We start from the raw sequence: 72,089 nt of genomic DNA on the forward strand, positions 1-72,089 counted from the left end.
TGGGGAGAGTCACAGTCACAGCCCCAAACACTAATCTGAAGATCATTCCATTGTTCTAAGAGGCCTGACTGTAGCAGACAAGGAGTTGAACAGTAGGTAGTGCAGGTCTCAACCATACACAGTGACATTTGGAAGGAAGATGGCTTAAAAAGGTGAAACACTAGTACAGAGTGGCAGTGATGAATTCTTTATGAAATGGTGGAGGGTTATAATAAGGACAAACCAATGTTTTGATACTATATGTGTGCAGTGCACCTTTGCATTTCTATTCAGTTCATTTTCTATTATAGGCCCTCAGCATTGCTTAATGTTGCTCACTGCCCCACTAAAGAGACAATTAGTAACCCCCACCTTCTTGGTGTACAACACGTTTTATTAGCCAAATAAAGCAGTTTGTGAGACTTTCTTCTCTCACCGTTTCTCCCATAATGACTCAACATACTGTAGGCTTCATTCGAAAACCTTTCCCACTCACTCAATGATTGAACACACCACAGCAGTAAAACTATGTATCCTCCCTTAAGTTAGCAAACAAATGGGCTCTGAATGGGAACAGTGCTCCCCTAACCTCGAAAAATTGCAGGCACTTGGCTCCTCGTAACCCTCCTCCCTCACAGCTGGGCTTGATATTAGTGTGGTTTTACAGGCAGGCAATGCGTCAAGCAGCTCTCTCTCTCTCTTACTCACTGACCCACAGGACGACTTGGGGGAAGTGTCTTCTCTCAAGAGCTCCTTTCTCCCTGCTGATTAAATGGAGATGGTGGGCTGTGGGCAGACAGTGCCAGCCTGCCTCTCCTCCCGGAGGAGCTTCTCTGGCACGAAACGCAGTTTCCGTGGCGATGGCTTGGCATGGAGGAAGCATCACCTCATTAAGCCCCAGAGCCTATCAAAGAGCAGCCATAACTATCGACCCAGTGCCCACTGACTTGACCAGAAGAAAAGCCAATATCACATTTTAGCACTGTGATTTATATGACCCCTCCCTTATTTTCAGGGGGGTTACAGACTTATTCTAAAATTGATTAAATAGTTTTTTTCCCCTCATCAATCTAAACACAATATTTACATAAGTATTCAGACCCTCTACCGACTCCTGTGGAGTCCTGTTTCCTCCAACACATTGGTGCGGCTGGCTTCCGGGTTAAGCGTGCATGGTGTCAAGAAGCAGTGAGGCTTGGCGGGGTTGTATTTCGGAGGACGCACAGCTCTCGACCTCTGCCTTTCCCGAGTTGCAGCGATGGGACAAAACTGTAACTACCAATTGGAAATTACGAAATTGGGGAGAAAAAGGGAGTACAATTTTAATACAAATAAATAAAAGGATCTCCCGGAACTTTGCTCGCTCATCTTTGCCGCGATCCCAACTAGTCTCCCAGTCCCTGCTGCTGAAAATCATCCCCACAGCATGATTCTGCCACCACCATGCTTCACTGTAGGGATGGTGCCAGGTTTTCTCCAGATGTGACGCTTGGCATTCAGACCAAGAATTCAATCTTGGTTTCATCAGACCAGAGAATATTTTTTCTCATGGTGTGAGAGTCTTTAGGTGCCTTATGGCAAACTCCAAGCGGGCTGTCATGTGCCTTCCGTCTGGCCACTCTACCATAAAGGCCTGATTGGTGGAGTGTTGCAGAGATGGTTGTCCTCCTGGAAGGTTCTCCCATCTCCACAGAGGAACTATGGAGCACTGGAGTGACCATCAGGTTCTTGGTCACCTTCCCGACCAAGGACCTTCTCCCCCGATTGCTCAGTTTGGCCGGGCGGCCAGCTCTAGGAAGAGTCTTGGTGGTTCCAAAGTTCTTCCATTTAAGAATGATGGAGGCCACTGTGTTCTTGGGGATTTCAATGCTGCAGACATTTTTTGGTACCCTTCCCCAGATCTGTGCCTCAACACAATCCTGTCTCAGAGCTCTACGGACAATTCCTTTAACCTCATGGCTTGGTTTTTGTTCTGACATGCACTGTCAACTGTGGGATCTTATATAGACAGGTGTGTGCCTTTCCAAATCATGTCTAATCAATTGAAAATACCACGGGTGGACTCCAATCAAGTTGTAGAAACATCTCAAGTATGATCAATGGAAACAGGTATGCACCTAAGCTCAATTTTGAGTCGCATTGCAAAGGATCTTAATACTTACGTAAATAAGGAATGTGTTTTAAAAAATATGATACATTTGCAAATATTTCTAAAAACCTGTTTTCGCTTTGTCATTATTGGGTATTGTGTGTAGATTGCTGAGGATTTGTATTTATTTAATCCATTTTAGAATAAGGCTGTAACGTAACAAAATGTGGAAAAATTCAAGGGGTGTGAATACTTTCCGAAGGCACTGTATACAGCACTATAGTCTCATAATGACAGAGGTTTACAGACTGGCTGGCGAAGGATGCCCACACAGCAGCCTACTTGTCCCAGCTTCACAAAGCCCTGCCCAGCTAGGCCTTAACTGGGTGGTACAGGGGGGTTGCTAGCTAGATTAACTGAGCTGCCTGCCCTTGAAAAAGTGTCATTCCTCTCTGGCATTGTCCAGCCGGCGAGGAATGTACCATCCCAGCCTTTTATGTCCAGCATGGGGCCCACGTCCCCCTGCACTCTACAGCGAGCAGCCCTACAAACCGGGCTCCTGCTTGTGGTTAGTGCATTCCACACAGTGTCAGCCAGCCAGGCCAGCCCTATTTGAAAGGACGTTGTGCTTGAGCGAGCGCTGCTTTTCATGCTAATGCACTGTTTCACGAGTGTGTAGCCTCAATCTTCCCATCCCTCAGCGCCACTTTATTAAGTAGGCTTTTGTTATCACCAGACAATGTCATGGAAAACATAACAGCCACAAAGACAAAGGCATCTAGACAACTGACTCCCAATTAAATCAAAGCATTGGCATCAGCATTGATGCGACGCTGTGCGGTAACATTGTAAAGTGCTAACATTGTGTTTTGAGTGTGATTGAAAATAGCTTTCAGTAGGTGTGTGACTATCCAGGCTAGTTTCCAGCCATTTACCCATACAGAGAGACAACAGATCAGTCTGATGCTGGCAGCCCTGAAGATTGAGTGTGGGCGTAATTCACGATCTGACATCTCTTTGCAATGCCGAGCTACAAATACATTTTCAAAGCAGAAGGAAATTAAAATGCTTGACAACGTGTCAAAAAGCTGTCGTACCTGCTTGTACTGACATCAAGTGACAATCATGTATTGTAGGCAAGGTGGCTGATGATGTCCCAATAAAGGGGAGGTGACAGTGTCATATAGGAACAGGAGTCATCAACAAATTAGGTGTGTCTCATCCTCCCTCTTACTCCTGATAAAGTTATTTTGTCAGTTCAATCAATCAATCAATCAATCAAATGTACAGTACCAGTTGAAAGTTTAGACACACCTACTCATTCCATTTTTTTTTTTTTTTTTAGTATTTTCTACATTGTAGAATACTAGTGAAGACATCAAAACGATGAAATAACACATATGGAATCATGTAGTAACCCATTTATTTTTTAAACAAATCAAAATATATTTTAGATTTTTCAAAATAGGCACACTTTGCCTTGATGACAGCTTTGCACACTCTTGGCGTTCTCTCAACCAGCTTCACCAGGAATGCTTTTCCAACAGTCTTGAAGGAGTTCCTACATATACTGAGCACTTGTTGGCTGCTTTTCCTTCACTCTGCGGTCCAACTCATCCCAAACCATCTCAACTGGGTTGAGGTCGGGTGATTGTGGAGGCCAGGTCATCTGATGGTCACCTGATGCAGCACTCCATCACTCTCCATCACAAATTTGGACTCATCAGACCAAAGGACAGATTTTCACCGGGCTAATGTCCATTGCTCGGGTTTCTTGGCCCAAGCAAGTCTCTTCTTATTATTGGTGTCCTTTAGTAGTGGTTTCTTTGCACAGGTGATGTTGAGATGTGTGTGTTACTTGAACTCTGTGAAGCATTTATTTGGGCTGCAATTTCTGAGGCTGGCAACTCTAATGAACTTATCTTCTGCACCAGAGGTAACTCTCCTTTGCTGTGCCATTCCTCATGGGCGCTTGATGGTTTTTGCGACTGCACTTGAAGAAATTTTCAAAGTTCTTGAAATGTTCCGTACTGACTGACCTTCATGTCTTAAAGTAATGATGGACTGTCGATTCTCTTTGCTTATTTGAGCTGTTCTTGCCATAATATGGACTTGCAAAGAAAAATCATTATCTCAGACTGGCCAATAAAAAGAAAAGACTTAGATGGGCAAAAGAACACAGACACTGGACAGAGGAACTCTGCCTAAAAGGCCAGCATCCCGGAGTCGCATCTTCACTGTTGACGTTGAGACTGGTGTTTTGTGGGTACTATTTAATGAAGCTGCCAGTTGAGGACTTGTGAGGCATCTGTTTCTCAAACTAGACACTCTAGTCAGAAGTAGTAGAAGTAGAAGTAGAACTAGTCAGAAGTTTACATACACCTTAGTCAAATAAATTTAAACTCAGTGTTTCACAATTCCTGACATTTAATCCTAGTAAAAATTCCCTGTCTTAGGTGAGTTAGTCACCACTTTATTTTAAGAATGTGAAATGTCAGAATAATAGTAGAGACAATGATTTATTTCAACTTTTATTTCTTTCATCACATTCCCAGTGGGTCAGAAGTTTACATACACTCAATTAGTATTTGGTAGGATTGCCGTTAAAATGTTTAACTTGGGTCAATAGTTTTAACTTGGGTCAAGATTCCCACAATAAGTTGGGTGAATTTTGGCCCATTCCTCCTGACAGAGCTGATGTAACTGAGTTAGGTTTGTAGGCCTCCTTGCTCGCACACACTTTTTCAGTTCTGCCCACAAATATTCTATAGGATTGAGGTCAGGGCTTTGTGATGGCCACTCCAATACCTTGACGTTGTTGTCCTTAAGCCTTTTTGCCAGAACTTTGGAAGTATGCTTGGGGTCATTGTCCATTTGGAAGACCCATTTGTGACCAAGCTTTAACTTCCTGAATGATGTCTTGAGATGTTGCTTCAATATATCCACATAATTTTCCTACCTCATGATGACATCTATTTTGTGAAGTACACCAGTCCCTCCTGCAGCAAAGCACCCCCACAACATGATGCTGCTACCCCCGTGCTTCACGGTTGGGATGGTGTTCTTCGGCTTGCAAGCCTCCCCCTTTTTCCTCCAAACATAATGATGGTCATTATGTGCAAACAGTTATATTTTTGTTTCATCAGACCATAGGACATTTCTCCAAAAAGTACGATCTTTGTCCCCATGTGCATTTGCAAACCGTAGTCTGGCTTTTTTATGGTGGTTTTGGAGCAGTGGCTTCTTCCTTGCTGAGCGGCCTTTCAGGTTATGTCTATATTGGACTCGTTTTACTGTGGATATAGATACTTTTGTACCCGTTTCCTCCAGCATCTTCACAAGGTCTTTTGCTGTTGTTCTGGGATTGATTTGCACTTTTCGCACCAAAGTACGTTCATCTCTAGGAGACAGAACGCATCTCCTTCCTGAGCAGTATGACGGCTGCGTGGTCCCATGGTGTTTATACTTGCGTACTTTTGTTTGTTCAGATGAGCGTGGTACCTTCAGGCGTTTGGAAATTGCTCCCAAAGATTAACCAGACTTGTGGAGGTCTACAATTTTTTTCTGACGTCTTGGCTGATTTCATTTGATTTTCCCATGATGTCAAGCAAAGAGGCACTGAGTTTAAAGGTAGGCCTTGAAACACATCCACAGGTACACCTCCAATTGACTCAAATTATGTCAATTAGCCTATCAGAAGCTTCTAAAGCCATGACATCATTTTCTGGAATTTTCCAAGCTGTTTAAAGGCACAGTCAACTTAACTTCTGACCCACTGGAATTGTGATACAGTGGATTATAAGTGAAATAATTTGTTTGTGAACATTTGTTGGAAAAATTACTTGTGTCATGCACAAAGTAGATGTCCTAACCGACTTGCCAAAACTATAATTTGTTAACAATAAATTTGTGGAGTGGTTGAAAAACGAGTTTTAATGACTCCAACCTAAGTGTATGTAAACTTCTGACTTCAACTGTATAGGGAGGAAGTTTTTCTCCATCTTATATATACACACAGTATAATTATATAACTATAGCCCAGTTATTCCTGGTCAGGTCACATGGCCAGAAAGAAAATCCAGCCCCTACTCATATTAACTGATTATTCACATGAATAATTTACCTCATTTCATCAGCTTATCTAAGACCACATCTCAAGAGATGCATCTTAACAACAAAACCCCTTCCCTGTAGCTGCTGTTTCTTCTCCTGGTCCTTGGAATAAAAGAGCACTTGAAGAACATGCATTTCCCACAGTCACCTGCAATGAAGCATCAGGGCTGTAATTTGGCAGTCTAATTAACGGGCCATTTTGAGCAGTCTGAAGCCGTGTGAAGGCGACGTAGGCAAGCAGGCAACACAACCCACTCCAAAGACAGAGGCAGAGCTAGAATAAACCTGTCAGGGCCATTCCAACAAAGCGCTAAGGAGAGGAGTGAGAGACAAAAGAGGAGCTGAATAATTTATTTTGCAGAAGGGAACTCTCCCGCTCACTCTCTACGTCCGACCTTGACGTTCCTTATTATTCCAGGCATCAGCCAGGCAATCCTATCATTAACACCCCCTACGTGACGCCCATATGTCCCCCCTCTTTCGCCTCATGCTTCCCCTCTCTCTTCAAACTGCTGTCACAAGCCTCTTTTCATCTCCATTAGAACCAGTGGTTACTGTTCCACGCTGATTGTTCAAGTGCTGCATTGCACAAAAATAGAACCCACAAGCACACAGACAGAGACATCCTTCGGCCAAAGCTTAGTCGATGGTGTCTGGTCTGTTTATTTAGGGTGGTGGTGGTGGGGGGGGGGGTGAACCAGGGTCTCCAGATTGACAAGATGGCACTGTATCTGTCTTGGCACCAGTTGGCCGAGGGGGTAAAGGGAGGGTGTCCCAGCTGGCCTACTCACAGTCTTTGTGCCCCATGGTTTTATAGGCTTTTTTTCTGATGCAATAAGACAACCAATTTGCATATGTTTGAGTGTTGCAGATCTAGTGAAGTAGATTCAGAAGTATGTCTCCATGGAAACCTGTATCAAGGGTATCAGGGTTAAACTCAACCAATCATACTAGACTATTCTACAGACTATTTGTTTTTTGTGCACCCACCCTCCCTTTCTTTCATTCTCTCTTCCCCCCCATTTCTGTAGTTGTGGGGCACAAACACATGTCAGAGGCCCAATGTCGCTTTTGCTAAATAAATACATTTTGTGGTGGTGTCAGCATCTGTCTGCCATTGTGCATTGTGCTGGGGGCAGCAACAGAAAATGCCCCACAGATCCTGCATTTACATCAGCAAACAGTTAACAATGGGCAGTCTGAAAGTGACTCACGCCTGTCAGTCACCAGCGGCTATCAGCAGGAAAAACAGGTCTCGCCTGCTTCACTACACGGCACACACACACACACACCTGGCACACACACACACTCGCTCACACACACTCACTCGCTCGCACACACTCACTCGCTCACACACACTCACTCACTCGCTCGCTCGCTCGCTCGCTCACACACGCACACACACACACACACACACACACACACACACACACACACACACACACACACACACACACACACAGTCAGGAAAAACAAATGAGCTCACGTAAGGTCATGTGGTGGCTGGGGGAGCATGCAGTAAACGTCTCTTAGCATGTCAAGCAGTTGCATGTCACACTGCACTGCAGGGATGACCACCCTCTCTGATACATTCTGGTAGCTTAAATAGGTGGTCTCAGTCTACTCCATTCATATGGCTGAGATGCAGGAAAGACCACTATAGTGCTACAGTCATATAGGATGTGACCTACATCCTAGTGATACAGGCCCAGCGTATGTAAACGCAGTGGTGTAAGCTACTTAAGTAAAAGTACTTTAAAGTACTACTAAGTAGTTTTTTGGGGTATATGTACTTTACTTGACTATTCATATTTTGGACAACTTTTACTTCACTACATTCCTAAAGAAAATGATGTACTTTTTACTCCATACATTTTCCCTGACACCCAAAAGTACTCATTGTATTTTGAATGAATAGCAGGACATGATAATGGTGCAATTCACGTACTTATCAAGAGAACGTCCCTGGTCATCTTTACTGCCTCTGATCTGGCGGACTCACTAAACACAAATGCTTCATTTGTAAATGATGTCTGTATTGGAGTGTGCACCTGGCTATCAGTAAATTAGAAAAATAAGAAAATCATGCCTTCTGGTTTGCTTAATATAAGGAATTTGAAATGATTTATACTTTTACTTTTGATACTTAAGTATATTTAAAACCAACTACTTTTAGACTTTTGCTGAAGTAGTATTTTACTGGGTGACTTTCACGTTTACTTGAGTCATTTTCTATTATATCTATTATATATCTATTATATTCTATTATATATCTTTACTTTTACTCAAGTATGACATTTGGGTACTTATTCCACCACTGTGTAAACGTGTCAAGACAATACTAGAATGACTCATAAGTAACCAGGTCATAACCAAGACAAGGACAGTGATGAGAAGGAATTTAAAAAAATTGAAATTGTAACTCATATGACACTACAAAACCTCTATAAGTGAAGTCAAATTCAGAGAGAAAACCCAATAGGCAACATTTCTATTTTAGCCAAAGCCTTTGTAACACTCAAAAAGAGAGTCAAAAAGTAGTGAGTGCATTGATAGACTGAGTCATACCAGGTCTGAAGTGTTTGACTGAAAATATAAATCCCTCAGACATGAGGTCACTGTTAAAGGGGGTGTTCAGTTCAGTCATAGATTAATAAATACTCAAATTGTATAACAATGGGCCAACACTTAGACGTGTACTAGTGTACTCTTTTAAAGTACACTAGTCACTAAGTTTGTTGAGTTCGGCGAAAGTGTTTCAGCTTCCCAAGGGAGATTAGACCTCCAGTTCAGTGCATGCATGTCTGAGATTCCACAGGAGATTTGGGGAGAGTGCAGGAGGTAGGAGAGGGGAATGAAAGGTGAAAACAGGGTTTGTTTCCCATGAAAGGTCAGCCTGACTGACTCTGCTGGTGAGAATAACACACAGACAGGTAGGTGGCTGAAGATAAGCTAGCTTCACTGAAACACCGTTCCTTTCCTATGTGTGTGTAAATCAGTAAATCAATACCCCGAGGAGTATCTTATATACATAAGGCCTGGACTGATTTAAAGCCATAGGTAATCACACATAACATAGATAGAGATTTCTGTACGGATACTGGCTGTGGGTTCCTGTTGGGAACAGGTGTCTGTCTTTAAGCAACACATACTGTACAGTACAGAACCGCTGGCTCAAGTTTTAACGTCCAACAGAGTCCCCTGATGGCGGTCATGAGTAGCACACGTCCTGCCAATGAGATGATGCATTAACATTGCAGAAAGTTATGTGTCTGGTCTGGAGTTCCACTGGAATGAGCTAGAAGCTCTTTAGCAGGTCCGGTTTAGGCTACTTTAATGAAGCACCCAGTGGGGAGACAGACAGGCCCCAGGGTCCTCTCAGCCAGCCGATAAACACGCGGCGGACCGAATAAACACAGCCTGCCAGACCGCCTGTCTCTCTGAGGGGGCCGAAACAACAGGAAGTGCAGGGAAAGGCTAGGATGCAATGACCTCTGAGTGACTCTATGTTAGGAGGCCATTTGCTTGGGCTGTGTGGAGGCTTTGCTAGGGCTGTTTGGGCTGGAAGGCCCGGCTGTACTGGGAGAGCCGTGGTCCCCTGGCGTGTGCCACAGAATACATTTTCCTCTGTCATACTGAGGACAGAGAAGAAAAAGATAGGAGAGGAAGAGGCCGGCTGCACTGCACAGCAGAGCACATCTGGCCAGAGAGCAACAGAGCAGACCCACAGGGCAGACACTGGTTGAATCAACGTTGTTTCCACATAATTTCAATGAAATGACATGGAACCAACATGGAATAGACGTTGAATCAACGTCTGTGCCCAGTGGCGAGTGAGACAGAGTCTAAGCTGAGCTCTATGATCCATACTGCTGCCTCCTGGGAGAGATCAGGGCCAGGGTAAGACACACCTCTACAGCAGACCTGGCACCTCTCTTCTCTACTGTCAAGTCTGATCAGCTAGGCTCAAACAGGTCAGACTAGTTAATGACAGGAATCTGTGGTAAATATATAGTTAAAGTTTAGCTTGTAGCTGTAGACTAAGTTCTAGGTCTGAATATACTTTTTATATTAATGTGATTTCAGACCTGTAGGGGAGAGTGGGGTAAGTTGAGCCAAAGGGGTAGGTTGAGACACCCTTGTGTCTAGGAAACCATACACAAAATAAATGATTTGACCAAATATTTAGGAAGAGGTCATCTTTTCTTGGAGTCCATGAAGGAAGAAACCACATGGAAAATGTTTGGACAAGCTATGTTTTCAAAACTGTAATGCTTACATTAATTATTATTATTTCCAGGGATGAACAACATCCTGAAATATACAGTGCCTTCGGAAAATAGTCAGACCCCTAGACTTTTTCCACATTTTGTTACGTTACAGCCTTATTCTAAACTTGATTAAATAGTTTTTCCCCTCATAAATCTACACCCAATACCACATTTTTGCTAATTTACTACAAATAAATAAAACAGAAATATCACATTTACATAAGTATTCAGACCTTTTACTCAGTGATTTGTTGAAGCACCTTTGGCAGCAATTACAGCATCGAGTCTTCTTGGGTATGACGCTACAAGCTTGGCACACCTGTATTTTAGGAGTTTCCCCCTTTCTGCTCTGAGGATCCTCTCAAGCTCTGTCAGGTTGGATGGGGAGCATTGCTGCACAGCTATTTTCAGGTCTCTCCAGAGATGTTCGATCAGGTTCACGTCCGGACTCTGGCTGGGCAACTCAAGGACATTCAGAGACTTGTCCTGAAGCCACTCCTGCATTGTCTTGGCTGTGTGCTTAGGGTCATTGTCCTGTTGGAAGGTGAACCTTCGCCCCAGTCTGAGGTCCTGAGTGCTTGGAGCAGGATCTCGCTGTACTTTGCTCCGTTCATCTTTCCCTCGATCCTGACTAGTCTCCCAGTCCCTGCCGCTGAAAAACAGACACGCATGAAGAAGAGAAGAGTACTCCTCCCATAACACAGACATAGCAAAATAACAAGTCACTGTAAAGTCCTGTAAAATGACTCATGCCCTCTGAGAGTTCGTTTTAGCCCAGTCCCACCCAGGTTGGGGAAAAGTGGGGAAAAACCTAGAGGTTATTTAAAAGTAAATTATTAAACAGTCCTCTCCATACACTATAACAGGCTGAGTTGAATCTGTGCTTTTTGAAATGTAAAATCCACTACTATAATAACAGTACCATTACTGTATACAACCTGGTAAAGAGGACCAACAGAGGGAGCTATACATCAGGCATCTCTTAAAGTCAGTTAGCATTATACACTGAGTATACCTAACATTAGGAACACCTTCCTAATATTGAGACCCCCCCCCCCCCCCTTTGCCCTCAGAACAGCCTCAATTCGTTCGGGCATGGACTCTACAAGGTGTCGAAAGCGTTCCACAGGGCAGCTGGCCCATGTTGACCCCAATGCTTCCCACAGTTGTGTCTTGTTGGCGAGATGTCCTTTGGGTGGTGGACCATTCTTGATACACACGGGAAACTGTTGAGCATGAAAAGCCCAGCAGCGTTGCAATTCTTGACACAAACCGGTGCGCTTGGCACCTACTACCATATCCCATTCAAAGGCACTTAAATATTTTGTCTTGCCCATTTACCCTCTGAATGACACACATACAATCCATGTCTCAATTGTCTCAAGGCTTAAAAATCAATCTAAGTGACATCAATAAGGGATCATAGCTTTCACCTGGTCAGTCTGTCATGAAAAAGTAGGTGTTCTTAATGTTTTGTATACTCAGTGTATAACCAACAGCATTGGCCTTCACCTACTGTGAGTAGTAGTCTTAGTAGTAGTAGTCGATGTACCTGGTCCTATAAAATTGGCCACGTTTACAAGTTAATTTATCGTGAAACATATCAATACTGATAAAGGGTGGCACGCCCACACCACATAGGCTGATGAACTTGATGAACTATCAATCAAGCATTACATATCTTGTTGACCTTAAGTGGGACACAGTCAGTTGTACTGTATTGGGCAATATGTGACATTTAGTAGGATAAACAATTAATTGAATTATCTACCTAATGCCACAGTTCTTTTTGAGCACTGAAAAGTTAGTTTTACAAAACAATAAGGAAGAAAACAAATTATGTTTTACGTTTTTGGCTTTTCCATAACTATCAGTAACCTTTGCACCCTGGTATCTCGTTTGAGTGGAATGCATTCCTTATGCACAGCTGAACTAAACTGTGATTATTATGTGCCTGAAAGGGAAACAGAGCAAAGTAAATGTAAAAATACTGACAACTTCACAATTCATATTTAATGGCTTAAATCTTGGGGTTGGGGTCAAACCCAAAAATGTGCACTCAAGTAGAATGTTCAATTCAACTGATCCCAACCCTGTTACCAGTAACACTGGTAACAGTGGGGTGGCAGGTAGCCTAGTGGTTAGAGCGTTGGGCCAGTAACCGCAAGGTTGGTAGATTGAAACCCCTGAGCTGACAAGGTAAAAATCTGTCCTTCTGCCCCTGAACAAGGCAGTTAACCCACTGTTCCTAGGGCATCACTGTAAATAAGAATTTGTTCTTAACTGACTTGCCTAGTTAAATAAAGGTTAAATAAAAAAACACACAGTAGCTAAAGTCACTAAGCCACTACAATGACTCTGTTGTGTTAGCTTGACTGTGAGAGTATCTGATCCAACTACTGATAGGGTGGTCCAGGAAATTGTAGGAGTTAAGCAAACAGCCCAGGGATGCTTTCCCTATAATATTGATAACAATGTTTATTTATACGACAGGGTTAATACACATTTTGACAGATGGAATTTCATGACTTCTCCATGAGTTTTAACCAAATTTTCATGACCAACAATTGGCAGCGTCTATTTACATATCAAAAAGTAAGCGAATGTGGGATCGACACTGGGAGGCTGCTCTGTGATCCCAAGTACTATCTCCTGTCGTTGTGCAAGGCACTCAACCCCCCACAAAGTAGAAGAACTGTTAGGCAACTGGAGAGCTACTGGGTGTTCAGGCTCTTGATAAAGTCCTGCTCAAACACATCAGAGCCAGTTTATCAAGGTCCAGTTGAGCAGCTCATTTCTACAATGTGGTTTGTTAGAGGGGAATAAATGGCTGCACGTCCCTTAGGAATAAAAGTCTGCACACCCATTAGCTTTCCTGGAGGATGGGTGACCACCCTTGATGTAGAACATTGCAACATTACCATCAAATACTTTTAATGCCTTTTGAAATAATTTGCCCATTCAATATATCAAAGCTCTATTGGCTATGGCAGGCTGCAAATCTTTCTATTCAGCAGAAACAAGAACACACATTTTCTTCGGGAAATGTACCTTTTCTAGTTTAGTCATATTTATATTAGCTACCTTAGAAGTGTTTACTTTGCATCCTGACTAGCAGCAATTGAGTTGCATTGTCCCATACATTGGATGAACCAAATCAACTGGAAGTATCTACAAAACAAGTTTTGAAGCCACATAATCCAAAAGAAAGGCTACATCTAATATTTTTTCGTAAAATTACTTTTCGCAATTCAGAAATTATTATTTTGATTCACATAACTCTATTCACCGCGATTGGACCGAATCCCAACTAATACAATGGCCGAGTGAATTGTTAATTTCGTTTAAAAAAAAAGTGTTTAAATGAATAATCGGAATCGTTCAAAAAATGTAATCAACTTTGAATGGCCTTATTCTTGAGTGTCGGTGGAAGTTTTTTGGGGACATGACGAAAACATGAATCATGGTAATAATACCTAAACAGTTAACTACAGGGTACACTATATGTTTTGAATTGGCTACCTAGCTATAAATCTGTTCTCTATCATGTTATAGACTAGGCCTACCTACCTGCCTGCCACTGCAAATGTCCGACTTTCTCTCTCTTTGAGCAATGGCCCACTCCTCTTGCACTGATGCAAGTGATGCGCGCAAACACAACAGACGCGCTAAAGAGCAGTCAGAGCCTGGTTTATATGTTGATTTTGATTTGATTGATAAAATATTTAAACACGGTGGCTAAATAATTTCAATTATCAGAAATTATTAATTTCCATGACCTTTCCAAAAATGTTCGGATTGGATCATTTCCCAAAACTTTTCCACAGACGTGTAGGCTAGTTAAGTAAAAATACTTTAAAGTACTACATAAATTGTTTTTGGGGTGTCTGTACATTTTGAATATTTAGCAGGTCATGAAAATTGTCCAATTCACGCACTTATCAAGAGAAAATCTCTGGTCATTCCTACTGCATCTAATCTGGTGGACTCACGAAACACAAATGCTTTGCTTGTAAATTATGTCTGAGTGTTGGAGTGTGCCCCTGGCTATCTGTAAATGAGAAAAACGAGAAAATCGTGCCTTCTGGTTTTATTAATATAAGGAATTTGACATGATTTATAGGTCTAGTTTTGATACTTAAATATAATTAAAGCCAAGTATTTTTAGACTTGTATTCAAGTAGTATTTTACTGGGTGACTTTCACTTTTACCTGAGTTATTTTCTATTATGTTATCTTTACTTTTACTCAACTATGACAATTGGGTACTTTTTCCACCACTGCTTTTCCAGGCCTGGAAAACATCATTTTAAAATGAAATTTATTTTCCAGGATTTTTATGACAGTATGAACCCTGTAAGAGCTCTTCAGCAGAGGACACACATATCTAACAGTTTATAGAACGGGATGAACTTTGTCCCCCATTTAAACAGCTTCACTATATAAAGGCTCAGTTGTTTTACCTAAGACTTTGCTTTGTCAACCATCCAGTGGAGTTGTAATCTGGAATATACTTTTCTCATAGAGCCAAACCTTTAAGGTATTCACATTGCAGACATGATAGACCGAAATATGAAAAATGTTCTGGTGGTATCCATTGGATTTTTATCTCTGTTCACAGCGTATGGAGGACTTCAGAGTTTACAGGTAACTCAAGATACTGTCGTGTCGATCATTAAATAGATGATTGCTTGAATATTAAGGTACAATTCAACACTGCAAATTCTGGTTCTTGATAATTGATGGCACCACCCCTCTCCTGTGTTACAGAGCAGTCTGAATGCCGAGGATGGGATGGGGGTGACATCTCTCAGTGTTATCTATGCCTCCATCATCCTGTCATCCATGTTCCTAACACCCATTCTCATCAAAAACCTGGGCTGCAAATGGACTATTGTTGTCGGCATGGGCTGCTATGTGACCTATTCAATTGGGAACCTCTATCCAGGATGGTAAAGCAAACTGTCCAAAACCTGTTCAGACCTTCATTGTTTACAGCTTTCAACAAGCTGTGTTTCTTCTTCATGATTTAAGAGCAAAATTACAATACAACTAATCATGTACCTCCCTACCTCAATGAGTAAAACATTTGGCATAGTACACATATATTAACTTGTTGTTACCATGTAGATTTGGGATTATTTCAGTACTCTGTGAGTAAATTAAACTAATTATGTCAAAGTAGTGTCCATCGACAAAGTTGTTTACACACATGGTATGAATCCTATCCCTCTCTGCTATGCTTCCTGGACTGGCCTGTCAGTAGCTGTGTTAGTTTACAAACTGTAGGCAGTGTCTGATGCTAACCATATTAATCTGTCCTCTTCTAGGTACACTCTGATCCCCACCTCGGTGATCCTGGGAATGGGAGGTTCTCCACTATGGTCAGCCAAGTGTACCCTTCTCACCATCTGCGGCAACCTGCAGGCCCCTAAAGAAAACAAGGCAGCAGCGGATGTTATCAATAAGTACTTTGGCATATTTTTCTTGATATTTCAGTCTTCGGCTGTATGGGGAAACCTCATGTCGTCGTTGATATTTGGTTCAGATACAGATATACGTAAGTAGCAAGTGCACACATACACACACACAAACAAACATACACACACAAGTATGCACACGCACACACAGAACAAATGCAACTTGTTTGTGAAAGTAGTAACATTTGTAAGTTAAAGGGTGACTGTAGGATAAAGTGAATGAGATGCATCATGTGCAGTGTACATTATGAGAGGTGTTCTTGCCCAACCATCCTCTATGGTACCATCTGTCATAATGATATCTTTATTTTCTCCTAGCTGACATCTCTGAGGAAGATCTACAATATTGTGGTGCAGGTGTGTGCGTTGATATCAATGTAAACTCTACGACCACAAGACCAGCACAAGAATTGGTCTGGACACTAGTCGGCTGCTATATTGGTAAGAACCTAGTATTGTTTGTCAGTGCTACAGGTTGACACGGCCATAATACTGCATTTAACCCCCCTCCCCAGCTCATCTCATGCTTTTGTTCACATTTTGCCATGAGGCTGACAAATTTCTGCAGTTTTTAAGCACATTTCCTGATATTTAACAGTTTTATAATGCTATTCTACACATTTTGTCATGAGGCTGTTAGGTTCTGAACAAACAGAGTAAAAACTCAAACGGACAACTAGGAAAAGCTCAAACCAAGTTTATCCACCCACTGGGTCATACAGCTGCAAAGACAAGGTATGATTACACAAGCACACATATTTATAACCTCCTACTAGGTGGGGTCAACTCCTTACACATCTAGACAGCCGATACATCTCTGTTGCTAGGCAGGAACTTAATTGATTCCTCTCACTGGTGTAGTCATGGCCCTGCCTGATGCTAGAACCTTCGTGGGTGTGGAAATGTATGTGTTTGAGATAGAACTGTAGTAGGAGGGTCGTTGTGATGGGCTTCTCTGGCCCCCCTCCCAGAGGTTTCTTTTCACTTCATCTGTTGACTTGACCTGGAGTCGAATTCCTCTCTCCTCCCTAGTTCCGCAGCTGACCTGCCTCATCAGAGACTAACTGTTTCCTTTCGCCTCTCTCCTTAGTAATGCTGATATTCAACAATAACATGTTTGAACAGAATATGAACGTTCTGCTCTTCCCCTTGTCTCAACTTTCCATACACCACCTTCCTATTCACCCTTCATTGACCCCAACATATACATTCCTTTTACATGTAAAGTAATCAATAAGTTCTAGTGTGGTAACATTAATAAGTATATTTCAAGATAGAATCCAACAAGGCTAAGAGGATATGTTGCAGTTTTAAAGCTAATTCCCTGCAATTCTAAACATTTTGCCATGGGGCAGAGAATAAAATGTGCTGTTTTAAAGCAAATTTCCTGAAATTCTACACATTTTGCTATCATATACCATTTGGTGGCCCACCGATCTCCATATATAATATATATATATATATATATATATATATATATATATATATATACATATATATACAGTACCAGTCAAAAGTTTGGACACACCTACTCATTCAAGGGTTTCTCTTTATTTTTACTATTTTCTACATTGTAGAATAATAGTGAAGACATCAAAACTATGAAATAACACATATGGAATCATGTACTAACCAAAAAAGTGTTAAACAAATCAAAATATATTTTAGATTTTAGATTCTTCAAAGTAGCCCCCCTTTGCCTTGATGACAGCTTTGCACACGCTTGGCATTCTTTCAACCAACTTCACCTGGAATGCTTTTCCAACAGTCTTAAAGGAGTTCCCACATATGCTGAGCACTTGCTGGCTGCTTTTCCTTCACTCTGCGGTCCAACTCATCCCAAACCATCTCAATTGGGTTGAGGTCGGGTGATTGTGGAGGCCAGGTCATCTGATGCAGCACTCCATCACTCTCCTTCTTGGTCAAATAGCTCTTACACAGCCTAGAGGTGTGTTGGGTCATTGTCTTGTTGAAAAACAAATGATAAGCGCAAACCAGATGGGATGGCGAATCGCTGCAGATTTCTGTGGTAGCCATACTGTGCATTAAGTGTGCCTTGAATTCGAAAATAAATCGCTGACAGTGTCACCAGCAAAGCACCCCCATCCCCTCCTCCATGCTTCACGGTGGGAACCACACACGTGGAGATCATCCGTTCACCTACTCCGCGTCTCACAAAGACACAGCGGTTGGAACCAAAAATCTCACATTTGGACTCATCAGACCAAAGGACAGATTTCCACTGGTCTAATGTCCCTTGCTCATGTTTCTTGGCCCAAAGCAAGTCTCTTCTTCTTATTGGTGTCCTTTAGTAGTGGTTTCTTTGCAGAAATTCATCCATGAAGGCCTGATTCATGCAGTCTCCTCTGAACAGTTGATTTTGAAATGTGTCTGTTGTGTAAACTCTGTGAGGCATTTATTTGGGCTGCAATTTTTGAGACTAGGTAACTCCAATGAATGTATCCTCTGCAGCAGAGGTAACTCTGGGTCTTCCTTTCCTTTGGCAGTGTCACGTGTGCTCCCTCTTCGGTCTCTAGGTCACCAGGCTGCTCGTTATGGCGCACACCTGTCACCATCGTTACGCACATCAGCGCATTATGATGTTTCCTGTCTGTGCGTTGTTCGTGTTACTTGTTTTGTATTATGTTTCATTTATTTATTAAAACACTCACTCCCTGAACTTGCTTCCTGACTGTCACGTCCTGACCAGCAGAGGGAGTAATTGTATTAGTTTTGGTCAGGACGTGGCAGAGGATTTGTGTTTTGTATGTATTTCTACGTTCTGTCTAGTTTAGTTTTTCTATGTTTAGGATTGGGTGTTGGACTCTCAATTGGAGGCAGGTGTTTCTAGTTGCCTCTGATTGAGAGTCCTATATATAGGTGTGTGTTTGGTTTGGTATTTTGTGGGTAGTTGTCTTTAGCACTGCTGTTATGTGTATAGCCTGCTAAACTGTTTCCTGTCGTCGTTTCTTGGTTTATTGTTTTTCCGTGTTCACAGTCTTTATTTAAAATAAATATAATGATGAGCACGCAACCCGCTGCGCCTTGGTCCTCTCTACCCGAAGACAGCCGTTACAGAACTACCCACCACAAAAGGACCAAGCAGCGGAGTAAGGAGCAATGGGAATTCGATATGGACTGGCGGGAGAAATGGACCTGGGAGGAGATTCTGGATGGGGCAGGACCTTGGCATCAGGCTGGGGAATACCGTCGCCCAAGGGAAGAGATAGAGGAGGCCAAGGCAGAGAGGCATCGATATGAGGCCATGTATGCGCTGAGGGAGAAGCATGAGAGGCACCCCCAATAAATTATTTTGGGGGGGCACACGGGTAGTTTGGCTAGGCCAAGGAAGAGCCATAAGCCAGCTACCCATGCTTACAGGGAGCAACGTATGGAGTAGAGGGCGCCGAGTTATGAAGAAGTGCGCACGATTTCGCCCATACGTACGCACAGTCCAGTGCGATTTATTTATTTTATTATTATTATTTTTTCTCCAGCCCCTCGCAGATGCCGTGCTAGAGTGGGCATCCAGCCTGGTAGGAGGATGCCTGCGCAGCACATCTGGTCACCGGTACGCCTCCTAGGACCAGGCTACCCTACGCCCGCTCTACGCACGGTAACCATCAAGCCCCTGCACAGCCCAGTTCGCCCTGTACTAGCACCCCGCTCATACAGGGCTACTAGTTCCATCCAGCCAGGACGGGTTGTGCAGGAGGTGCGAGCAAGACCACCTGTGCGCCTCCAGGGCCCAGTCTTTCCAGTTCCCGTCTCTCCTGCTGACCCGGAAGTGCGTACCTCCAGTCTGGCACGACCAGTACCAGCACCACGCATCAAGCTTCCAATAAGTTAGCCTAGTCCTACTCAGCCTGTTCCCGCTCCTCGCACTAGCCCTGAGGTGCGTGTCCCCAGGCTGGTACCTCCACTACCAGCCCCACGCATCAGGCTTCCAGTGCGTCAGACCAGGCCAGAGTGTCCGGCAACAGTGCCTCGTCCAGAGTGTCCGGCAACAGTGCCTCGTCCAGAGTGTCCGGCAACAGTGCCTCGTCCAGAGTGTCCGGCAACAGTGCCTCGTCCAGAGTGTCCGGCAACAGTGCCTCGTCCAGAACCAGGGGAGACGGCCTACTGTCCGGAACCAGGGGAGACGGCCCACTGTCCGGAACCAGGGGAGACGGCCCACTGTCCGGAACCGGGTGAGTCTGCCCGCGACCCGGAACCGGGTAAGTCTGCATGTGATCCGGAACCGAGCTAATTTAAATATAACTTTGAACTGTGTGAGTCTGCTTAAAGCTCGAAACCGAAGGAGTCTACCTACGACCCGGAACTGAGTGAGTTTGCCTACGGTCCAGAACCAAGAGACTCTGTCTACAGTCTGGAGGACAGTAGGCTGGAGCAAAAGCCACCTCCAGTATAGGTGGGTTGGGGAGGGGGGGTGTAGCACAGGTGCCGTCGTTGACGGCAGCCACCCTCCCTTCCCTCCCTTTAGTTTAGGGGGATATTTTTGTTGTTTGGGGTTTTTTGTGTTTTCTTTTAGGTGTATTCGGGGTCTGCACCTTTAGGGGGGGGGTACTGTCACATCCTGACCAGCAGAGGGAGTAATTGTATTAGTTTTGGTCAGGACGTGGCAGAGGGTTTGTGTTTTGTATGTATTTCTACGTTCTGTCTAGTTTAGTTTTTGGAGGCAGGTGTTTCTAGTTGCCTCTGATTGAGAGTCCTATATATAGGTGTGTGTTTGGTTTGGTATTTTGTGGGTAGTTGTCTTTAGCACTGCTGTTATGTGTATAGCCTGCTAAACTGTTTCCTGTCGTCGTTTCTTGGTTTATTGTTTTTCCGTGTTCACAGTCTTTATTTAAAATAAATATAATGATGAGCACGCAACCCGCTGCGCCTTGGTCCTCTCTACCCAACGACAGCCGTTACACTGACTCTCTGCGCACATCGTTACAGGCGGTCCTCATGAGAGCCAGTTTCATCATAGCGCTTGATGGTTTTTGCGACTCCACTTGAAGAAATGTTCAAAGTTCTTGAAATGTTCCGCACTGACTGACCTTCATGTCTTAAAGTAATGATGGACTGTGTTTTCTCTTTGCTTATTTGAGCTGTCCTTGCCATAATATAGACTTGGTCTTTTACTAAATAGGGCTATCTTCTGTTAATTGAAATGCATTCCAGGTGACTACCCCATGAAGCTGTTTGAGATAATACCAAGAGGGTGGCTACATCAAGGCAAAGGGTGGCTACATTGAAGAATCTCAAATATAAAATATATTTTGATTTGTTTAACACTTGTATCATTTGATTTACACAACATGCCTACCACTTTGAAGATGCAAAATATTTTTTATTGTGAAACAAACAAGAAATAAGACCAAAAAACTGATCTTAAGCGTACATAACTATTCATCCCCCAAACTCAATACTTTGTAGAGCCACCTTTTGCAGCAATTACAGTTGAACGTCTCTTGGGGTATGTCTCTATAAGCTTGGCACATCTAGCCACTGGGATTTTTTTCCCATTCTTCAAGGCAAAACTGCTGCAGCTCCTTCAAGTTGGATGGGTTCTGCTGGTGCACAGCAATCTTTAAGTCATACCACAGATTCTCAATTGGATTGAGGTCTGGGCTTTGACTAGGCCATTCCAAGACATTTAAATGTTTCCCCTTAAACCACTCAAGTGTTCTTTAGCAGTATGCTTAGGATCATTGTCTTGCTGGAAGGTGAACCTCCATCCCAGTCTCAAATCTCTGGAAGACAAACAGGTTTCCCTCAAGAATTTCCCTTTAGCGCCATCCATCATTCCTTCAATTCTGACCAGTTTCCCAGTCCCTACCGATGAAAAACATCCCCACAGCATGATGCTGCCACCACCATGCTTCACTGTGGGGATGATGTTCTCAGGGTGATGAGAGGTGTTGGGTTTGCGCCAGACATAGCGTTTTCCTTGATTGCCAAAAAGCTCAATTTTAGTCTCATCTGATCAGAGTACCTTCTTCCAAATGTTTCCCACATGCCTTTTGGTGAACACCACACTTTTTTTTTCTTATTTTTTTTTTCTTAACAGTGAGTCAACACTGAGACTAGGGTCTCTTCCACCTTTATAACACTGTTAACAGGGAGTCAACACTGACACCAGGGTCTCTTCCACCTTTATAACACTGTTAACAGGGAGTCAACAATGAGACCAAGGTCTCTTCCACCTTTATAACACTGTTAAAGCAATGGCTTTTTTTCTAGACACTCTTCCGTAAAGCCCAGCTCTGTGGAGTGTATGGCTTAAAGTGGTCCTATGGACAGATACTCCAATCTCCACTGTGGAGCTTTGCAGCTCCTTCAGGGTCAGCTCCTTCAGGGTCTCTGTTGCCACTCTGATTAATTCCCTCCTTGCCTGGTCCGTGGGTTTTGGTGGGCGGCCCTCTCTTGGCAGGTTTGTTGTGGTGCCATATTCTTTAAAAAATGTAATATTGGATTTAATGGTGCTCTGTGGGATGTTTAGAGTTTCTGATATTTTTTTATAACCCAACCCTGAACTGTACTTCTCCACAACTTTGTCCCTGACCTGTTTGGAGCGCTCCTTGGTCTTCATGGTGCCGCTTGCTTGGTGGTGCCCCTTGCTTAGTGCTTTTGCAGACTCTGGGGCCTTTCAAAACAGGTGTATATATACTCAGATCATGTGACAGATCATGTGACACTTAGATTGCACAATTATGTGACTTCCGAAGGTAATTGGTTGCACGATATCTTATTTATGGGCTTCATAGCAAAAGAGGTAAATACATATGCACGCACCACTTTTCAATTTTTTTGTTATTTTTTTTTTGAAACAAGTTATTTTTTTCATTTCACTTCACCAATTTGGAGTATTTTGTGTATGTCCATTACATGAAATCCAAATAAAAATCTAGTTAAATTACAGGTTGTAATGCAACAAAATAGGAAAAACACCAAGGGGGATGAATACTTTTGCAAGGCACTGTATATACAGTGGCAAGAAAAAGTATGTGAACCCTTTGGAATTACCTGGATTTCTGCATAAATTGGTCATCAAATTTGATCTGACCTTCATCTAAGTCACAACAATAGACAAATATAGTGGGCTTAAACTAATAACACACAAATTATTGTATTTTTCTTGTCTATATTGAATACATAATTTAAACATTCACAGTGTAGGATGGAAAAAGTATGTGAACCCCTAGGCTAATGACTTTTCCAAAAGCTAATTGGAGTCAGGAGTCAGCTAACCTGGAGTCCAATCAATGAGACGAGATTGGAGATGTTGGTTAGAGCTGCCTTGCTCTATAAAAAAAACTCAATAAATTTGAGTTTGCTATTCACAAGAAGCATTGCCTGATGTGAACCATGCCTCGAACAAAAGATATCTCAGAAGACTTAAGATTAAGAATTGTTTACTCTCATAAAGCTGGAAAGGGTTACAAAAGTATCTCTAAAAGCCTTCATCAGTCCACGGTAAGACAAATTGTCTATAAATGGAGAAAGTTCAGCACTGTTGCTACTCTCCCTAGGAGTGGCCGCCCGGCAAAGTTGACTGCAAAAGCACAGTGCAGAATGCTCAATGAGGTTTAGAAGAATCATAGAGTGTCAGCTAAAGACATACAGAAATCTCTGGAACATGCTAACATCTCAGTTGACGAGTCTACGATACATAAAATGCTAAACAAGAATGGTTTTCATGGGAGGACACCACGGAAGAAGCCACTGCTGTCCAAAAGAAACATTGCTGCAAGTCTGAAGTTCACCAAAAGAGCACCTGGATGATCCACAGCGCTCCTGGCCAAATATTCTGTGGAGAGATGAAACTAAAGTTGATATGTTTGGAAGGAACACACAACACTGTGTAAAAAAAAAGGCACAGCACACTAACATCAAAACCTCATCCCAAGTGTAAAGTATTGTGGAGGGAGCATCATGGTTTGGGGCTGCTTTGTTGCCTCAGGGCCTGGACAGCTTGCTATCATTGACTGAAATTAATTCTCAAGTTTATCAAGACATTTTGCAGGAGAATGTTAGGCTATCTGTCCGTTAATTGAAGCTCAACAGAAGTTGGGTGATGCAACAGGACAACGACCCAAAACACAGAAGTAAATCAACAACAGAATGGCTTCAACAGAAGAAAATACGCCTTCTGGAGTGGCCCAGTCAGTCCTGACCTCAACCCGACTGAGATGCTGTGGCATGACCTCAAGAGAGCGGTTCAGACCAGAAATCCCAAGAATAGTGCTGAACTGAAACAGTTTTGGAAAGAGGAATGGTCCAAAATTCCTCCTTACCGTTGTGCAGGTCTGATCAGCAACTGCAGAAAATGTTTGGTTGAGGTTATTGCTGCCAAAGGAGGGTCAACCAGTTACTAAATTCAATTGTTCACATACTTTTCCCACCCTGCACTGTGAATGTTTACATGGTGTGTTCAATAAAGACATGAAAACATATAACTGTTTGTGTGTTATTAGTTTAAGCAGACTGTGTTTGTCACATTTATGACCAATGTATGCAGAAATCCAGGTATTTCCAAAGGGTTCACATACTTTTTCTTTCCACTGTATACACTATATATACACAAAAGTATGTGGCCACCCTTCAAATTTGTGGATTCGGCTAGTTCAGCCAAACCCGTTGCTGACATGTGTATAAAATTGAGCACACAGCCATGCAATCTCCATAGCCAAACATTGGAAGTAGAATGGCCTTCCTGAAGAGCTCAGTGACTTTCAATATGGCACCCTGATAGGATGCCACCTTTCCAACAAGTCAGTTCATCAAATTTCTGCCCTGCCAACTGTAAGTGCTGTTATTGTGAAGTGGAAACATCTAAGAGCAACAACAGGACCGCCAAGTGCTGAAGCACGTAGCGTGTAAAAATCGTCTGTCCTCGGTTGCAACACTCACTACCAAGTTCCAAACTTCCTCTGAAAGGAACATCAGCACAATAACTGTTCATCAGGAGCATCATGAAATGGGTTTCCATGGCCGAGCAGCCGCACACAAGCCTAAGATCACCATGCGCAATGTCAAGCGTCGGGTGGAGTGGTGTAAGGCTTGCCGCCATTGGACTCTGGAGCAGTGGAGACGTATTCTCTGGAGTGATGAATCAGGCTTTGCTATCTGGCAGTCCGATGGACAAATCTGGGTTTGGCGGATGCCAGGAGAATGTTACCTGCCCAAATGCATAGAGCCAACTCTAAAATTTGGTGGAGAAGGAATAATGGTCTAGGGCTGTTTTTCATGGTTCGGGCTAGGCTCCTTAGTTACTTTGAAGGGAAATCTTAACGCTACAGCATAAAATGACATTCTACATGATTCTGTGCTTCCAACATTGTGGCAACAGTTTGGGGAAGGCCCCTTCCTGTTTCAGCATGACAATGCCCCCGTGCACAAAGCGAGGTCCATACAGAAAGAACATGACTGGCCTGCACAGAGCCCTGACCTCAACCCCATCGAACCCCTCTGGGATGGATTGAAATGCTGACTGCGAGACAGGCATAATCGCTCAACATCAGTGCCCGAATTCACTAATGCTCTTGTGGCTGAACAGAAGTAAGTTCACGCAGTAATGTTCCAACATCTAATGGAAAGCCTTCCCAGAAGAGTGGAGGCTATTATAGCAGCAAAGGGGGGACCAACTACATATTAATGCCCATGATTTTGGAATGACATGCTCGAAGAGCATACACACACATGTACATACATCGGGGGCCTGGGGCATGTGCCCTGCATGCCCGTTTGGTAATCCAGCCCTGCAGGTTGATGCTATTGAAATGTTCTGTTTGTTTCTGTTGTGTACTAGGGGTGGGTGTGCTGGCCATGATCATAGTGGCAGTATTTCTGGATAACATAGACAGAGATCAGGCTCAGGAGTTCCGAGGCAACAGGGAACCATTCTGGAGCACCTTCCTGGCCACGTTTACACTCCTGAAAGACAAGAGACTCATCATTCTCATCCCTTTGTCCATGTACAGTGGCTTTGAGCAGAGTTTCCTCTCCGGTGAATACACAAAGGTGAGGAGACGATACATGGTTCTTACCCTGCCTCGAGGAATCCAACGTTCAAGAATTCTTAACCAACGGAAGAGTGGCTAAAAGTTATGTTTGTGACTTTCTTTTGTTGTTTCTTTTGCAGAACTATGTGACCTGTTCTTTAGGAATCCATTATGTTGGATATGCGATGATATGTTTTGGAGCCACAAATTCGTTATGTTCCTTTATGTTTGGGAGGTTGGCAGAATACACTGGAAGAGCCCCACTGTTTTGCTTGGGTAAGAAGAGCTTTCCAATAAAGACATTAACATTTTCATTGGTATCCTATACGACACACTTAAAATCAAATCACTTACTACTCACCGCTCTTACAGCTGCGGCGATCAACTTTGCCTGTATCATGGCCCTGTTGTTCTGGAGGCCTCACCCAGATCAGCTGCCTGTGTTTTTTGTGTTTCCTGCTCTCTGGGGCATGGCAGATGCGGTATGGCAGGCACAAACCAACTGTGAGTTGAGTTATTGAAATGTATTACCGTGACATGCTCGATACATCAAACATTTTGTACAGAACAGAGGTAACGGTGGTTTTGTTCTTATTTGCAGCACTGTATGGGGTTCTCTTCCCCAGACAAAAAGAGGCAGCGTTTGCTAACTGCTGTATGTGGGAGTCCCTGGGGTTCGTGATAGCCTTTGCCTACAGTACCTTCATCTGTCTGGACACCAAGATCTACATCCTCCTTGGAGTTCTGATCCTCTCCATGGTTACCTGTTTGTGGGCAGAGTACCAAGAACACAAGAATCCTACACTTCCGGTGGAGGAGGGAGTATATGACAAAGACTATAAAAAAGACACAGACCAATACACAGACTACTCAAAAAACATACATCACATAATTGCTCAGACCAGCTTGTAGACAATACGTGGATTTGATATGTAGACTTATACAACAGGTGAGTCTAATCCTGAATGCTGATTGGTTAAAACTGCATTCCAGCTGGTGTCTATTCCACAAGTTACCACCAGCTAAATCTATGACGTTAAAATACCTGGTTACTCTGTTCCATCTGACTGTGCAATCCACTGTCTCATCAGCCCGGCAATTTATAAACTTGATCTCCACTATACAAAGCATCTAGACATTATCTAACATTTCTTTTAGACTAACATTTAGTTTTTGAACAGCAGAGATTTGTATAAACCTTGCTGACTGTATCTCTGACATTTGCAACATTGTTCCAATATCCAAATTCGATCTCCAGTTGTCCCATGAACACAGCTTCTGTTGTTATTCTGGCTGCACTGTTGACATGACTGTAAGTTAGCTAACAAGCTTGGGATAAGAACTTTGCCAGTCAGTATGGCAATGGAACATTTAGAACGAATGCTTGCGTTGCGTCCATAGATACAGAACAAAAAGACTGAATGACTGGGTCACGTCTCTGGCTACCGAACTGATAGAATGAACAACCAGCCGGCTTAGGTAGCAACCCTAGACTTGTGTCGGAACTATATCTTGTGGAAGGATGAAATACTATGAATTAATCAAAATAACATTTAATGAAAATACAGTACCAGTCGAAAGTTTGGACACACCTACTCATTCAAGGGTTTCTCTTTAATTTGACTATTTTCTACATTGTCGAATAATAGTGAAGACATCAAAACTATGAAATAACACATATGGAATCATGTTGTAACCAAAAAAGTGTTAACAAATCAAAATATATTTTAGATTTTAGATTGTTCAAAGTTGCCACCCTTTGCCTTGATGACAGCTTTGCACACTCTTGGCATTCTTTTAACCAGCTTTTCCAACAGTCTTGAAGGAGTTCCCACATATGCTGAGCACTTGCTGGCTGCTTTTCCTTCACTCTGCGGTCCAACTCATCCCAAACAATCTCAATCGGGTTGAGATTGTCACATCCTGACCAGCAGATGGAGCTGTTGTAGTAGTTTTGGGGTCAGGACGTGGCAGTCTTGTGTGTGTGAATGTTCTGTGTTGGTCTTGTGACTCGTGATCAGGAACAGCTGGGGATCGTTGTTCCTGATTGGGAGTCATATATGTAGGAGTATGTTTGTCCCTTGGTTTTGTGGGTAGTTGTTTTTGCACTGCGTTTGTGAGCCTGCAAAACTGTTCGTGTCGTGAGTACTGTCTATTATTTGTTTTTCCTGTGGATGCCCTTTCATTTTACCATTAACCTGTTAGGGCTAGGGGGCAGCATTGACACGGCTGGATAAAAAACATACCCGATTTAATCTGGTTACCACTCCTACCCAGTAACTAGAATATGCATATACTTATTACATATGGATAGAAAACACCCTAAATTTTCTAAAACTGTTTGAATGGTGTCTGTGAGTATAACAGAACTCAAATGGCAGGTCAAAACCTGAGAGATTCCTTTACAGGAAGTGGCCTGTCTGACCATTTGTTGAACTTCTTTTCCATCTCTATCATTTACTAAGGATCTCTGCTCTAACGTGACACTTCCCACGTCTTCCATAGGCTCTCAGAGCCCGGGAAAAAACAGAATGTCGTCATTCCAGCCCCAGGCTGAAACACATTATCGCCTTTCTCAAGTGGCCGATCAAGAGACACTGGCTTATGCGCATGACCCCGACCGCCCCCGCCTTTGTGATTTTTTCCTCTGTTTGCCGAAAAGGAGATTCCCTGTCGGAATATTATCGCTTTTCTATGAGAAAAATGTCGTAAAAATTGATTTTAAACAGCGGTTGACATGCTTCGAAGTACGGTAATGGAATACTTAGAATTTTATTGTCACGAATTGCGCCATGCGCGTGACACTTCTTTACTATTTCGGATAGTGTCTGGAACGCATGAACAAAATGCCGCTATTCGGATATAACGATGGATTATTTTGGACCAAACCAACATTTGTTATTGAAGTAGCAGTCCTGGGTGTGTATTCTGACGAAGACAACAAAAGGTAATGAAACTTTTATAATAGTAAATATGATTATGGTGAGTGCTAAACTGGCCGGGTGTCTAAATAGCGAGCCCGTGATGCCTGGGCTATGTACTTAGAATATTGCAAAATGTGCTTTCACCAAAAAGCTATTTTAAAATCGGACATATCGAGTGCATAGAGGAGGTCTGTATCTATAATTCTTAAAATAATTGTTATGCTTTTTGTGAACGTTTATCGTGAGTAATTTAGTAAAATGTTAGCGAATTCCCGGAAGTTTGCGGGGGGTATGCTAGTTCTGAACGTCACATGCTAATGTAAAAAGCTGGTTTTTTATATAAATATGAACTTGATTGAACAAAACATGCATGTATTGTATAACATAATGTCCTAGGGTTGTCATCTGATGAAGATCATCAAAGGTGAGTGCTGCATTTAGCTGTCTTCTGGGTTTTGGTGACATTATATGCTGGCTTGAAAAATGGGTGTCTGATTATTTCTGGCTTGGTACTCTGCTGACATAATCTAATGTTTTGCTTTCGTTGTAAAGCCTTTTTGAAATCGGACAGTGTGGTTAGATTAACGAGAGTCTTGTCTTTAAATGGCTGTAAAATAGTCATATGTTTGAGAAATTGAAGTAATAGGATTTTTAAGGTTTTGAAAATCGCGCCACAGGATAGCAGTGGCTGTTACGTAGGTGGGACGAATTCGTCCCGCCTAGCCTAGAGAGGTTAAAAGCATGAGTATCCACAAACCTGCTGCGCCTTGGTCCTATTCTCTCCCATACGACATTTTCTGTGAGGAGTACGACATTTTTTTGTGACAGAACTACCCACCACCAAAGGACCAAGCAGCGGACGAACGAGGAGGAAGGATGGACCTGGGAGGACAAGTTAAGGGAGCTAAGGAAACCCGAGAGGCAGCCCCAAGAATTTTTTAGGGGGGGGCACAAGGGCTGTTTGACGGGGCAAGGATGGAGCCCCAGGCCAGCTCCCCGCACTAGCCCTGATGTGCGTGTCTCCAGGCTGGCACATCTAGTACCAGCCCCACGCATCAGGCGTCTAGTGCGTCAGCCCAGCCTCGCCAGTCAAGAGTCGCCAGAGCTGCCCGCCAGTCGTAAGTCGCCAGAGCTGCCCGCCAGTCGTAAGTCGCCAGAGCTGCCCGCCAGTCGTAAGTCGCCAGAGCTACCCGCCAGTCGTAAGTCGCCAGAGCTGCCCGCCAGTCGTAAGTCGCCAGAGCTGCCCGCCAGTCGTAAGTCGCCAGAGCTGCCCGCCAGTCGTAAGTCGCCAGAGCCGCCCGCCAGTCGTAAGTCGCCAGAGCCACCCGCCAGTCAGGAGTCCCCAGAGCCACCCGCCAGTCAGGAGCCGCCAGAGCCGCCCGCTAGTCAGGAGCCGCCAGAGCCGCCCGCTAGTCAGGAGCCGCCAGAGTGGCCCGTCTGCCCGGAGATGCCAGAGTGGCCCGTCTGCCCGGAGATGCCAGAGTGGCCCGTCTGCCCGGAACTGCCAGAGTGGCCCGACTGCCCGGATCTGCCAGAGTGGCCCGACTGCCCGGATCTGCCAGAGTGGCCCGACTGCCCGGATCTGCCAGAGTGGCCCGACAGTCCGGATCTGCCAGAGTGGCCCGACAGTCCGGGGCTGCCAGAGTGCCCTGCCTGTACGGAGCTGCCAGAGTGGCCCGTCAGTCAGGATCAGCCAGAGTGGTCATCCTGTCCTCCGGCCCAGCCCGAGTGGCCCTCCTGTCCTCCGGCCCAGCCCGAGTGGCCCTCCTGCCCTCCGGCCCAGCCCGAGTGGCCCTCCATCCCTCCGGCCCAGCCCGAGTGGCCCTCCTGCCCTCCGGCCCAGCCCGAGTGGCCCTCCTGTCCTCCGGCCCAGCCCGAGTGGCCCTCCTGCCCTCCGGCCCAGCCCGAGTGGCCCTCCTGTCCTCCGGCCCAGCCCGAGGGGCCCTCCTGCCCTCCGGCCCAGCCCGAGTGGCCCTCCTGTCCTCCGGCCCAGCCCGAGGGGCCCTCCTGTCCTCCGGCCCAGCCCGAGTGGCCCTCCTGTCCTCCGGCCCAGCCCGAGTGGCCCTCCTGTCCTCCGGCCCAGCCCGAGGGGCCCTCCTGTCCTCCGGCCCAGCCCGAGGGGCCCTCCTGTCCTCCGGCCCAGCCAGAGTGGCCCTCCTGTCCTCCGGCCCAGCCCGAGTGGCCCTCCTGTCCTCCGGCCCAGCCCGAGTGGCCCTCCTGTCCTCCGGCCCAGCCCGAGTGGCCCTCCTGTCCTCCGGTCCAGCCCGAGTGGCCCGTCTGCCCGGCGCAGCTATCGGCGCCACCGAAGTGGGCGACGCCGAGGGTGGAGCAAGGTCCACGTCCTGCACCTGAGCCACCTCCAGGATAGGTGGGTTGGGGAGGGAGGGTGTAGCACAGTGCCATCGTTGACGGCAGCCACCCTCCCTTCCCTCCCTTATTGTTTAGGGGTTATTGTTTATGGGTTTTGTTGGGGATTTTGTTTGTTGGTGTTTTTTGTTGTTAGGTGCATTCCGGGGTCTGCACCTTGAGGGGGGGGGTACTGTCACGTCCTGACCAGCAGATGGAGCTGTTGTAGTAGTTTTGGGGTCAGGACGTGGCAGTCTTGTGTGTGTGAATGTTCTGTGTTGGTCTTGTGACTCCTGATCAGGAACAGCTGGGGATCGTTGTTCCTGATTGGGAGTCATATATGTAGGAGTATGTTTGTCCCTTGGTTTTGTGGGTAGTTGTTTTTGCACTGCGTTTGTGAGCCTGCAAAACTGTTCGTGTCGTGAGTACTGTCTATTATTTTGTTTTTCCTGTGGATGCCCTTTCGTTTTACCATTAAAAGCATGAGTATCCACAAACCTGCTGCGCCTTGGTCCTATTCTCTCCCATACAACATTTTCTGTGAGGAGTACGACATTTTTTGTGACAGAGATTGAGTGATTGTGGAGGCCAGGTCATCTGATGCAGCACTCCATCACTCTCCTTCTTAGTCAAATAGCCCTTACACAGCCTAGAGGTGTGTTGGGTCATTGTCCTGTTGAAAAGCAAATGATTGTCCCACTAAGCGCAAACCAGATGGGATGGCGTATTGCTGCAGAACGCTGTGGCAGACATGCTGGTTAAGTGTGCCTTGAATACTAAATAAATCACAGACAGTGTCACCAGCAAAGCACCCCCACACCATCACACCTCCTCCTCCATGCTTCACGGTGGGAACCACACATGCAGAGATCATCCGTTCACCTACTCTGCGTCTCACAAAGACACGGCGGTTACAACCAAAAATCTCAAATTTGGACTCATCAGACCAAAGGACAGATTTCCATCAGTCTAATGTCCCTTGCTCGTGTTTCTTGGCCGAAGCAAGTCTCTTCTTCTTATTGATATCCTTTAGTAATGGTTTCTTTGCAGCAATTCGACCATGAAGGCCTGATTCACACAGTCTCCTCTGAGCAGTTGTTGAGATGTGTCTGTTACTTGAACTCTGAAGCATTTATTTGGCTGCAATTTCTGAGGCTGGTAACTTATCCTCTGCAGCAGAGGTAACTCTGGGTCTTCAATTCCTGTGGCGGTCCTCATGAGAGCCAGTTTCATCATAGCGCTTGATGGTTTTTGCGACTACACTTGAAAAAAAACATTCAAAGTTCTTTACATTTTCCGCATTGACTGACCTTCATGTCTTAAAGTAATGATGGACTGTTGTTTCTCTTTGCTTATTTGAGCTGTTCTTGCCATAGTATGGACGTGGTCTTTTACCAAATAGGGCTATCTTCTGTATACCACCCCTACCTTGTCACAACACAACTGATTGGCTCAAACGCATTAAGAAGGAAAGAAATTCCACAAATCAACTTTTAACTTGACACCTGTTAATTAAAATACATTCCAGGTGACAACTTCATGAAGCTGGTTGAGAGAATGCCAAGAGTGTGCAAAGCTGTCATCAAGGCAAAGTGTGGCTATTTGATTACTACATGATTCCTATGTGTAGTAAGTTTCGTCATCTTCACTATTATTCTACAATGTAGAAAATAGTAAAAAAAAAAGAAAAAAAAAGACCTTCAATTAGTAGGTGTGTCCAAACTTTGGACTGGTACTGTATGTCAATCATTATATGAATATGTTGGCAACCCGTTGTATAAAAGTGGGTGATACCTGGTTGTCCAGTGGCGAGGGATGTATGTGGCCAGGTCAACAGCCGATCTCTTACCCACGTGGTCACGTAGATTCGCTCTGGAGGGCAGGTATCAGGAACGAGTTCCCTCTCCAGAACCGGGTGGAGGTCCACATCTAAGTCCCAACTGGCGTGGAACCACAGGGTACGGGAAAGCAGGTCCTCCGGTATCCTGGTCCCCAGGCGGTGATTTTCATCCTCGACCAGGAGATGGTGGGGTTGTGATGTTGGAGGCCGACGTTTACTTTGGTGTACGGGTGCGGTGGTGATGAGGAAGGGAAGGCTTTGCTGGTGCATGGGTCCCACGATAAGGTTGAGGGTGCTGTGATGTGCGTGATTGTGTCGGATCCCAATGGTCGTTTATCCAGGGCTTGGACTGGAAAAGGAGAGGAGAGCAGGTATGGGAGGAGGCGAGGGCCTTGTCCAATAGAGCTGTAGATACAACACAAGGGACAGCCAGCCAGTGAAATTTAAACCAGAAAGTGTTTGGCGGAAAGAGATGATGGAATACTCACCCAACCCCGGGAGACAAATGATCACGGGGCTATCCCTCTGCCCTCGTGGAGCCCTGGTTATGACGCATTGGACACCGCTGAAGCTGGGGCCCCTTCTGACCACAATAGGGACAGAGCCCCAACTGTTTCTGACACGGCGTCGCTCTGCCGCGAGTAGGTGTGGACCCTACCTCCATCGGTTCAGGCTCTGCCTCAGGATGGCCATAGGAGGAGGGCGAGAGGCGCTAACGCTCCCGAAGAAGGTTATCCAAATGGATGGTCATCGCTATGAGTGCGTCCAAGGAGGGGTTGTTATCGCGACACGCCAGCTCCGTCTGGAGGCTGCTCAATCCATCCGCTGGAGGCTGCCATGGTCCGGAAGGTGTGGTCTGGGCAACCTGCCGGAGTTGGAGTAGGCGCTCACCTACCTCTCTGCTCTCTGGTGGATGATAGAGGACCGACCCTGAACCTCTCATTGGAACCCAGCTCCTCTCCTCTCTCCTATATGGCTGAGGCCCACTCCAACGGAAATGACCGTGGCAACCTTTGGCCTCTCAGTGGTAAGGGTCCCGTCATATTTGTCTGAGAGGGTCAATCGGGCATCGCTGACCTGGGCGGACTGCTGGATGGGCTGGGGGACTGGCTCGCTGAGACGATTCGTGGTAGAGGGTCCTCTGCGTTGGAGAACGTGGAAGACCTCATCCATAGCTGTACCTAGTTGCACCAGTTGGTCGTGGTGTTGGCGGATTAGGTGTCCCTGTTCGCCAACCCTCTGGGTGATGTCTGGATTTTCTGCTGCTTCCATTTGTTGAGGTAATATTCTGTAATGTATACACCAAGAGTCAGGAAGCAGGTGCAGAAGATGAGTTTAATAATGAAACAATACAAATGAACAAACGAGTTGTGTACTGAACGTGAAAGGAAATAATACTACCTACTGACTAATACTACTTAGTGGCTAAATAAAGGGAGAGTAATCAGGGTGATGATGAAGTCCCAGGTGTGAGTAACGATGGGGAGCAGGTGTGCACAATTATGGTTGTCCGGTGTGCGTAATGTGGTTTGCCAGGACCGGCAACGTCTAGTGCCGGAGGGAGGGAGCAGGAGTAGGCGTGACACTATAAATGTATGGATAACTATCTTGACCATCAATTATGTATAATAATTTTCTATGGTTGAACTTTTAATGCAGAATTTCTATGCAATTCTGATTTAAGTGTGATAAATGTATTTTTATGCCATGGCTGCGATGTTGAATTCACATTACATTATGCTGAACTGTAACAGAGTGAAATACAGCACTGTCTACCATAGTTAAAACTATTTAATGACCAGTTATTCTGCAGTCCCAAGTCTTTGTGCCAACAACAGGAGTGGAAGGGTACAGCAGGGTCATCACACATCATGAAACTGCTCCTCAAGCCTCCATCACACCACATCTGGATATGTGTGCAACAAAAGTTCAACATTCACCTTCTGCTACTATTTCTGTCAAGCTGTCTACTCATACAATTTGATGCATACAATGTGATGCATACGTTTGATAAATCCAACGTATGCACCACACAGAACGCAATGCAACTACAACGCAATGCTGCAGGGCAAACACAGCGTTCCAATGGAAATTAATGTACTTCTGGTGTAACAAAACACAAACGCTGTTGGCATCACATAATTGTTTTGGGCTTATCATGAGTTTACTCAGGGTGGCACTGTGTTTCTTCAACCACTAATGTTCAATAAAAACAAATGATTTACCTTTCAGTGAAAGACTTCTGGGGTTCTATCTTCAGCGGCCCTAGTGTCAAATGCACTTCAGTTTGCAATTTCATCATGTGAAATTGCCATTTTCCAGCCCTTACGCTTCGAACACACCGACAGAGATTGCGCAAAATAGTACGCAGCATCATCTGGATATGTATGCAACAAAAGTTTCTGTCAAGTCGTCTACGCATTCTGTTTGACGCATACCAATGCACCACACCAAACGGGCTGCAACTGCCTCTGCAACGCAATGCTGCAAGACAAATGCAGAGTTTCCTTGAAAATGAATGTATGCTTCGAACACACTGACAGCATCATAGTATTTTGGTAAGCCAGAATTACATTAATTTCTAATTGAAACGCTGCATTTGAATTGCAACATTGTGCATACCTTGGATTTATCGATGTATGCGTAGACGGCTTGACAGAAATGGTAGCAGAAGGTGAATGTTGAACTTTTGTTGCATATGTAGCCAGATGATGCTGCGTCCTATTTTGCAAAAAGACACTGTCGGTGGGTGTGTTCGAAGCTTAACGTGTGAATCAGCTCGCTTGCGCTCAGATGGGCTGGGTGTAAACATTTGAGGTGTGTCCTTAAAAGGTCGATGTCTGTACCCCCGTATTCATCTAATACTTGATACTTCAAGAGGTCTTTAGATTCAAAATCCAATAGGAAACGGATCCTTGGTATGACCTTCTTAAAAGCAATTCCATATAGCTTAGTAGAACCTCTTATGAGTTAAAAACATGATTAAAAGTGCTAATTTCAAGCAGCGCTGATAGGGATATTTAAGATCAACCAAAACCTGGTTTTAGCAGTAACGCAGTTGGTCATGGCATGAATTTCGCAGCCTACCCAGCCGCGACGCACACTGCCCATATGGAACATGGAACAAGAGGAGCCCAACGTGCTTTTGGTGCCTGTATACTTTGCATTTAGAAACATAATAAAACAACAACAAAAAATCCCACATTATATTTTATTTTATTAAATACCAAGCATAGTCTTCCCTCCTCTCAATTAAGTATATATTTTGTCTGCCCAATGCAATTGCGAAGTAGTTAAGACCGTCAATAAAGGGTTTGGCTCCTGAGACCGCTTGGAAAAAAATCATAAGCTTTATGAAAATGTCAAGTTTGAGAGGAGTAAAACAGTGAGCTGACATTCCTTTTTTATCTATGCGTTGTAGGCAGGCCCATATTATTTAGCCGTTTTGGACGTGCGTAAAACCCCCTCCGTGATGTAATCTAGGTGTCCATGCCCATCATGAAACGGGAGATGAGTACCTCAGTGAATACCGGTGAAACTCTTATTTAGAAGTTATCTGTAACATGTAAAAAGTGCTTATTTTACGTTTCATATGTTCAAAACCCAAGCTTTCGCTTAGGCCTACTATAACGAAGGCTGGTTCAACAGTAATGCATGTGTTTTTTATCCTGGCGATTTTATTATATCATTACATTTTACATTTATTTATTGTAGTTTTAAAAACCAACTGATTGCTTGTTTTTCGTAAAATTTTATTTTAACCAAACATAAGAATTATTCATATTCCTGGTATTATGGTGACAACGTTCGTGGCGCGCTTGCAATGCAACTTCTGGAGATGTGTGAATGCGATCTGATCTGTAAAAAGATCTCCGATTATGTTAATAAAATATAGGCCTATTTGGGAGCAGTATAACTATGAGTGGACATTCTCCCTTTCTATTTGTATTGGATCTTTGTCCAGCTACTGTGAAAAGTTTGGATGTGCGTAAAATCCTTCATAGTCTGCGTTGTTTTAATATTGTATGCCCACAGGGAGAAATGATGGTGCCCATAAGTGTGACATAGCCTATTTAAAACAAGTTGTTGTTTTGTTTTCATTCGAATTATTCGTTTTCTTTTTAGGCCTTATCAATAATTCATAATATTGCTTATTGACAACGTTTGGCATGTCCATGCTCAGCCATTATGCAATTTACAGTAGGCCTAACCCCTATATCAGTGTGAATGCTACTGAAACAATGCAATTACTTAGAACAATGTGGATTGCAAATGGGTTCAAGTTAACGTATTTGGCAAAGATAGGTCTACATTTTGTACTAATGAACTATTGTTGCTGCTATGGGATGCAATGTGGTGTACACAGTTGGAAACGTATATCCAGATGGTAAAGCTATTACTGAAATATATGTTATAATATGTTATGTGTGATGTGGCTTTGCTTTGTGAAAAAAGGTCCATACTGCACCTACTGTATACAGTCCTAGCTTGTTCAAACATAGGCTCTTGGTTTATGATAAAACCTTATAACAAGATTTATGACAACACAACTAAGCTCAGCAGTAATTTAGACAGAGAGTGCTTAGATATATTGATAAGAGGAGAAATGCTATGGTAATAAATGGTTATTGCCAAACCATAATAGATATCACTAATGTCCACATAGTAATGGAAATGTTCATGGTGCATATGTTAAGGTTATTCTGAAATGCCTCAGTGTCCATTGCATAGCCACAATATCCTTTAATCTTAAATGTACCCCAAAAGGACACACAACCTCTCTATTAGGTCCATTGATTTCTCACTGTACTATACTTTAGTGATAATGCCCGGTAAGCCGGTGTCGAGGGCCGGCAAACCGTGACAATATATCCTCCAAACAACGGCTTTGAGGGCATTATCACTTTTATATAATGGGTTACCAACATATTCAAATAATGATTGACCTATTTTCATTAAAAACTTTATTTTTATTAATTTATTCATACTATTTCATCCTTCAACAAGCCTGCTGGTCGTTCGTTCTATTGTTTCGGTTGCCAAAGGAGCAACCCAGTCGTTCAGACTTTTTGTTCTGTATCTATGGACGCGACCCAGTCGTTCAGACTTTTTGTTCTGTATCTATGGACGCGACCCAGTCGTTCAGACTTTTTGTTCTGTATCTATGGACGCGACCCAGTCGTTCAGACTTTTTGTTCTGTATCTATGGACGCGACCCAGTCGTTCAGACTTTTTGTTCTGTATCTATGGACGCGACCCAGTCGTTCGTTCTAAATGTTCCATTGCCATAGTGGCTGGCAACGTTCTTATCCCTTGCTTGCTAGCTAGCCAACTTGGGGTAATTTATAGTCACGTCAAACGTAAAAAAAAGAATAATAACAGTAGCTGCATTTGTATTTGTTTAAGCTATTTTCTAGTGACATTTATTTGGATACATCCATAACAATGAGCTAATGAGGCGCGATTTCACCTGGCGTAGAAAATGTACTCTCTCGTCAGGGCACTGTTGAGGAACTAGACAACAACACAGCTAACACAATCACTTCAAACAACTGAAGCTGGAAAGAGTGCAAACTAGCTGCACTTCGTTTCATTTAACCTTTTTTCAATTGACATTTCTTTGTATCAATAAAAATGATGCCAGCTGATTTATGATTTTAGACTGACTGGGAAACGCTGCATGTCTGTCTCGTCCCGACTCCCTACCCATACACATGTATTACTATGGGATAGCTGGAGATCGAGTTTGACTATTGAAACAATGTTCCAAATGTCGGAGAGACAGACAGCAAGGTTTATACAAATCTCTGCTGTTGAAAACTAAATGTTAGTCTAAAATAAATGTGAACTAATGTCTAGATGCTTATTATAGTGGAGATCATGTTTATACCTGTCCTGGTTGGGCTGATGAGACAGTGGATTGCCCAGTCAGATGGAACAGAGTTGTTATAGTGTGGACACTATACAAATAATTACATTGAATATGTCATTGTACTTACCTGCAGTATAGTATGATTACTATTCATGTGTTCATGGTTATTATTGGCATTGGCCTTGACCGTGACTTTTCCCCTTTGATGACGTCATCACCCAGAGTTGAACCTGTTCATTGCGACTCTACCAGAGGGTTTTGTGTTTGAACGTACGTCCCGATAAACCAGGCAGATTATGATCAATACTCGAGGATTTCATATTTTTGGGAGAGTAAACTGACCCTTGCCTATGTGAATTAACAGAAGGTGATTGGAAAACACGTTGATCACACGACTACATGGGCAGAGGAAACCGAAAAGGGCAAGGCATGGCTGAACAGATGCTAGCAGCGAGATAGAAGCACGCAGCCCACGTGAAGACTTTCCAGAACTCGAGGCAAGACTCCTTATTCTCACCACTGCCATCTACGCCGAGTAAGAACCCTCCTACCAAATACAGAGCAGTCCAAAAGTGTTCTACCAACCCTGACATTCTCAAAGCCATTTTTGAGAAACTGGCCATCATTGAAAAAACAACAGAGACCTCCAAATCATTAATCTCTCTCAGCCACTGTGCAGCAACTTCTCAACCAGGTGTCAACCCACAGCGAACATTTTGTTTTACCATGGAAGCTGAAATACAGAAACTGCAACAGGTGAATCGCCAAATGCGACAGAATATAATCGAAGTCCAGCGCCACAGCCGGAGATGGAACCTGAAACTGCATGGGGTGCCAGAAGAGGACGGGGTTAACTAAATGACTGAGTTAATAAGTCGATTGACATTTTTACATTCACCCCGTTTTATATCACCAGGTTCGTAAATGTGAATACTGGTTCATCATATTGATCATAACTAAGCTCAGGATCCCTTATTAGCTACCTAGCTTACTAGTTCAACATATCACTACGCTGTATTTGTCTTATTTTAATTGTATTTTTGTCAAGTTATGCAACGTTTTGAATTCAATGCACTAAACACTATCTCTAAATGCCAGTGGTTTACCCCCCCCCCCTTTGTTCAGGGACACATTATTCAATTTCTGTTAGTCACATGTCTGTGGAACTTGTTCAGTTTATGTCTCAGTTGTTGAATCTTGTTATGTTCATACAAATATTTACACCTGTTAAGTTTGCTGAAAATAAAAGCAGTTGAAGAAGTAAATCATGAACATGCTCCTTTGACTGATCATGAAATGATATTATTGAAGTCAGAATGTTCTGAAAAATCCAATGGCATTCAAGGATACTGGAAACTTAATAATTCACTCCTAAATGATCCAGTCTTTAACAAGAGCATAAAGAACTTGATCATAGAATCATTTAACTCAAATGATTTAGAACCAAAGCATGGAAGTAACTGGAAAATATTTAAATTCAAGGTAAGATCTATCACCATTACACGCAGTAAGGAACTAAAGAAGCAAAAATGTTTGAAAGAAGATGAGCCTATGAATAAATTGAATGTTCTCTTATAAAATGATACCCTTTCAGCAGAGGAAGAAACAGATTTGAATACATCTGGAATAGAACTAGATCACATGTTCATTGATTTAGCTAAAGAGGACTTTATTCGATCTAGACCAAAATGGGTTGAGAAGGGTGAGAAAAACAGAAACCATTTTTTTGCTCTTGAAAAAAGGAACTATAAGTGAAAATTTCGTTCTGCCTTAAATATCAACAATACCTTGTGTAAAGACCCAGAGATCACCTCTAACTTTGTGTATTCTTTCTATGAAAATCTGTATAAATCTAATTTTAATGGGATTGAATGTGAAAGTTTTATAAAACATGTCCATGGTCATGTTCCAATGATTTCTGATGAGTTCAAGTCCATATGTGAAAGGGAGTTTTCTATAGTAGAGATTAGAGATGCTCTTAAATCTATGAAGAAGGGCAAAGCACCTGGAACAGATGGTCTTTCTGTGGAATTTTATTTACACGTTTGGGAACATTTAGAGGGACCAATATTCAACATGTTCCAAGAATGCCTAGCTAAGGGTGAGATGATTGCTAACATGAAACAAGGGGTTATTTCCTTAATACCAAAACCTGATAAAGAACCCCTTTGCATTGATAATTGGAGACCTATTACATTATTAAATACAGATTATAAATTGAGAACTTTAGCATATGCTAATTGACTTAAACTAACTTTGTCTCTGTTATCAATATGTTTTATAAAGATATTAATAGTTCTATTATGATTAATTGTAACACATCTAAAATATTTAATATTCACCGTGGTGTACGCCAGGGTTGCCCTATTTCAGCTTTCTTTTCCTTTTAGTTGTAGAATTACTATCTATTAACATTTTAAACAACCCTGGGTTAAAATGTATTTTAATATTTGGAAAATAAATAAACATATCTCAATTAGCAGACGATACAGCTCTGTTTCTAAAAGACAAGGATCAAGTTGCTATTGCACTTATATTATCAAATCATTCTCTTCTGCTTCTGGTCTGGAACTTAATTAAATAAATGCGAAATATTGTCCCTGCATTACTCAAATTACCAATCTGTTGAGAATATCCCAGTGAAAGATAATGTGAAATATTTAAGGGTGTACATGGTGAAAAACCATGTTGTCCGTCAACATCTCAATTTCTCTCAGAGATTAAAGAAAACAAAATCCATCTTTAATAACTGGCTCCTACGTGACCTCTCCATTATTGGAAGGGTTCTATTGTCCAAAGCAGAGGGTCTGTCACGTTTTGTCTACCCTGCTCTATCACTATTTTTAGCTGATCAAAACAGCAAGGATATCAACAAAACGTTCCTAGACTTTATATGGAAAAATAAACAATACAAACTTAAGAAGTCTGTAATATCAAACCAAAGAGCCGATGGTGGGCTTAAAGTACTAGATTTCATTGATATCAACAATACCTTTAAAGTAAACTGGATAAAATATGTATGCTTAGCTTGGAATCTATATGGTACTTCCCTGTCATATTTTTATGAAATTTGGTGGTCTTCAATTTTTGTGGAAGTGCAATTATTCTCTAGCAAAATTACCCATCAAACTGTCCAAATTTCATGAACAAGCCCTTTTAGCTTGGAAACTATGTTATGTCCACAACTTTTCCCCACACAAGACACTTCTGTGGAACAACAAAGATATTGTTAAAAACAAGTCTTTGTTCTTTCCTAAGTGGTTCGAAAGAAATATTATATTTGTGCTTGATTTATTTGATAAAGAAGGAAATATACTATTTTATAGAACTTCCCAATACATTATAAAGAATGTAATTCTATATGCAAAGCAATACCTTCAGGACATACTTAATTCATTAAATCTCATTTGTGTTTTGGCAAACATTTCATGATAGATGCACAATTTATGTTAGAAGGTTTCCCCCTGCTGGATAAGAAATGTAATAATACATTCATAAGATAACTTTTTCACTCCAAGAAGATCTCTCTGAGGGAAATTCTTCTGGAATGCACATATTACTGAAATTGAATGGAAGAACGCTTGGTTGCTCCCTCACAAATTTTGTATATCAAATAAAGTAAAAGAAATTCACTTTAAAATCTTGCACAAAATATATCCTTGCAATAACTTGTTGTCTAAATTCATGTATTTAGAGAACATGCCTTTTCTGTGATAAAGAAGGAGAAACTATTATACATTTTTTTTATGAGTGTGACTCTGTGAAGTTATTTTGGAGTGAGTTAAGTATTTACATTTTTTATTTCATCAATAAGACCCATGTATTTACAATGCAAGATTAATATGATATTATTCAAATGAAAACAAAACCACTGAATTAGTCGTTAATTTCTTAATTCTCTCAGGTAAATTTTATATACACAAAAACAAATATTTGAAATATGTCCCTAAATGCAATATATTTTTACTTGAAATCCAATATCTAATAAAATCTCTAGAATTAGTCAATAACAAAAAAACACTGTATTCTTATAACTCTATCATAAGTTTATGCAACTGTAACCCCTGTTTTTTTTTGTTATTTTCTTTTAGGAACTTTAACTTTTGAAAGTCAATCCTTGGGATTTTAATTTGTTTTTACTTTTAATGCTATTTTATGTTTATTCAGAAAATATATGCATGTAATGATGTCTTATGTTTGTATTGTATTGTAATTTGACATGTTATATTAAAAAGCTAGAGTAAAAAATAAAAATAAATTTGACTCTACCACATGTTGAGTAGGCTGTATCGCTTTGCTGTTTTTGTACTGTTTGTACATGTCTGTACAACTTTTATTTATTAGGTTGAAAGTAAAGGAAAGTAATATTGGATTGCGTGTGGACATTCCTTGTCAAGTTACTACATATTTTGGTGACGAGTACAAAACTTGGGTTGCGGTCCAAACACTTAAAAGACACACCTTATCCCCTCAGCCCTCAAATTAAGTGGACGTATCTGATGACGTATCATGACGTCTGACGAGTATACACTTGCAGGGCAAGGGGCGAGGGAGGAGGGAATGATTTTTAAATGGACCACCCTTGGCCGGAAATTCGTCACTCGTTCATCCCGCTATGATTATGTTTTCAGCCACTGGTAGCTTGTGGTTGCTTTATATGCGCTACAGTCAATTATGAGTATGTCTACTTACATTAAATATATTGTTATTAATATACGCTTACTGTATGATAGCTAATTAATGAATTAGCTAACTAACGTTAGCCTGCCTCGCTGGAACCTCTAAAGAAGGAAAATGTTTTATTTCTACAATTTCCAAAAGATAACCAAACAAAAACATTTACTTTTTACAAGACGTGTTTGTGCCGTCATGTGCACAATTTCTAACTTATTTGCATTCGTTTTTACTTACACTTGCATGTTGACTTCCCCATTGATGTATTTTATATATGTTTTCGCTGACTTTTCTTAGAGGCTGTACAATCGTCACGAATTGAATTATCGGGAGTTTCAGGCCCTGGAGTGAACATAATTGTATACTTGCAAAGCAGACTAAAAATGAGGGCTGAGGGGCTTACGTTGCAAACTTCCCTTGCTTGGCTAATCATTTGGACCACCCTCCAAGATGGTGACGGCGATTCCCCCAAGGACATAAGGCGAGGGTAAGTGGACAAGGGTGTGTCTTTTAAGTGTTTGGACTGCAGCCTTGATCAGCAGGTACAGGGCGATGTGCTAGCTAGCTAAGAAACAGTTGAGGTAGTCAGTTAGCTAGCTAGCTTAGTGAGCGACAGAGAGCAGCCGCCACTGGAGGGCAATGCCGACGGTGACAATCAGCAGCAAGTGGAAATTGCTAACGAGGATCAAGGGCAAGTTGGCGTTATAATGGCAATGTTTGGGACTATCACTGAGTTTGTGGAAGAAAACGAGGACTGGACGGAATATGTGAAAAGGTTGGGACACTTTTTCTTGGAAATAGAATCACAGATTAGGCTGAACAGCGCTCTATTCTCTTGAGTGTGTGTGAGGCTAAAACCTGCAAGCTAATGAGGAATTTGGATATACCATGGAGACCGGGAGAAATTCATTTTGTGGATCTAGTTGCTCTCTTTCAGACTCACCACAATCCAAAGCCTTCAGTGATTGTCCAGAGGTTGAAGTTTAACTGCCATGCTCGGAAACCAGGTCAGTCTGTTGCTAACTTTGTTGCTGAATTACGTGAACTCTCTGAACATTGTGAGTTTGGGGCTATGTTAGAGGACATGCTCCATGACAGATTAGTCTGTGGCATTAATGAGGACAGCATACAGTTCCGTTTGCTGGGGGAAGCCACACTGACTTTCAAGAGATTAGTGGATCTATCTCAAGGGATGGAGATGGCCGCTAGTAATGTAAAAAATATTCAAAAGGCCAACAGTGTAAGTTGTGCAGTACATCAGGTGACAAAAGAGGCAGCAGAAAAAAGGGGAAAAGCAGTGGAACGTTTCAGATGTGGGGGAACACATTATGCAAACAACTTTAAGGTCAAGGTTACTGTCTGTCACAAATGCAACAAAAAGGGACATTTAGCTAAACAATGCAGGGGTCCTAGGAGCAAGCCAGAGGGTGGGCAGACTGGGCAGGGCAAGTTCACAGCAACGATGCCACAGTCAGCAGCGCACCACCTAGAGAGCATAGAGGAGGAGGAAGAGCATTGTTCCTACAACATGTTTAAAGTGAGTGAGCTGCGCGCAGAGCCTATCTATGCAACAGTGGAGGTAGATGGAAAGTAGATGAGGATGAAGGTTGACACGGGGCCTCTGCCTCTGTTATCAGTGAGGAGACCTACAAAACAAATGTGGGGCTCAAAACAGGCTCCCCCCTCACACCGGCAGGAATCAGACTGTGTACGTACACCGGGGAGACCATACCATTGCTGGGGGCTCTGGAGGTGGTAAGCGAGAGCATGGCTCCTGGTGGTTAAAGGGAATGGGCCTAGTTTACTAGGGCATGACTGGCTCAACAAAATACAACTGAACTAGGGTGAGATAAAACACACACGAGTGACTGAGGATGCATTCAAAAGTACACTGAGATTTTGAAAGATGAACTGGGCACACTGCAGGGCACGCAGTTAAGCTGTTTGTGGATCATCAGGCCGAGCCTTGCTTTTTCAAGAACAGGACAGTGCCTTACTCCATGAAAAATAAAGTTGAGGATGAGTTTGAGCGGCTGCTGGAAACAAACATCATTACTCCCATTCAGTTCTCCCACTGGGCAGCTCCAATCTGCTGCAGGGGATCCCTCATGTAGCAGTGTACCTGGACGACATCCTGGTTACAGGGGAGACGGAGGAGGAGCACCTCCACCATCTGGACCAGGTGTTAGAGAGATTCTCCAAGGTAGGGCTGCTCCTGAAGCGTAGCAAGTGAACATTCCAAGCACAGAGTGTGACATACCTAGGTCACAAGATCACAGTGCAGGGTCTGTGTGCTGTGGAGGACAAAGTCAGGGCAATCAAGGATGCTCCAAATCCCAAGAACGTGTCTGAGCTCAGGTCATTCCTGGGCATGGTCAACTACTATGGTAAGTTCCTCCATGAGCTGTCAACAGTGTTGGCTCCACTTTATCAGCTGCTCCACAAAGACTGTAAATGGAAGTGGGGGCCAGCTCAAGAGAAAGCATTCAAGGAAGTGAAAGCACTACTACAATCAGCACAATGACTGGTTCATTTTGACCAAGACAAAGAGATCATTCTGTCATGTGACGCCTCGCCCTATGGCGTCGGGGCAGCACTCTCTCATCAGATGGAGGACGGGTCAGAGAAACCCATTGGATTCGCATCATGCACACTGACGAGTGCTGAGAAGGGTTATTCACAGTTAGACAAGGAAGGTCTGGCCATAGTTTTTTCTGCGAAACGCTTTCATCAGTACCTCTACGGTCGTATATTTCACCATATGCACTGACCACAAACCACTGATGAGCCTTTTCAGTGAATCAAGATGCATTCCCCCCATGGCTTCAACAAGGATACAGTGGTGGGTTCTCACACTGTCAGCTTACCAGTACACTATAGTGTACAGAGCGGGGAAGGACAATGCAAACGCAGACGCGCTCAGCCGTCTCCCGCTACCAGAGATGCCCGCCACAACTGTGCCTCCCGAGACAATTTTCCTAATGGAGAGATTGTCAAACTCACCTATCAATGCCAAACAGATCAAACAGTGGACAGACCGGGATCCTATCCTGGCCCAAGTGAAAAGATTCCTTATGCAGGGCTGGCCTCCCATCATAGAGGATGAGGGACTGAGACCTTATACAAAGCGCAAAACTGAGCTGAGTGTGCAGGATGGCTGCATACTCTGGGGGTCCAGAGTGGTTGTTCCACCCCCTGCCTGTGCACAAGTCATGGATGAGGTCCATGAGGCTCACCTGGGTGCCTCCCGGATGAAAAGTTTAGCCAGATCTTACTTCTGGTTGTCTAACATGGATCAGGTCGTAGAAAACAAAGTGAAATTATGTTCTGAGTGCCAGATCAACCAGAAGATGGCAGCAGGTTCACATTGACTAGTACCTTAAATCTACTGACATGGAACTGCCATGGTCTAGGTCATGCAATAAAACAAAAAAAGATACTATGTGCTCTTAAGGAAAAAGCAGACATTGCGCTGTTACAAGAGACACACCTCTGTGATGCCGAACATGCTAAACTCCGCAGAGCTTGGGTGGGACAGGTGTATTTCTCATCTTTCAAATCAAACAGTAGAGGCACAGCCATACTTATCCATAAGCATGTTCCATTCATAATTGACAAAAACATATCTGATCCGGAGGGGAGATTTATTCTGATAACTGTGCCACTGTATGGGCAACCAATTACTATCTTAAATACATACACCCTAACACAGATACTCCTGCTTTCATGTCGAAAATGATAACCCTGTTCAATGAGCATTGTGTTTCCTTTGGGGTGGTGGCTGGATATTTTAATTGTACCCTCAAACCAACCCTGGACAAATCATCTCAAGTCCCCACCACAAACCCTAGATCTGCAAAGATGTTGAACTATCTTACTAAAGAGATGGGACTGATAGATATCTGGAGAGAGACTAATAGCTCATCTATGGACTATGCATACTACTCTAATGTCCATAACACCTACTCTAGTATAGATAAACATTTTATCCCAAAGATTTTCATAAATTCTGCCACGTGTACAATCGGACCCATAGCACTTTCAGATCACGCCTTTGTCTACCTCCGCTTTGACCTCTGCAAAAACATTGCGAGGTCAAAGTGCTGGAAATTCAACACCTCCATGTTATCAAACAAACTACATACTGTAAACTACATACTTCGGAGAGAAAACATACGGATGCAGAACTCCATTCCTTCCTAGAGGGAATCTCAATACCAAAACTATCAGAGACCGACCAAGAAGATCTCAACTCCCCCTTCACTCCTGAGGAGGTCCTGGAGGCAATTATCTCCATGCCACCTGACAAGTCCCGAGGCCAAGACGGATTTCCCAGAGAGTTCCACAAAGCTTTTTGGCCCCAGCTTAGCCCTATTTCATGCCAATGCTGGATGATTTTTAGCAAAAATTGAGCTCTCCCAGACTGTATGTACACAGCCCGCATTACAGTGCTGCTCAAAAAGACAAGGACCCTCTATCCTGCTTGTCCTTCCGGCCCATAAGCTTGTTGGATTTCGACTTCAAAATAATCAGCAAATTGCTTGCCAAAAGACTAATACTCTTCTTCCCAAAATAATAAAAGCGGACCAAACTGGATTTATTAGAGACAGGTACTCTTCTGATAACATTTGCCGTCTTTTTGATATTATTGATCAATTAAACGCACCGAAGACCCCTGTCCTGCTGGCTTCACTGGATGCTGAGAAGGTGTTCCACACCCCTGTCCTGCTGGCTTCACTGGGTTCTGAGAAGGTGTTCCACACCCCTGTCCTGTTGGCTTCACTGGATGCCGAGAAGGTGTTCCACACCCCTGTTCTGTTGGCTTCACTGGATGCTGAGAATGTGTTCGACAGGAAGGAGTGGAGCTTTCTGTTCTCAGTCTTAGAAAAGTTCAATATGGGCCCAAACTTTATTAAATGGATGAAGTCCCTATACTGTCATCCAAATGCCATGGTGACTACTAATGGTCAGAATTCTGACAGATTCCCTTTGGGACGTGGCACAAGACAAGGATGCTCGCTGTCTACTTGTTGGGGGCGGAGCCTTTGGCAGAGTTGATAAGGAGCAATCCAAGTATTATGGGTGTTTCTGCAGGCGGCCTTCAGCACAAGATTTCGCTCTATGCAGATGATGTCTTGCTCTACATATCCAACCCTGAGAAACCCCTCCCATTTTAGACACAATTGCTCAGTATGGCAAGTTTTCAGGATATAAGACACATTTGAACAAATCCACTGTTTGCCCTCTCAATCTTACGCTCAACATGAGTGACATGTCTAGCCATGGAAGAACTGGGACATTTTCGGTTTCCAGGAACAGATCCTTGCCACGTGGGGCCGTGCATTATCATGCTAAAACATGAGGTGACGGTGGTAGCGGAATGGCACGACAATGGGCCTCAGGATCTCGTCACGGTATCTCTGTGCATTCAAAGTAACAAAATTCTATTGTGTTCATTGTCCGTAGCTTATGCCTGCCGGTAACATAACCCCACGGCCACCATGGGGCACTCTATTCACAATGTTGACATCAGAAAACTGCTCGCCCACTTGGCACCATGCACTCGGTCTGCGGTTGTGAGACCGGTTGGACATACTGAGATTGTCAGTTGGATATGCTCTCTGCAAGGTTTTGTATGTCTTCTCTATCATATGAACATCCTTTTCTAACTCAAATAAGATTCCCTCAGGTTTGGTATGATGTCAAAAACACTTCAAATCGAAATATGTTATTTTTTTAATGTATTTGAAACTATATACGTACATTGGTCAGTCCAAAATTACTTTTTAATTCTGTCATTGAAATAAATGTATTTCCTGATACCAAGTAATTTACGGTTTCTATGCCTTTAGTTTTCCATGTGGACCAATTTATCTGTGAATTCTGAAAAGCTATCTAAGGATTGTTCCATAAGGTTGTGCTTTTAGGGAGTGATATTGGTTCTTGTAGAATACGTTTAATTTAATTCCATGTTGTTATAGTGTTCTTAACTATGAAGTTCTTAATGTTCTTAGCTTTATCCTTTGAAAACAGACAGGTAAAAAGATTCTGGGGATGAGCAAGTGCATCTTCAATATGTACCCATTGTTCCTCTTTAGTGCATTTAACTATATGTCTGGAAAGTTAAAACCACCCTCAAACTTAGGAAGATGTAAAACTTTCCTTTTTATTCTATTGTCACGGTAGTCGTAGGATTGAGACCAAAACGCAGCGGGTATATGTACACTCATCTTCTTTTATTAGGATAAAGAAGGGAAACCAAAAACAAACACGTATACAAAAACACAACGACGATAGACAGTCCTGTAAGGCATAACGCTAAACACGGAAATAACCTCCCACAAAGTGACAGGTGAAAACAGGCTCCTTAAGTATGACTCTCAATCAGCAACAACAATGTACAGCTGTTCCTGATTGAGAGTCATGCCAGGCCAACACAGAAATACAAAACTAGAACAGCCCCTTAGAAATACAAACACAAGAACATACCCAACACCCCGGAACACATAAATCAAATACCCCTCTACAATACACACACACCCCGAACCACCTAAATCAACTACCCCCTCTACATCGACACTTACACCAATAAACCCCAGAAACACTCTACACAAAATATCCCTCTATCTAAACACATACACAAAACCATGAAAACAAATACCCTCTGCCACGTCCTGACCAAACTACAATAACAAATAGACCCCTTTACTGGTGTGGTGGCTAATTTCCGCATTACCAAAGGAGGAGTTACAAACACACACAGTCCGAGTTAAACTACATCTTTAATACTTAAGATACTTTTGCAAAAGTACTTGACCTCCAATAATGCACTCTCTCGAATGAATCATTGAACAAGGTGATTACCCAATGGCTACAGGGATCTTTTATGGCAACGATACACCCCCTTCAACGTACATTGACAAACCACAGATACTTAGTAACAGTTCACAAAGGTTAAGTTTTGTATGACAGATATCCATAAAACACATCAGACAGTAACTGCTATGTCAACAGGATTAATGGTATAGCCCAGTATCTGGTCTCCTTAGAACCGTCCCTCCCTGGTACGGTATTGAACAGAACTATTTCATCCAATGGCATATATCAATTGTCAACTCTAGATACTCCCATCTCAAGCAAACCCCCTCTTGACCCCACTCCTGGACAGGCTCACTGGAGGGAGTGAGCCTCTAGGCCATATATTATCACAGGATAAGTGTGAGATCTAAGAGAGGACATACAAGGGTCCATTTACTGCCATAATCCTCCCCACAATAAACAAAAGGTGGGAGTGACTTGCTCACAGACATTGTGGAGACAAGTCATTGGTTCCCCATTAATCACGCCATCCCTTCACATGGTTTAAGAATAAGTAAAGACACATTCCCATGATGACAAGTCTGAGCTCTCCCCTCTCTGGGCCCCAAGTGTCTGAGCCCCAGCTAAGGTAGACGTGCAACTGAAAAGACACCAGAGTCCAATGGACACTTTCTAATGACAAGTACCTCAAATAAGCATAATATACTAATAAAACATCTTAATTATCTATGTTACCCAACTAATTCTGATTCGTCCACGACACTGGTCAGGAAGTGACATCTATTCATTTCATTTGCCCACATAAAGTCTGTTATGACCGAGTATACTTAAAAAAAAAAATGTCTTTGGTATTATTGACAATAAATACAAAAATGTGCCATTCTGAAGATGAGAGAACATTCTACCTTTAAGATTTATGGGAAGATTACTCAATTTAATTAGATCTGCTTTCATATTGTTGAGTGTCCATCCATTATTGAACTTTGGTTCAAAAGTGTTCATACATTATGAAGTAATTATTGAAAAGTAAAATCAGGGTTGTAACACTTAAGTTTCTAAGAATTGGCAATGACTATATTCATTACACATATAAATATTGAATAATGGGCAGAGTCACTAATCTGACACAGCCCATTGTAAGTCGATATACATTATTAGTGGGGTGCTTAAAGACCACTTCAGAACACATTTATTTACTTGAATAACTTGATACTAATTACATTTAGCGTAACAAGTTGACTGCATGCAGACAAATGTCTATCTCAGACAAAACTTGAGATAAAATACGACATAGACCTCTAAAATGGTGAATGGTGCAGTGAGCTGACAATACAATGTCAGGTTGATCTGAATCACATGGAATATACAGTACTGTACACAAATTAATGGTCTTCAGGTGTCTATGGGTGTTTTATACAGAATGTATTACTTGATTGTTTACCGGACTGATATAAGATGCATACTGACTGTGTCCACCTTACTGGACAGACAGGTGGTTTGTTGAATGCAGGATTGGCACTTCTGTTGGGGACAACTGAAAGAGCTGGGTCAGAAACCATTTGTGACTATTTCCTTTGTTCAGGAATCTGAGGAACAAATATACATATTGTAGACATGTTATAGCATCCACTATTCTGGTTGATGCCCTTCTACCTACTGTATAAGTGTTGTTACTTCAGGGTACGTTGTGTACTGTTGTTTCATAATGACAAAGGTTAGGACTGAGGTAGAAAAGGCTGACGTAAGTAGAGTTGAGAAGGAAGTAAACCAGCTGAAAATGATCAATGGCCACAGATGGAAGCTTTTGTTTGGTCCCTGTAAATAAAAAATACAAAAATAAAACCCAAGTATACAGTTAAATCTCTTAGAAATACAGCCAAAAAGCTATTTCCTGTTAGGACAAAACTGTGAGCCTCAAGGCTTTCATATGGTCTGTAGCTATATTATTACAGTTCCTGGCCCCTCTGACTTTGCAACTGGAAAACTGTCAACTGTTGACCTCCTTCTGGCTGGATTTCCACTGATACTGGAACAACTTAAAGATATCCTCTCCCTCATCCTCTGACTTGCAGCCCTGTGAATTTCCTCAGACACCTGGGCATATGGATTATATGCTGATAAAGAGCGCTACTGACACCTTGATACAACTGATGATTGATACAATCATTGACACTAATACTTTCAAGTTTCTATGTCACATGCACAAGCACAGTGAAATTCCTTTCTTGCAATCTCAAAACCCAACAATGCAATAATCAATAACGATATAAAAAAACACACGAGAAAGAAGAATAAATATGAAGAACACCATAAGTAAGTAAGCATACTATATACAGGGTTAGTTCCAATACCATATTTACAATGTACAGAGATACTGGAGTAATGGAGGTAAATACTGTATGTATAGGAGTAAGGTGACTAGGCAACAGGATATAAGACAAGTTGCTGCTACTCTGTTTATATGTCAGTGGTTGTGCGTGTGTGTAGAGTCAGTATAAATGTATGCAGTGGCAATTTTAGCATGTAAATCTTTGTGGGGCAAATTCCCCAATTTTATTTAGATGCATGCCAGCAAAGCCACAACACAACATTAAACAATACATTAATTGCACTATAACTGTGACAAATGGTGCCCACAAACTACATAAAGCCCTCCCAACAGCAGAGTCCCAACAGCAGTCCCAACACCTTACCACTGCTACACCTGGCTATCAGCAGAGCCTTGTCTGGCAGACAAACAGTTCATTCAGCCTCATTTACTGCATTTAAAAAAAACATACACTACCGTTCAAAAGTTTGGGGTCACTTAGAAATGTCCTTGTTTTTGAAAGAAAAGCACATTTGTTGTCCATTAAAATAACATCAAATTGATCAGAAATACAGTGTAGACATTGTTAATGTTGCAAATGACTATCGTAGCTGGAAACGGCAGATTTTTTATAGAATATCTACATAGGCATAGAGGCCCATTATCAGCAACCATCACTTCTGTGTTCCAATGGCACGTTGTGTTAGCTAATCCAAGTTTATCATTTTAAAAGGCTAATTGATCATTAGGAAACCCTTTTGCAATTATGTTAGCACAGCTGAAAACTGTTGTCCTGATTAAAGAAGCAACAAAGCTGGCCTTCTTTAGACTAGTTGAGTATCTGGAGCATCAGTATTTGTGGGTTCAATTACAGGCTCAAAATGGCCAGAAACAAATAAGTTTCTTCTGAAACTCGTCAATCTATTCTTGTTCTGACAAAGGAAGGCTATTCCATGCAAGAAATTGCCAAGAAACTGAAGATCTGGTACAACACTGTGTACTATTCCCTTCACAGACAAACTGGCTATAACCAGAATAGAAAGAGGAGTGGGAGGCCCCTGTGCACAACTGAGCAAGAGGACAAGTACATTAGAGTGTCTAGTTTGAGAAACAGATGCCTCACAAGTCCTCAACTGGCAGCTTCATTAAATAGTACCTGCAAAACACCAGTCTCAACATCAACAGTGAAGATGTCACCCCCTGACCATAGAGAGCCCTTGGTTCTCTATGGTGTTGAGGTCAGAGCGTGACTAGGGGGGTGTTCTAGTCATTCTATTTCTATGTTGGTGAGTTGTATGGTTCCCAATTAGAGGCAGATGGTAATTGTTGCCTCTAATTGGGGATCATATATATATATATTTTTATTTATTTCACCTTTATTTAACCAGGTTGGCAAGTTGAGAACGTTCTCATTTACAATTGCGACCTGGCCAAGATAAAGCAAAGCAGTTCGACACATACAACAACACAGAGTTACACATGGAGTAAAACAAACATACAGTCAATAATACAGTAGAAAAATAAGTCTATATACAATGTGAGCAAATGAAGTGAGATAAGGGAGGTAAAGGCAAAAAAGTCCATGGTTGCAAAGTAAATACAATATAGCAAGTAAAACACTGGAATGGTAGATTTGTAGTGGAAGAAAGTGCAAAGTAGAAATATAAATAATGGGGTGCAAAGGAGCAAAATAAATATATAAATAAATACAGTAGGGGAAGAGGTAGTTGTTTGGGCTAAATTATAGATGGGCTATGTACAGGTGCAGTGATCTGTGAGCTGCTCTGACAGCTGGTGCTTAAAGCTAGTGAGGGAGATAAGTGTTTCCAGTTTCAGAGATTTTTGTAGTTCGTTCCAGTCATTGGCAGCAGAGAACTGGACGGAGAGACGGCCAAAGGAGGAATTGGCTTTGGGGGTGACCAGAGAGATATACCTGCTGGAGCGCGTGCTACAGGTGGGTGCTGCTATGGTGACCAGTGAGCTGAGATAAGGGGGGACTTTACCTAGCAGGGTTTTGTAGATGACCTGGAGGCAGTGGGTTTGGCGACGAGTATGAAGCGAGGGCCAGCCAACGAGAGCGTACAGGTCACAGTGGTGGGTAGTATATGGGGCTTTGGTGACAAAGCGGATGGCACTGTGATAGACTGCATCCAGTTTATTGAGTAGGGTATTGGAGGCTATTTTGTAAATGACATCGCCGAAGTCGAAGATCGGTAGGATGGTCAGTTTACGAGGGTATGTTTGGCAGCATGAGTGAAGGATGCTTTGTTGCGAAATAGGAAGCCAATTCTAGATTTAACTTTGGATTGGAGATGTTTGATGTGAGTCTGGAAGGAGAGTTTACAGTCTAACCAGACACCTAGGTATTTGTAGTTGTCCACATATTCTAAGTCAGAACCATCCAGAGTAGTGATGCTGGACGGGCGGGCAGGTGCAGGCAGCGATCGGTTGAAGAGCATGCATTTAGTTTTACTTGTATTTAAGAGCAGTTGGAGGCCACGGAAGGAGAGTTGTATGGCATTGAAGCTCATCTAGAGGGTTGTTAACACAGTGTCCAAAGATGGGCCAGAAGTATACAGAATGGTGTCGGCTGCGTAGAGGTGGATCAGAGACTCACCAGCAGCAAGAGCGACATCATTGATGTATACAGAGAAAAGAGCTGGCCCAAGAATTGAACCCTGTGGCACCTGCATAGAGATTGCCAGAGGCCCGGACAACAGGCCATCCGATTTGACACATTGAACTCTATCATAGAAGTAGTTGGTGAACCAGGCGAGGCACTCATTTGAGAAACCAAGGCTATTGAGTTTGCCGATGAGGATGTGGTGATTGACAGAGTCGAAAGCCTTGGCCAGGTCAATGAATACGGCAGTACAGTATTGTTTCTTATCGATGACGGTTACGATATCGTGTAGGACCTTGAGCGTGGCTGAGGTGCACCCATGACCAGCTCTAAAACCAGATTGCATAGCGGAGAAGGTGCGGTGGGATTCGAAATGGTCGGTAATCTGTTTGTTGACTTGGCTTTCGAAGACCTTAGAAAGGCAGGGTAGGATAGATATAGGTCGGTAGCAGTTTGGGTCAAGAGTGTCCCCCCCTTTGAAGAGAGGGGATGACCGCAGCTGCTTTCCAATCTTTGGGAATCTCAAACGACATGAAAGAGAGGTTGAACAGGCTAGTAATAGGGGTTGCAACAATTTCGGTAGATAATTTTAGAAAGAAAGGGTCCAGATTGTCTATTTGTAGGGGTCCAGATTTTGCTGCTCTTTCAGAACATCAGCTGACTGGATTTGGGAGAAGGAGAAATGGGGAAGGCTTGGGCGAGTAGCTGTGGGGGGTGCAGTGCTGTTGACTGTGGTAGGGGTAGCCAGGTGGGAAGCAAGGCCAGCCGTAGAAAAATGCTTATTGAAATTCTCAATTATAGTGGATTTATCGGTGGTGACAGAGTTTCCTATCCTCAGTGCAGTGGGCAGCTGGGAGGAGGTGTTCTTATTCTCCATGGACTTTACAGTGTCCCAGAACCTTTTTGAGTTTGTGTTGCAGGAAGCAAATTTCTGCTTGTGTATATTGGTTTCTAACTTCCCTGAAAAGTTGCATATCACGGGGGCTGTTCGATGCTAATGCAGAACCCCACAGGATGTTTTTGTGTTGGTTAAGGGCAGTCAGGTCTGGAGAGAACCAAGGGCTATATCTGTTCCTGGTTCTACATTTCTTGAATGGGGCATGCTTATTTAAGATGGTGAGGAAGGCATTTAAAAAAATGACCAGGCATCCTCTACTGACGGGATGAGGTCAATATCCTTCCAGGATACCCGGGCCAGGTCGATTTGAAAGGCTTGCTCGCTGAAGTGTTTCAGGAAGCATTTGACAGTGATGAGTGGAGGTCGTTTGACCGCTGACCCATTACGGATGCAGGCAATGAGGCAGTGATCGCTGAGATCTTGGTTGAAAACAGCAGAGGTGTATTTAGAGGGCAAGTTGGTTAGGATTATATCTATGAGGGTGCCCGTGTTTACGGCTTTGGGGTGGTACCTGGTAGGTTCATTGATAATTTGTGTGAGATTGAGGGCATCAAGCTTAGATTGTAGGATGGCTGGGGTGTTAAGCATGTCCCAGTTTAGGTCACCTAGCAGCACGAGCTCTGAAGATAGATGGGGGGCAATCAGTTCACATATGGTGTCCAGAGCACAGCTGGGGGCAGAGGGTGGTCTATAGCAGGCGGCAACGGTGAGAGACTTGTTTTTAGAGAGGTGGATTTTTAAAAGTAGAAGTTCAAATTGTTTAGGTACAGACCTGGATAGTAGGACAGAACTCTGCAGGCTATCTCTACAGTAGATTGCAACACTGCCCCCTTTGGCCATTCTATCTTGTCTGAAAATGTTGTAGATAGGGATGAAGATTTCAGAATTTTTGGTAGTCTTCCTAAGCTAGGATTCAGACACGGATAGGACATCCGGGTTGGGAGAGTGTGCTAAAGCAGTGAATAAAACAAACTTAGGGAGGAGGCTTCTAATGTTAACATGCATGAAACCAAGGCTATTACAGTTACAGAAGTCGTCAAAAGAGAGCGCCTGGGGAATAGGAGTGGAGCTAGGCACTGCAGGGCCTGGATTCACCTCTACATCACCAGAGGAACAGAGGAGGAGTAGGATAAGGGTACGGCTAAAAGCTATGAGAATTGGTCGTCTATGACGTCCGGAATAGAGAGTAAAAGGAGCAGGTTTCTGGGGGCGATAAAATAGCTTCAAGGTATAATGTACAGACAAAGGTATGGTAGGATGTGAATAAGGTGGAGGTAAACCTAGGCATTGAGTGATGATGAGAGAGATATTGTCTCTAGAAACATAATTGAAACCAGGTGATCTCATAGCATGTGTGGGTGGTGGAACTGAAAGGTTGGATAAGGTAGGGTGACCATATTTTAGTTTTCAAAAAAAGATGTCCTGGAAAAAGAGGACGTGGATGGCACCCTATCCATGGGTGCCATCCATTTCTCCAGATACTCCAGGCATGAACTGTACAGACCCTGTACTTGAGCACTGAAATGGTCACAATTCTTACCAAGTCCATCCTTGTGCTTTTGTGCCAATAGTCCCTTAACTTTAAGGGACATGAAGTTATTGGTCTTGCGTTCAAGAAGCATGGTGTGGACTTTGTTCAAAAGGTTCTTCACTTCCACAATTGAATTACTCTCCCTTTCCATCTCCTGAATGTGTGAATGAAACACACACATGTGCCAGAGGTAAATTTCACTGAACTCATCTTCAAAAAACTTCTTGATCAAGGAGGGTGTTTTTTCCTGTGACAAAAATAATGCTTTCAAGGCTGGAAACATCTGTAGCAGCCTCTCAATACCTGGGAATAATGACAGCCATCGCGTCTTGCTGTGAGAAAGGAGACTTCTGTATTCAACATCAACAAATTCACAGTACTCCTTCAGATTCTCTGTGCGCACAGTGTAGATGTGAAAGTATTGACATATTTTGAAGATGATGTTCTCAATATCGACATCTAGTGTGTCTGCCCCGTAATGAACACAATTGTTCAAGACGTGTGCTGGGCAGCCCACACCGATTAAAGACTTGTTCTGCAATGACTTCTTTAAGTTTGCGAAAACATTCTTTCCTTCTTCATCACGCCGGATTCCCCCGAACATTGTATTGCAGTTGTCACCTGTAAATGCAATACATTTGGAAAAAATCCCATTATTTTCCGGTGTTTCTTTGATGTATTGCGCGATCGTATCAGCTGTCTCATTTGGAGTGTTTTTAACTTCGACTAATTTACTTTGCACGCCACAATTCTTCCAATCAAAATACTGAATAAGCAGAGGGAATATTTTCACAGCACCGTGATTGCTCCCATCAGTGGAAACACCACAGTAAGATATGTCTTCTAGTGCTTTCTGAGCTATGTCGACAGAATGTGGTGCTATTACAGTGTTAACAATTGCTTCGGTCTTAGTACGAGCGCCTGAAAATTTTCGCGCAGTCTCGGAATCAGGGAAAGCCTTTTTTAACAAGGCAGACGTGCAGTCCATTGATCTGTAGCTATTGTGATGCTTCGTGTTGTGGAATGCAAAAACTCCCTCCGCAGCAGTAACAGCATCTTCTGTTTTACCTGCTCTCAAAAAATAGTCAGTTAATTTACCTGATGAACTCTCTCCTTTAGCTGCAATTTTGTGTTTTGCGGAGCTTATGTGGGCTTCTAGGTCGCTAGCACCTTTATTTGACACTGACACGTACGTGCCAGCTTTGCAGGTCATGCATTCTGCTTCACACGGATCCCGACCAAGACGAAAACACGGGAATTTTCTCTGTAAATCGTCTGTGAATTTACATTTGCGTTTGGGCATTTTTACGCTGTTCTGGAGCCATGTGCCACTGTTGACAAGCAAGTTGCTGCTCTGTCTCTTGGCTGTTGCCATGGTGAGGGTAATGATTGAGATGCAGTTTGACCAATGTTTGCGTAGGCTTACATGACCCACCAATGGTGGCGTGTGAGAAGGCGGGACCTAAAGAGAAAGGTCAAAGCAATGCAAAACCCCAAAAACGCACACAATGAATGGCGACTGTAGAAAGCAAAAGCCAAATCCCGGATATTTTGGGCGATTTAGAAATCCCGGCCGGACGCATTTTTTTAGGTCCAAAAAGAGGACATGTCTGGGAAAAAGAGGACGTATGGTCACGCGACTCCGGGATGCTGGCCTTCTAGGCAGAGTTCCTCTGTCCAGTGTCTGTGTTCTTTTGCCCATCTTAATCTTTTCTTTTTATTGGCCAGTCTGAGATATGGCTTTTTCTTTGCAACTCTACCTCGAAGGCCAGCATCCCAGAGTCGAGTCATGTTTCAGTAATGATTAACATGGTTACATTTTCGTACATTTCTGCTTTATTTAGCTTTTGGTATATTTGGAATTTTTAGACATATTCTGTATTTCCACTGAAGAAAGCAATAATGAATCAACACACTACTGTAAATAAACAGACACTACCTGTTATAAAACTGAAATTGCTGTCCGTAAATAAATGTTGAGAAATGCTCAGTCTGATGCCATTCGGCTCAGGGTTTCACAGCCCTATAATAATGGTAGAAGTTATATCAGCTTAAAAATTGTTTATTTACAATCTATGGGTTATAAGATGTTGGGAATAGTGGTACAAATCTAATCAAATTGTATTTGTCACAAGCGTCGAATACAACAGGTGTAGACCTTACCGTGAAATGCTTATTTACAAGCCCTTAACCAACAATGCAGTTTTCAGAAAATAGAGTTAAGAAAATATTTACTAAGTAAATTAGAGTCAAACAACACAATAAAATAACAATAATGAGGCTATATACAGGGGGTACCGATACTGAGTCAATGTGCAGGGGTACAGGCTAATCGAGGTAATTTGTACATGTAGGTAGGGGTAAAGTGACTAGGAGTGGCGGAGCGAGTTCTGTGTTTTCGGCCCAGGGCACGAACGCCGCCCACTCCCCACGGTCGGTCCTGGCAATAGGACCGCAGAAACCTACCCACATCCTGGTTCACTCTCTCCACCTGCCCATTACTCTCGGGGTGAAACCCTGAAGTAAGGCTGATCGAGACCCCCAGACGTTCCATGAACGCCTTCCAGACCCTAGACGTGAACTGGGGACCCCGATCAGACACTATATCCTCAGGCACCCCGTAGTGCCGGAAGACGTGTGTGTAAACAAGGCCTCCGCAGTCTGTAGGGCCGTAGGAGTCCGGGCAGAGGGAGGAGACGACAGGACTTAGAGAAACAATCCACAACAACCAGGATCACGGTGTTACCCTGTGAGAGTGGAAGATCAGTCAGAAAATCCACCGACAGGTGCGACTATGGCCGCTGTGGAACGGGTAAGGGGTGTAGCTTACCTCTGGGCAGGTGCCTAGGAGCCTTACACTGGGCACACACCGAGCAGGAGGAAACATAAACCCTCACGTCCTTAGGCCACCAGTCCCTCCCGCTCAAACAGAGCACTGGATGACCAGAGGGGGGTGACGTGTGGGCCCAATAGGTCAACCGGTCACGAACAGCAGACGGGACGTACAGACGCCCAGCGGGACACTGGACGGGAGCGGGCTCTGCACGTAACGCCTGCTTTAAAACTCAGAAAAAGTGACATAGACAAACATATGAGCAACAGAGGGCTCTGGGTGAGAATGATGCCGGCTCACCTGGGGTGACGCCAGAGCGCCCTGCCTGCTGCCTCGATCCCCAGAGGAACCAACCCGGCACCGACCGGCAGTGTGACCTCTGCGGCCACAGATGGTGCACCAGCTGGAACCCCCTCCGGTCTCCCTGCGCACCGCCCCTCCCAGCTCCATAGGTATGGGAGAGGGGTGCGGGGAGATGGAACCACCAGACCCCGATCTGAACGTCCGCGGGTAGCCAGCAGGTTGTCCAGCCGGATGGACAGGTCCACCAGCTGGTCGAACGTGAGGGTGGTGTCTCTGCAGGCCAACTCCCGACAGACGTCCTCGCGCAGACTGCAGCGGTAATGGTCGATCAAAGCCCTGTCGTTCCATCCCGCGCTGGCAGCTAGGGTCCTAAACTCCAGGGCAAACTCCTAGGCGCTCCTCGTCTCCTGCCTCAGATGGAAGAGGCGCTCACCCGCCGCTCTGCCCTCGGGTGGGTGGTCGAAGACTGCCTGGAAACGGCGGGTAAACTCCTCAAACTGGTCCAACGCTGCATCTCCCTCTCTCCACACGGCGTTGGCACACTCCAGGGCTTTCCCGGTGAGGCACGAGACGAGGGCGGACACCCTCTCACGGCCCGACGGAGCCGGGTGGACGGTGGCCAGGTCCAGTTGTAAAAGGAACCCCTGGCAGTTCGCAGCCTTCCCATCGTATTACTGGGGCAGGGAGAGACAAATCCCACTGGGACCAGGAGGAAGAGGGGCGCTCAGGTTGTGCTGGTGGAGGCGCTGGAAGAACTCCCTGTCTCTCCCAGCGGTCCATTGTCTGGACAACGCGGTCCATGGCGGTGCCAAGATGTTGGAGCATTGCTGCGTGCTCCCGGACGCGCTCCTCCACCCCTATACCCGGGGTATCTGCTCCTGCTGACTCCATAGTTTTGGTCCGTAATTCTGTAATGCGATGCGTAATGGCGGCAGAGAAGTCAGGCGCAGGAGAGCGAAAACTGATTTACAACGGTTGTGTTTAATAAACATAAACCACCGTCAACAGAACAATACAATAAATGGGTCAAACAAAACCCGGTAAATACCAGCATAACATGCACAAGCACTACAACAAACAATTACGGACAAGGACATGGGGGGGAACAAAGGGTTAAATACACAACATGTAATTGATGGAATTGGAACCAGGTGTGATGGAAGACAAGACAAAACCAATGGAAAATGAAAAGTGGATCGGCGATGGCTAGAAGGTCGGTACAGATTAAACACCAGGTAAAAAATCTAGGTGTTAACTTATTAGGAATACGACCAAAATAGCTTTTTACCACCTGAGAAACATTGCCAAGGTGCGGCTATTTCTCTCTCTGGCTGATACAGAGAAACTCATCCATGCCTTTATTACAAGCAGGCTTGACTACTGTAATGCTCTCCTGTCTGGTCTACCCAAGAAAGCCATTGATCAACTGTAAAACATACAGAATGCTGCAGCACCGGTATTGACCAAGACCAGACAGAGCACACGTTACACCGGTTTTAAGGTCTCTGCACTAGTAACCCGTGATTTTTAGAATTCATTTTAAGATTCTTCTATTGGTTTTTAAGTCAAGCATGATTTTAATAGCCAGTTGATCCCTCAGGTCCTCTGGCACTGGCCTTTTAACTATCCCAAAGCCTAGGACCAAGAGGCATGGAGAGGCAGCCTTTAGTTATTATGCTCCCAGCCTCTGGAATAACTTGAGAGGGGGACAGAACTGTGGACATATTTAAAAGAGATCTTAAAACACACCTTTGTTGCTTTGCTTTTCCTTAGGGTGCTTTTCAGTTGTTCAGTTTGTCATTCTTATTTTTTTACGTTATGTTTGTAGTATAGTAAGTATTTCAGCTTTTATTTTCATAGTTTTTTATTAGTTTTTTCCTGTAAAGCACATTACGTTGCATTCCATATCTGAAATGTGCTGTATAAATAAAGCTTGATTTGATTGGGTTATTACTCAGGTAGAGTATGTGTCTTCTTACAGTGCTCCCTGCCTCTGTAAGATGCAGTGATTGTGTCTTCTGATACATGCATGCACACGCACACACACACACACAAACACACACACACACACACACACACACACACACACACACACACACACACACACACACACACACACACACACACACACACACACACACACACACACACACACACACACACACACACACACACACACACACACACACACACAGACTAACATACACTCACACACAGGATGAGACCCAGTGAGACAGTGCATATTTGACTCATGTTCACAGTTTGAGTGGGATGAGTGGGGGTTTGTTTATACAGCTGTAGGGAAGTTTCTGTAACGCTATAAACTGTTATCATCAGTTCACAATAAGCAAAGGGGATGCGTTTCATTTCAGCCATAAATGGGTATACGTCTGACTGATTCACACTTACCAAGTATGACATATTACAGTTTTTCTCAATTGTTTACACACAAATACTGGTACTTGAGACACAATGACCACAACATGTAACTCATGCACCAACCCCCTGAACCAATTCTGCTAAACTACAAGCACAATTCCTGCTTTACACTCAAATTGCAGTTCTAAAACACACTTTTTCAAAACACTACACACAATTCTTTGCATTTGGCACAATTTTCATGCAGAAAATCTCTTGTTTTCACAATGAACACACTGCCATTCAAATATGCACACTGACTGATCACATGGGCAAACACCCGTCGCACAGTTTTACAATTAGCAATCAGAGCTTTAGCATAAAAGGGCAACAGGTGAGCTCTTTTGTTTTGGAGCAATGGATGCCAACATTGGAAAAAGAGGCAGAGCCAGAGGAGTGAGAGTAAGAGGAGGAGGAGGAGGACGAGGACGAGGACGAGGAAGGCCAAGGACCGTAATCTCTGATGAGATCCGAGCCACTTTGGTTGATCATGTGGTCAACCATGGTCTAACAATGAGGGAGGCTGGGCAAAGAGTACAGCCAAATTTGAGCAGGTACACTGTAGCATCCATCATCCGGACATTCCGAAATGAGAATAGGTAAGAAATCTACTCTCACTAGAAAATTGCAGTACTGCATATCAATTCAGTACTCAATAAGTACAGTAGTACAGTATTGCCTGTGGACTGTTCTGTAGGACTGTAAAAATAAAGTATGTTTCAAATATTTGGGAAATGTATTCCTAATTTGTATTTACAGTATTTGACTATTTGTTTGGCAGAACTGAAAGATTACCAACACAAGGTGGTCGGGAACGTGTTCTGTCTCCTGAACAGGAAACTGAAATCATGAACATGGTCCTAGAAAATAATGCCATAACATTACGGCAAATACAAAGAAAAATAATAGAAAACAATGAGATATTTCAAAATATTGATAGGGTAAGCTTATCAACACTGGACCGTGTCTTGCGCAGAAATAATCTCAGGATGAAGCAGGTCTACAGGGTGCCATTTGAACGCAATTCAGAAAGAGTCAAAGAATTGCGATATAACTATGTGTAAGTGAGTCCTATACAATCCCACAATTGATGCATACTCTCAACACTGTATAAATTATACATATTTCAGTATTGTAATCATAATGATTGTGCTTCACAATAGTGACCACTCCATGTCTATTTCTGATATTGTCATGTGTGTTTCAGAGAGTCCTTGAGCTAGAGGTGGCTGCAGTGGAGCACCAGTTCATCTTCATTGATGAGGTTGGATTCAACCTCACAAAAAGACGAAAGAGGGGAAGGAATATCATTGGCCAGCGTGCCATTGTTCAAGTCCCTGGCCAGCGCGGAGGGAACATCACAATGTGTGCAGCGATTACCCACCACGGCGTCATCCATCACCATGCTACCCTTGGCCCCTACAACACCGCCCATCTGATCACATTCCTGGACACCCTACACAACACACTCATTCCACCAGATCAGGTAGACGGCCCAGAGCAGCTCACGTACGTTGTCATTTGGGACAACGTAAGTTTCCACAGGGCTGCTCTGGTTCGTAACTGGTTCACTGCCCACGCTTTTTAGTTGTTTATCTCCCTCCATATTCTCCATTCCTCAATCCTATTGAGGAATTGTTTTCTGCCTGGAGATGGAGTGTATGACCGAAATCCACAAACGCGTATACCTCGTCTCCAAGCTATGGAAGACGCATGTGGAGATATAGCAGCTGATGCTTTTCATGGCTGGAATTGCCATGCTAGGCGATATTTCCCCCGCTGCTTGGCCAGGGAAAACATCGCTTGTGATGTGGATGAGGTGCTGTGGCCAGACCGCAACAGAAGAGAGGATGCAGCATAGTTTTTAAAAAAATTTTTTTTTTTTTTTTTTACTGTAACTGTATACATTAAATTTAAATTCTTCTGTTTTGTATGTAGACCACTGTATGTGCAACTTTGTGTTGGTTGGGAATGGGATGTACACTGTGTACATTGTTTTTGTGGGAAAAATAAAATATATTTGTTACCGTGTATTTGTGTGTTCTGAGTATAAAAACAATATTCTCAAATATTTTACAACACACTTATGTATGTACTGTCTGTAGTAATGTAATGATTATCTTTAGGAGAAGTAGAGGAGTCAGGCGCAGGACACAGGGATCAATGTAAACAAACGTGTTTACTTGAAAAATCAATAAATCTTCTCCTAGGAAAATACATATTGCGGAGAAACACCTCCGACCACACAAAACAGGAAACAATCACCGACAAGACAAACAGGAAATGCAGAGGTTTAAATAATGAACATAATTAGGGAAAATCAAAACCAAGTGTACACAATAAAGACAAAACCAAACGAACAGTGAAACATCGATCGGTGGCAACTAGTAAGCCGGTGACGTCGACCGCCGAACGCCGCCCGAACAAGGAGAGGGGTCGACTTCGGCGGGAGTCGTGACAAGTAATGGCAACACTGAACCAAAAAAAGGCCTAAGTCATTATGATGAATGGAGAAGAAGTGTTTTCCATTCATCATAGTGTTTTACATTGAGCACATCAGTGTTCAACTGGTTCTTGTAAATGTCTATTCATATGATGGTTTGTGTGTGTCATTTGAAAACCAAATACCATTTTGATAAGAAATAACATTGTTTTGAATGTAAAGTTTCATTTTGCTGGAGAATTGAGGGGTTTTGCCCATTGTGTGTGTGTTTTTTGATTTGTGTGTAGAGTTCTGAGAATATGAGGCATGCTTTCAGAAAATGTGTGTAAACAATCGAGAAAAACTGTAATACCAGCTGGGCGACATACAGTAGAGGTCCTGTGAGGCTCAGTTGGTAGAGCATGGCACATGCAAAGCCAGGGTTGTGGATTCCATTCCCATGGGGGACCAGTATGAAAATGTATGCACTCACTACTGTAAGTCACTCGGGATAGTATCTGCTAAATATGTAAAATGTAATTAATTTTAGGCCTCAAGGCTTTATGAGATTCTGAAGGACATATTTACGAAGGGCTATAAAGATCAGACTGACATAATGACTTTACCTGAGCCTCACCAACGTCTAGGTTAGGAAGAAATGGTTGATTCTTCAATACCTGGTCTTCCGTATGGGCGAATGGGGATCCGTAACTGCTGTGGTGGCCAATCTCTGTCACCACACTCCATTTGGTCCGTTCTCTTTCTGTGTGAAACTCGCATTTCAGTGGAAATGAAAGAAGAAAAAAAAGAACGTGATACATTTCTGATATTGCAATTCAGGAAGTGCTCAAACTCTTAAAGAGAAAAGTCAAAATGTTTCAACTTCATATTCATATTCTTGAGTACCACCACAACATCAACATATGTGAAAATTGCGTGTTTCTATGTTTTGTAGTAAAAAATATAGAGGAAGATAAATGTTTCCAATTACATCATCGGTGTGCATTGTGTGATTTTAACCAATTATGAGTAGGCATTGCGTACTAATTGTCTACAAATTGGTTGATGTCATTGGAAACACTTATCTTCCTCTATCTTTTTTACTACAAAACATAGAAACGCGCAGTTTTCACATACAGTATGTTGATGTTCGAGATGATAAATAAGAAGTTGAAATTGTTTGAAATTTCCTTTGAATAATCTTGTGAAACCTACAGTTCAAGTTGGAAGTTTACATACACTTTAGCCAAATACATTTAAACTCAGTTTTTCACAATTCCTGACATTTAATCCTAGTAAAATTCACCGTCTTAGGTCCGTTAGGATCACCACTTTATTTTAAGAACGTGAAATGTCAGAATAATAGTAGAGAGAATGATTTATTTCAGCTTTTATTTCTTTCATCACATTCCCAGTGGGTCAGAAGTTAGTATTTGGTAGCATTGCCTTTAAATTGTTTAACTTGGGACAAACGTTTTGGGTAGCCTTCCACAAGCTTCCCACAATAAGTTGGGTGAATTTTGGCCCATTCCTCCTGACAGAGCTGGTGTAACTGAATCAGGTTCGTAGGCCTCCTTGCTCGCACATACTTTTTCAGTTCTGCCCACAAATTCTCTATGGGATTGAGGTCAGGGCTTTGTGATGGTCACTCCAATACCTTGACTTTGTTGTCCTTAAGCCTTTTTGCCACAACTTTGGAAGTATGCTTGGGGTCATTGTCCATTTGGAAGACCCATTTGCGACCAAGCTTTAACTTCCTGAATGATGTCTTGAGATGTTGCTTCAATATATCCACATAATTTTCCTCCCTCATGATGCCATCTATTTTGTGAAGTGCACCAGTCCCTCCTGCAGCAAAGCACCCCCACAACATGATGCTGCCACCCCGTGCTTCACGGTTGGGATGGTGTTCTTCGGCTTGCAAGCCTCCCCCTTTTTTCTTCCAAACATAACGATGGTCATTATGGCCAAACAGTTCTATTTTTGTTTCATCAGACCAGAGGACATTTCTCCAAAAAGTACAATCTTTGTCCCCATGTGCAGTTGCAAACCGTAGTCTGGCTTTTTTATGGTGGTTTGGGAGCAGTGGCTTCTTCCTTGCTGAGCAGCATTTCAGGTTATATTGATATAGGACTCGTTTTACTGTGGATATTGATACTTTTGTACCTGTTTCCTCCAGCATCTTCACAAGGTCTTTTGCTGTTGTTCTGGGAAAGATTTGCACTTTTCGCACCAAAGTACGTTCATCTCTAGGAGACAGAACGCGTCTCCTTTCTGAGCGGTATGATGGCTGCGTGGTCCCATGGTGTTTATACTTGCATACTTTTGTTTGTACAGATCAGCGTGGTACCTTCCGGTGTTTGGAAATTGCTCCCAAGGATAAACCAGACTTGTTGAGGTCCACAGTTATTTTTTCTGAGGTCTTTGCTGATTTCTTTAGATTTTCCCATGATGTCAAGCAAAGAGGCACTGAGTTTGAAGGTAGGCCTTGAAATACATCCACAGGTACACCTCCAATTCACTCAGATTATGTCAATTAGCATATCAGAAGCTTCTAAAGCCATGACATAATTTTCTGGAATTTTCCAAGCTGTTTAAAGGCACAGTCAACTTAGTGTATGTAAACTTCTGACCCACTGGAATTGTGATACAGTGAATTATAAGTTAAATAATCTGTCTGTAAAAAATTGTTGGAAAAATTACTTGTGTCATGCACAAAGTAGATGTGCCAACTTGTCAAAACTATACCAACTTGTCAAAACTATAGTTTGTTAACAAGAAATTTGTGGAGTGGTTGAAAAACAAGTTTTAATGACTCCAACCTAAGTGTATGTAAACTTCCAACTTGAACTGTATATCTTCGGGGGGTTTTCCCTGGTTTCTGTGTCTCATTTCTCCACCACCTGTCACCACAATCAGATATGGCACAGAAAGATTTTTTGAGGCATCACATTATCCAATCTAACTAAACTGTCCCTGTATATTTTACCTGAGTAGTTCCAATGATCTCTCCTGTTCCGTTTTCATCTTGTACAGCAAGCCATCATTTTTTCTGCTTTTATTCCAAATAAATGACTGCTGTGTGGCTTTGACACAGTTTGATTTGCTCAAAGTGACCATTAGTAGAATAGTTTATTTAACTAGGCAAGTCAGAACAAATTCGTATTTACAATGACGGCCTACACTGGGCCAATTGTTCGTCGCACTATGGGACTCCCAATCACAGCCGAATGTGATACAGCTTGGTTTTGAACCAGGTACTATAGTGATGCCTCTTGCACCGAGATGCAGTGTCTTAGTCCGCTACGCCACTCTGGAGCCCGAAATCGATAGATAGAAGTCCTCTTCAAAGAATAACATGTCATGTAGCATGTACACTGATATAGCTACATCAGTACATGATTCATGTCCGTACACTTCATCATAGTAGTTAAATTACATAGTGAGTTTAGCCAAAATAAACAGTACACTCACCCACTTGGATCCCTGGTGATGTCTGCCCTTCACGGTCTCTTTAGTTCTGGATGTTACATTAGGGACCATGCTGGATTTGAGCTCGGCAGAGGAGGGACGTTTTGACTTCATGTCTGTTCCCCTTCTGGTGCTCCCCAGTGGCAGGGCTTTCTCTATGCTTGTTTTCCTTGCAGACTGTGTGTACAATGGACGTGGTCCTGTCTTGTGCCAGTCTATGTCCCTGAGCTCTGTGTCAAAGTGGCTGCTGGAGCTAGAGGGGTGGTGTTGGTGGGGGTAGAGGGTGGATCCTTGGGTGGGACAAGGTCCAGAGGCCAAGCAATCCCCAGACTCGCTGGGTACATCGATGGTGTAGTCACCATCAGACAGGTCTAGGTTCTAGTCCTTGTGTCCAAGCCGTGGGGGAGATGGATGGGTGGGCTGCTGGTGGCACTGAGATTTAGGGTTGTCCTCGTCCTCGTCACTGTTAAAGCTACTCAGAGATAGGAGAGACATCACTGCTGTGTAGGGGCACTATCAAACAGCTGGCTCCTTCACCTCAGTTTGTTTATGAAATAGACACCTTATAGTAGCATACACGTGATTCTGTGACACAGCCTCATCACTTAGCTCCACGGGGTCACACATGACGATCAGAGCCCCATATAGGGAACCAGAATCTGCTGCAACTTGGCTATGCGCACTGACACGATGCCACTGCAATCCACAGACCCCACAGTTCCAATAACAACACTTACCTTACGAGCCTGAAATGTCACAACTCGTACAAGTTCTGCAAGTTCAAAACAACAGAGCACATGTCGTGACATGGTAAAGCTCATAAGCGCGCTGCATCGCATTTACCAGAGTTGATGAACCATGGCAGCCAGAGGCTCAAACTCACCTTCAGCAACCTGTAAACGATGTACTCGCTCACTGCCACGGCAGCCCAAGGCTCAAACCCACAGGAAACTGTGATAACCCAGACAAAACGCTGCCTAACATCGACTTGATAATCCCTTGATAATGCGCTTTCGCATGCCACCTCATCGACGAACCATGGCAGCCCAAAGCTCTAACCCACAGGGAAACTGTGGTAACTCGGATAAATGCACAATCTGGGAGCAGTTACATCCAAGCGATAAAACCTCACAAAGGTATGTGGGGAACCCCAACTCACTGCAGCACAGATATCACCAATCGTCATGCCCCTGAATAATGCTCAAGTAGCAACCACACCTTTCTCACGAACACAGGCCATGCAACCGCCATTGTTCACTGGAAGCAAACAGAGGAGGTGAGAAAAGGAAAGCTGGAAAGCCAGATACCTGTAAGACATAGGCATAACCTTGGGAGCAACTGCATTAAGATGTAACCTCACTTTGGAGTCGCAAGGCTTCGAACTCCAAACAGAAAGGGTTTACTGATAGCTCGTGGAGGTCCAATGCGCTTGGCCGACACAAAGGCCATGAGCAAGGCAGTCTCGTAGGAAAGGACCTTCAGTTCCACAGACTCCAATGGTTCAAATGGAGGCTCACACAGAGCGTCCAGGTCCCAGGTCAGTGCCATAGGCTTAGACCCTGGTCCGAGCCGACACATGCCTTTCAGGAACCGCACCACCAGAGGAAGAGACCCCGAGGTAGAGCTGTCCATCCCTACATGACACGCCAAATGGCTGCCATATAAACCTACAATGTGGAAAAAGTAAGGCCCTGCGAAAAAAGCTCTTGCAAAAACATCAAAATGTCCAACAAAGAGCTCTGAAAAGGATAAACTCATTCAACCTGACACCAACCCTCAAATACTTGGTGCTTATATGATTACAACCTTCTCCTAGAGGGTGCACACACCGACTGTATAGTCGTAATCTCGTTTTTGTGTAAACTCCTAGCGGTCAAATTCAACCTTTTAGGAGCCAAACCCACAGATCCCATATCTGCGGTCATGGGTGCCATATCCTTCCATGCACCTGGGACAATAGAGCCCGATGACACAGAACCCCCCACGGGTCCCCATTCAACAGGCTAATGATCTCCGGGAACTAGGGTTGTCTGGGCCAACGGGGAGCCACCAGAATCAACAACGGAACCTCCTGATGGACTCTCTCCACGGTGGCCTGAATCAGATCCCCCGGAGGAACCCATAGAGCAGGGTTTGAGGCAACTACGCCAAAGCATCTACTCCCAACGAAGGGCCTAGATCTCTTATTGAGAAGAACAGACAACAATGCGTATTTTCTAGCGATGTGTGAGAAGATCTACTTTGCCCCTGCCGAACCGGTCCCATATCTGGGCCACCAGTAAGGGGGGAAGTCTCCACTCCATAGGCCAGATCAGCCCAGTAAAATAAAAAGCACATTTTTAAATGTATGCTCACTCAGCTGTGCCTCACAAGTAATACAACAACGGATCTATTACCGGTGTGATCATATAGCCTACCTAAAATGTTTAAACATAATGTACAGCCTGAACAACAATACATTGGCAGGGCAATTCAAGCAAAGCCAATATGCGGTGATAATGTGTTGAGCCTATAGCTTACTGCACATACCTCATTGCTACAGTATTGTTTTTAATTGGTTAATGTTGCAAGTTTTTGAAGTCATGTTAAAAAAATCTGTGATAGATCTCGGCTTGCATTTTGACTCAAAAAGTGATCTTGAAAAGGTTGGTGACCACTGTTCTAGAGTTTTCCCTGTTAACACTTTCAACGTTTCCCTTTACTGTGGCAATTGTGAGATCAAAGCGAGAGCTACACGTAGCCACGTGTGCACATTTTGTTCATATCCTTTGCTAGTTAGTGAGTTATTAGCCCGGTTATAGATAATTTGTAATCAGCAATAGTGGAGTGATTGCTTCCTACAAGAGCACAAAACGTGTACATTTCTAGACATCTTTGAAAAGC

General features: G+C 43.3%; 1 protein-coding gene across 1 annotated transcript; it reads left to right on the plus strand.

The window, feature by feature from the left end:
* The first annotated feature begins 14,936 nt into the window (after positions 1–14,936).
* LOC106571392 (protein unc-93 homolog A) lies at positions 14,937–40,178 on the plus strand. Its single transcript, XM_014144434.2, has 9 exons — positions 14,937–15,099; positions 15,223–15,404; positions 15,783–16,012; positions 16,251–16,373; positions 25,732–25,943; positions 26,065–26,200; positions 26,297–26,428; positions 26,526–26,873; positions 39,271–40,178. Exons 1-8 carry the CDS (start codon positions 15,010–15,012, stop codon positions 26,834–26,836), a joined length of 1,416 nt encoding a protein of 471 aa, XP_013999909.1. The 5' UTR covers positions 14,937–15,009; the 3' UTR covers positions 26,837–26,873; positions 39,271–40,178.
* The last annotated feature ends 31,911 nt before the right edge of the window (positions 40,179–72,089 follow it).

The sequence above is a fragment of the Salmo salar genome, chromosome ssa15, assembly GCF_905237065.1.
Source record: "Salmo salar chromosome ssa15, Ssal_v3.1, whole genome shotgun sequence".
NCBI lineage: Eukaryota > Metazoa > Chordata > Actinopteri > Salmoniformes > Salmonidae > Salmo > Salmo salar.

Coding starts and splice junctions, on each gene's coding strand:
- LOC106571392 (XM_014144434.2), top strand. CDS start 15,010: ATGATAGACCGAAATATGAAAAATGTTCTGGTGGTATCCATTGGATTT. Junction 15,100..15,222: donor GAGGACTTCAGAGTTTACAG/GTAACTCAAGAT, acceptor CCTGTGTTACAG/AGCAGTCTGAATGCCGAGGA. Junction 26,429..26,525: donor ATGGCAGGCACAAACCAACT/GTGAGTTGAGTT, acceptor TCTTATTTGCAG/CACTGTATGGGGTTCTCTTC.